General features: G+C 36.7%; 1 protein-coding gene across 3 annotated transcripts; it reads right to left on the bottom strand.

The window, feature by feature from the left end:
• Positions 1 to 4735: 4735 nt before the first annotated feature.
• On the bottom strand, positions 4736 to 41214 carry SNX16 (sorting nexin 16). 3 transcript variants are annotated; one of them, XM_049700752.1, is made up of 9 exons: positions 40522 to 41214; positions 39051 to 39298; positions 38824 to 38963; positions 33150 to 33236; positions 25740 to 25888; positions 12339 to 12408; positions 8231 to 8367; positions 7588 to 7707; positions 4736 to 6791 (listed from the first exon to the last, which is right to left on the bottom strand). In XM_049700752.1, the coding sequence occupies exons 2-9, from the start codon at positions 39196 to 39198 to the stop codon at positions 6695 to 6697; spliced, it is 948 nt and encodes a 315-aa protein (XP_049556709.1). In that variant the 5' UTR covers positions 39199 to 39298; positions 40522 to 41214; the 3' UTR covers positions 4736 to 6694. The 3 variants fall into 3 exon arrangements, with proteins under 3 accessions (XP_049556709.1, XP_004276211.1, XP_033295721.1); XM_004276163.4 differs by having other exon boundaries at positions 38824 to 39298; positions 41034 to 41213; XM_033439830.2 differs by having other exon boundaries at positions 38824 to 39298; positions 40522 to 41213.
• Positions 41215 to 72089: the final 30875 nt, after the last annotated feature.

Genomic DNA, 72089 nt, shown 5'->3' on the forward strand with positions numbered 1-72089 from the left:
TTAGACTAATGTACAATGGGCAAAGGATATGAAAAACAATCCTAATTAATCTGACTTGAGTTCTACAAGGCACACTGTTCCCCTGAATTTTGGAGGATTATATCCAAATTCCTGCTGGAGAGCTCCACTTGGATAACCTATAGTATTTCAAACCCAGCATGTCCAAACTGAATCTATGCCCCCCTCCCTAAAACTCCCCCTCCCTGTGTCACTCTCTTCCTCAGTTGGTAGCACAACAATCCACAGAGAGTGTCAATCCCCAAGACTTAAATTTCCCTTTCAAATACCTCTACTTTCTCTACTAGTTCCCTAATTTAGGTCTTTAATTATTCAATAAATATTTTTGAGCACCTACTATGTGCCTTATCTTTCTAAGCTTGGTAGTGGTGGGGACAGGCGAGGGTTAGAAGAAAGTAGACAAAGCTTCAGAGCTTCCTTTTGGAGGAAGCTCTGAAACAGACAATAAGAAAGTAAGAAATCTGCAGTTGAAGTGACTGTTTTGAGGACTATTTGAGGTTGCCTATAAAGATAACACTTAACTTAAAATTTGGAGAAGAGCCAGACAGGTAGGATTCTGGATACAGCATTCTAGACAGGGGATATGGAAAGGTTAGGTGGCAGAAGACCTTAACAGACTCAAGGAACAGAAAGGTAGACCTGTGGGCTGGCGTTAGGAGGAGGAGTTGTCAGGGTAAAGCCATGTTTGGAGGCCACATACAGAAGTTTGAATGTTACAGTACTAAAGATGATAGGAAATCTTTGAAAGTTTTTAAGTAGAGAAAAAAACATTATGTGATTTACATTTTTCAGAAAGAACACTATGGCAACTATGGGAGACTATAGTGGGGCAAAGATGGAAGCAGGGAGATCAGTTGATAGAGGCTCACAGTTGTTCACTTGAGATATTTTTGTGGTTTGGACCGGGTAGATGGCAGTGGAGATGAAGAGAATTGGATAAATTCAAGGTATAAGGTAAGCCATCTCCTCGCCACCCCCAAACTTATAATACATAATTTACCCGCTGAAGTTTTCCATCTTCTCTAGAGAATGTGCTCATTGACACCCATGGTATGCTGGATGCTCGTGGCTGGTTGGATCCTTCTTAGAACACCTGCACACTCTGTTCCCTCCTAAGAGGGCTGTGTGATTACCAAGCATCAGTTTTGTTTCCAAACTTGTATCAGCTGTACTTAGATTAATTTTAAATAAATTTATTAATAGTATATAAAACAGTGAAATAGGAGAATAAATAATTTCTAGGAAAAACTAGGTCAGATGATACTTGGTAAAAGTGTATGTAAGATAGCAGTAAAGGATTGAAAAAGAAAACAGTAAGAAATGTGCTTCCTGTCGCAGATTCCTTCATACATGTCTTCATTCTGCAGAAACCAAAGCTAAGCTTCAGAAAATGCATTAGGGGTATGGCTTAGCAAGAGAGAGAATCAGAAACTCTCACTAGTGAAACTATACCAAAGAAAAGCCTTGAACCTCTATAAGAACATTGGTAAATGAATATACACTTATGTGCATTAAGTTAAAATGATATGTTTAAGGTGTGTATCATAGTATGTGTCTCTGATCTATCACATCAGGTAAGTGGACTTCTGCATTTTGTAGCTATAAGTAATGTACGGGATAAGGGAAGAAGAATTATGGATAATTATACTTGTCACTTGCATAGGCTGGAGCAGACTCTTCGGCTTGGTGTGCCCTTCACATTCCACTTTAAGAAGCAGCTAAAGCACTAGACCTCTACTGCTTGCCAGTCTTTGCCCCCCTTTCCAGTCCTCTCATTCCCATAATTCATCAAGAATATTACCACATCTACCTCAATGCCACACCACATAGAGATCATAAAAAATCGGATCACTCTGAACTCCTTGAAGGGATCATGTGCCTCTCAATAATTTTCATAACCCAGAGCAGACACACAGTAGATACTCAGTGTTTGTTGAATGAACAAATGAAAGAATATGCTATATTTTTTAAGGCTATCTACTTTTATCTTTTGAACTGAGAAAAATCTTTGCAAGCATTTAGTGATATCATATTCATTCCATACTGTTATGGACTGAATGTTTGTGTCCCCCCGCAAATTCCTACGTTGAAGCCCTAACTCCCAAGTGTGGCTGTATATGGAAATGGAGCCTCTAAGAGAGTAATTAAGGTTAAATGAGGTCACAAGGGTGGGGCCCTGATCCAATGGGACTACTGTCCTTACGAGAGATACCAGAGAGCTTGCTCTCCATATGCACGTGCACTGAGGAAGGGCCACGTGAGCACACAGCGAGAAGCTGTCTGCAACCAGGGACAGTCTTCAGCAGATACCAACCCTGCTGGCACCTTGATCTTGGCATCCAGACTCCAGTACTGTGAGAGAGTAAATTTATTGTCTAAGCCATCCAGTTTTTGGTATTATAGTAGCCCGACCAGACTAATACCTATATGTAGAATACTAGATTTTCATATTTAATTTGTCAAAAGAAGCCTCAAATGTAATGTGACCTTGGATATGTCTAATAGATACTTCTCTCCCCTTTAGCTTTCAAAAAATTTTTTTTCTCCTTTTTTTTTCTTTGCTAATATACAACATCATCACAGGAAGAAAGGCCTTTTATTTTCTCTTTAAGCTTACAATCCACAATCCAAATTTAAGATAGCTTTTATCTTGGTACAATTAACAAAAAACTACAATTTAGAGTGGTTTAACAAGTGGCTAGTCTCTGTGATTTTCTTACTCTTCCCCCATGCTTGTCATACCTCATGTTTGCAAGATGGCTTTCATAGTACCTCTGGATACCATCTGAGGTCAAAACAAGAGGAAGGGGGGAGAGGATGGGTCAGTAGCATGTTTACCTTCTTACAGGAAAAGCAAGAGATTTCCCAGAAGCTACCAGCAGACTTCTACTTGTGTTACTGGCCATAATGTGTCACAGGCTCAAACCTAGCTGCAAGGGGAGCTGAGAAAACAAGTATTAAGTTTCTCCAATTCTTATTTTGGAGGTGGCAAAGGAGATGAGGAATGCAAGCATCTGTCAGGTTAGTCAATGAATCGTGTGTGCTAGAGAGGGAACTGGAAGACTGGACTGGCAGATCAGCTCATTCTAGAAGAGTCCTCCTGTCATGAGATTAATCATCACAAGGTGGGCTTTATATTTCACACTATAGCAAAGGGCTTTAGCCACCATCTGACTAGCACTAATACCTCTTTGATTACAGTTAGCTGGGCTGCAAACATTACACTAGGGTATTTGAAGTCTGTACCTAGTCTTCCCTGTATCTAAAACACTACCTTTCATCTATTGAGTATACATTGGCTGTATTTTTGTTGTTGTTGTTGTTGTTTGATTTGTGTGGAGATATTAACACTGTTCTACTTTTCCATCAATGATAAATATAAGAAAGTGGCAAGTAGGGTTTGCTCTAATTTGAGGCAATGGTTAAAGCCATAATTTGAGTTTATTGTGTTCTGGCCGAGAACCTACCAATAGCTTACCACTAGCCAGCATTTCTAAATTTGCATTCATGTTCACTGATTTTACTTAAAGGCATCTTTTAAAATAATTTGTATAATTACTGGCATCACTTAATGATGCAGAAATTGTTTTAGTACAGGCTATGACAAGTTCTTACCTAATGTAGTCTAAAATATCATTAAAATATGAGACTTTACCAGAACAAAAATACATCTGTTCTAATTGAAGAACTTAAATAGGGAAGAAAATTGGAGTTAAAAGAAAATAAGAGGGAAAAATAAAGTCATCTTTACTATACAAAAGGATAATTCATAAGGTTCTATACAGTAGCTACAGGTGAACCACAATTTGGCTTAGAGCTCCCCAGAAAACAAAACAAAAAAGAGAATGACAGTAATACGATCTTTAAGATAAAAACAAATCAATTGTTTAGGAGACGCACAGGTTTTACTGGAACTGAGACCTACGAGAATTTTCTCCCACGAGTTCTCATAAATGGTACACAATGTGACAGAGAATGCATCAGCTTTAAAAACACATGTATTGAAAATACAAGTTTTGATGATTGTTTTTGCTAGTAGAAGCCAACAGCATAGAAGCAAATTGCAATGGAGTAAAGCTAATTCTATGAAGAATCAAAATGTGGATCAAATATGTAGCTCTTTGAAAATCTCCCAGAATATAAAACTTAGATTCCTTTCTCTCTCTAGTTGGGAATACAAACGTGTTTTAACAACATCTAAAACTTCCTCTATTCCTGTAAGTAATACAAATCCATTTCAAAACCAGACTAATTATTCTTAGACCTAAGGCCACTGTTCCCTGCTAATCTCACAGACAGGTGAAGCAGACTACATGATTTATCTGAGGACCATGGTTTTCCAAATAAATGTGCTTTAAATGGCTAATCTAAGTATAGTAGATAGAACACATTCTAAAATGCTGAATTTTATGGTTGTACTTCTTATACATGGACTTAATTTTCAAAAGGTTAAGTTAAAAGATTATCTACAAAAGTGTTTCAGTTACGTTCAAATTTTTAATCAATACTGGTTACATTTGAAGTGCACTGCACCTATTTACAAAGACTTAAAATGATCAGTAATATAAAGTGTAAACTTAAAACGAAAATCACAGACTCATTCCACATCTGTGAAATGCAGCAGTTAACTGTAATTAAATTTACAATAATCGTAAGGGATAGGAAGAACATAGAAACTGGAGGAGAAAAATAGTATTCAAGATCTGAACAACACAGCTACTGTTGTACTGAAAAAATAATTTATTAAATGAGTATAATACTGGGAATAAGATGCATTATAAAAGTAAATTCTAAATATAAACAACAGTGGTTTTCCTAATTAACAAGAGTTTTTCTTCACCCATTCAAAGTTTTAAATACAATCTTCTGAAAGGCCAGATTTTGAAAGTGTATGGTTCACTTTAAGACAGACATGTATGTAGCACTATAATATCTGGAATTTATCATCTTGTTTTATTAGACTAAAAATGATATTGATTAATTTAAATGATTGTTCTTTTTAAACCTTTTAAAGCCTAGAATAATATTTTGAAATGAACAAGTAGACCATTTTATTATACTCTTTCTGTCTCCCTGGACAGCACACACATTTCAAATACAGTTTGTGGAAAATATTGAGATAGAGCATACCTGTCCATTTTGATGAAGACTTTAAAAAATTTTGGTACTTTGGTAAAAAGCAGTCTCCTTTTTAGATCAAAGGTTGACAACAGCCACTGTATCTATTAATCTACGTCCGTAGAATTTTAAACAACCACGTCTTAATATGTACATCAAGATACTGATAAGCTTTTAGCTAGTGAAAGAAAAAAACGGAGACTGTTATTCTTTCCCCAATAAGTTTCCTTCAGTTTTTAGAAAGCATATGCAGTTCAATATACCAACTGGGATTTCAAAATGCCAGCATGATTACAGTGCTTATTAACAGCAATATGCAAAACAATAGAAATATAAAATAAATAACTTCATACTATAAAAATGAAACAAGGCACTTTCAACAACTATATGCAAAGCTGAGATAAACATTGTTTTCATAACGCGGACTCAAAGACTCTAGGAGACTTCTGTAAAGCGTGAAATAGTGAAGGCACTACATAATTCTTTTTCCTAACTCCACTTACTAAAGAAATTCACCAATTAAACTTGGCACAAAAGAGTTTAATTGTCATAAAGTGCATCACTTGGCTAAATATATTAAGAAGAAAATCAGCATCAATACATTATAGCAACATATTCACATATACAGAAATAAAAATGCAATGCCAGGAGTTGACATAGGAACTTTGTAGGATATATGGCTTTTTCTCTTTTATTTTTTTGTATAACTGCCTATTTGCTTACAATCTATATTTTTTAAAGAGTATGCCTTGATTAGCAAAAAGAGGTAGTGTTCTGACAAAGGCAAACCCACTGATTCTATAGGTAGAGATTTAAGATAAAGATTATGTGGAAAATATACAAGTATAACATATAATACACTGGTACAACATTTATTATAGTATTTTGATATTAGCGAATTTGCTTTTAAAATCAAGGCTATTTTATCACTTTAGCTATGTTATTACAGCTCTTTCAAAGAGTTTTCCTTTGGTACTAGAAAGTTTTCTTCTTTTAAATAGTAACATTCCAAATAAGCAACTTTTATTTAGAGATGATAAACATGTCAACATTTAAAACTCAATTCATCTCTACCACTTATTTAAACCATTAATGAAAATACATCATGTCTGAGACACAAGAAGTATATAACAGACAGCAACATGCAATTTATGTCCACTTAACTAATGTAACTGGTGATTTAAACACACACACACACACACACACACACACACACACACACACACACAAAGTGTGCACACCCACGTTAGTCTGGAGCAATATATTGGCAAAACAACAAAATAATTTATGCACAGTATTTAAGGATGTGGGCCTTGATGACAGAACTCCAGATTTTTTTTAGTGTGTTAAATACAAAGTTTGGCTAAAAGACAATGTAAAGCAACAGTGAATATATTTCCTATACCAATAACTTAAATTTTTCTTTATGTAAACTTTATACATGTGCAATCTTGCTGTTTTCTGTAAATGCTTCAGTCTCTTTTTTTCTTTTTAAATATCTGCCACTCTATTCTAAATTTGCAGGAACGTAAAAATGGAAGGAACCACTTGAGATGCATTAGTCGTCTTCCGCATTATATGCCACTTCTGCTACTTCTATGTCTGATGTGGAATTTTCAGGTTCACTAAAACTTGAGCATTGCTTATTATCAGCTCTGCAAAAAAAAGAGAAACACAATGAAGAGACTGGATGCATGCTATTTCACTTCACTATTACCGTAAACATTTTTTAAGTCATGTAAAGAATATTTAAACATTTAATGGAAAAAATATTTAATGAAAAGGAACATTTAAATATTCAATCAGAAATTTAATATTTTAAAGTTGTCATTGCCAGATAACACCTTTGGAGATATATTTTTAACTCAGCTCTCTGAACTACCACTTTTCAATAAAAATCTATTTTATATTTTTAACTCTCTCAGCTCTCTGAACTACCACTTTTCAATAAAAATCTAGTTTGTAATGACCTTTAACCAACAGAAAATTTGTTCTCATAATTATAGCTTAACCACTATCACTAATGTATTAATGGTGACCTTGGATTTATATGTAATAAAAATTCTTTGTGTGTTCAAATATACCATCTTTCCATCATTCCTATTAGGTAGACAGGGTGGTTGCTATTACAGTGTCCCACTTTTTGCATGGAAAAGACTGACATTGAGAGAGATTAAAGTAATCTGTCAAGATTACAAAATTAATGAATTAACTGAGTCACAGCCCAGTTAATTCAGACGTGTCTTCAAAATAAGTAATGAAATTTATAGGCTGGATGACAAAGATTCATTTTTAGGGACAGCCTAGAATATCTATAGTCTTCCTCTGTTTGCTCATCAGATTCATGATATAATAACACTGAGTTCATAGAAACATGCTCTACAGAGTATTGTGACTGTTTCTCTCCAATTATTCAGATGATTAGGCTATAATAAACCAAACATTATATACCTAGATTCTTCATCTAAGACATCTTGATCAACCTCAAGTGCAGAGGACTCCACCTTTAGGATCTGTCCACCTTCTGTTCCTGACACGAGCAGTGATTCTTCAGGTTCCAAACATAAGTTCCTAAAGGTAAAGTACAGCAACAAGTTATTTTCTATGAATAAAATAGGTATATATTTATTGTTCTGAATGCATGTAGCTTTAGTAGCCTTCAGCTGTTCTAAGTGTAGTCATATACCTAATAAACTGTTGACTCTGGGTGTCAAAAGTGAAATCAGTACTTATGATTAATTTAAAATGATTTTAACATCAATTCGATATATGCTGACAAGAAGGCAAACGAGAACTTTCACATGTGAAAAGTTGGCATAAATGCCTAGAAACAAAGATACTATTTAAATAGGTTAAAATAATGTTTGTCTTGGTGAACAACTAGAGCTTTATTTTCCCGATATTTCCCGTCCTTCAAATTTTCAGGCTTCTAAATAAATAAGCAAACAACAGACAATTTTCCCAATCTACAAGGATGTACACCATGAGTCTAAGACTTTTGGGGTCAGAAATTTCCTAAATTGTAACGTACAAAGGGCATTTAGCCCAGAGTATCGAGCTGAATTAGACTGACAATGCAAGCATCACAACATACCTGATTCTGTTTTCTAGAGTGTCTATAAGAAGTTGCTTCTCACAGAGCAGTTTCTTCAGTGATTCCAACTCTTTTTGTTTTTCAAGTAGTTCTTTTTGAAAACGGTAGTTTGTCTCTTCTAAAGTTTCACAGAAAGCCTTAAAAACAAACAAACAGCAAATAAAAAACACATGCAGAAAGAGAATAACATTAATTACTTATGCAGTACCTTTCTCAAGGGCATAACTGAAGAGTCAAAGAACATAGGTAACCAAAATAATGTGTATACAAACCAAATGATTTGTTCTCCACCCTCATCTTTTTAGGTCTCTGCTACCTTGGTACCTACTGGGGAACTTATAAATAAGTACTGGGGAACTTATAAATAAATACAAGTCCCTTTTCTTGAGAATTATTAAGTAGTAAGCTAGGGTGCCTGAAATGAATATGTGATATCTCTCTAGTGTATAACTGGGAAAAAAAATTACTAATAATCACTGTTTTAGCTTCTATTCTCCTTAGCCTGTTTTTGCCCTGTCCTAGATGATTATACTTTAAAGAAAAAAAAATTAAAAAAAGAAAACTGTGGCTATTGATTCCATTTGTATTAGCTCAGAAGACACATCCTATAATAACGATTTCCTTCATAGTGCCTTCAATATTATTTTCCCTTGCTTCTCCTTTTACTATATTCACTCAAAGACATTCTATCCTTTATACCCAGGAAGCTAAACACTATTGAAATAGATTAAAACAAAATCATACTGCCATGAAGAATGATGTCATGAAAAAAATCTGGGTCACTTACCTTGATGAGGCTTTCAGTGTTGCTTTTAATTGTTCCTAGTTATCTATCATTATCTATCATTCCCTGTCTCCTTTGTGACTACGTTAAACCTTCACCCCTGGCAAATCCCCTACAATGTGTTACTACTGGTGAGCCCAAGCCCAGCAGATGATCTTTATTCCTATACCAGAAAAAAAAAAAGTTACTCTCCCAGAATCCTAACTACATTTGCATTCCATTCTTGTCCTCAAGAATATGTGCCTCTTCAAGTTAAGCCCAATCTCCTTTGGAAGCCTGCCCTATCCCATACACTCTCTCTTAAATTTTCAACCTTTCCCTCTCTTTTGGTCCTTAGATTTATTTAATCAAGTTGACTGAAGTTGATTAAGCAAACCTAAAAATCTCTCCACATAAAAACAAAGTCATATCCACCGGTCCCTTGATAGGAGTCTCTCTAGCTACTAACTCATCTTGTTCTTTTCAAAATAAAAAAGATTTCCAGGAAAAAAGTTTTTATCATCCAAATTTAGCTTCCCCATTCATGGCTAAAATCATTAGGAGTTTTACTCGCTTTTCTCTACTAATTATACCCAGGCAAATGCTAAGAATGACTTCTGTCAAATCCAAAGTACTGTTTTTCTCAACTTCATAGCATGTCACTACTGACTTAAAAAGTAAAAAAAAAAAAAAAAAAAAAAAAAATTAATGGAATCCTTTTTTATTGTGCTCTGTGAAACTTCCTGGTTCCCCTAATTTTACAGTTACTTCTTAGATTCCTACTTGTTCTTTGCATGTGGGCATTCATCAGAGTTTTGTCCTTGATTATATATTCTCTTGCTCTATATTTCATCCTTGGGCAATTACTGTTATCACTTCAACTATAACCTATACTATTTGCTATCGACTTCCAATTTTTTTTCTGTTCATCTCCAGCCCAGACCTTTCCTGAGTACATAGATATCATTCATATGCCTATTGGTCCCCTTCAATTGTATGTACCAATGGTAAGTCAAAATGCACTCCCAACGGTACATCTGCACTACCACCTCATCATCAAAGCCACCAGGCAAACATCTTAGATCACTGCATTTCGCTACTTTCTATGCCCCAGGTAACCCAGTCTTTTCCACCTTCCCCTTCACCTCCTCCCCCACTGCCTCATCAACCTCTCGCTATACTCATCTACTCTCTATACTCATTTCTACTGTGCAGTATAAGGCTAGGTAATGTGATCACTGAAAGAGAATAGTGCAGAAGCAAACCCTTCCTTTCATGTTCATTTGACTTTTTGATAAAGGTGCCAGTACAATTCAACACAGGGTACTGACACATTTTAATATCTATAGAAACTTAAGGTCCTCACTTCACACCTTATACAAAATTAGCTCAGTATGGATGTAAGAGTTAAAACTATAAAACTTCTAGAAAAAAAAATAGGAGAAAATCCTGGTGGCCCTGTGTTAGGCAAAGAGTTCTTATGATACAATACCAAAAGCATAAGCCATAAAGGATGTGATAAAATGACCTTCATTATAATTAAAAACATTAGCACTTCAAAATATACCATTAAGAAGGTAAAAAGACACATACAGACTATGAGAAAATATTTGCAAATCATATATTTGATAAAGGACCTGTATTCAAAATAATGAATTCTTACAAATCAATAAGACAAACAACCCAACTAAAAAAATAAGCCAAAGGCTCAAACAGACAATTCATCAAAGAAAACATACAAATGGCAAAAAAGCACATGAAAAAGCGATTAACAGAAAAATCATTACGGATATACAAATTAAAACTATAATGAAATACCATATCACACCTACAAGAATGGCCATAATCCAACAGACAGATAATATCAAATGTTTGTGAGGACATGGAGAAACTGGAACTCTCATACACTACTCGTGGGAATGTAAAATGGCATAGCCACTTGGGAAAACTCTTTGTAAGTCTCTTAAAAAAGTTAAACATAATTTACCATATAACTAAACATTCTACTCTTAGGGATCAACCCAAGAGAGATGAAAACATGTGTCCACAAAAAACCTTCTCTGAAATTGTTCATAGCAGCATTATTCATAATAACACAAAACTGGAAACAATCCAAATATCCCTCAGCTGGTGACTGGATAAACAAAATGTGGTATATGTGCGCAACAGAAAACCATTCAATAATAAAAGTAATGAAATACTGAGAGAGACTATAACATGGATGATGCTCAAAAACATTATGCTAAGTGAACGAAACTAGATGCAAAGATTATATATACTGTATACTATTGCGTATTGTATATATTATGCATATACAATATTATGCATATTGTATATATGAGATTATATATATATAGGCACACATATACACTTATATGCACATATATATATATATACACACACACAGTATGATTCTATTTATATGAAATATCCAGAAAAGACACATTTGCAGAGACTGAGAGCAGATCAGTAGCTGTCTGGGGCTGGGAGTGTGGAATGGCTGCAAAATGGCTTGTAGAATTTTTTTTGAGGTGATGGAATTTTCTAAAACTGGATTATGGTAATGGAGACACAACTCTACAAATTTACTAAAAAGTTATTAAATTGTACATTTACAATGGAATAGCAAATAGCAAATTTTATGGATGAAAGTTTTACTTCAATAAAGCTGTTTAAAAAAAAGCTATGGCATTCCTCTAACACAAAGAACTGACTCAGTTTAACTGAAAACATTACAAATCTACCAATTAAATCTGTTCCATTTAAACACTATTAAACATTTGGAAGAAAAACTTGCATAAATCCTAGCTAATCTATTATTACCAAATCTGTCTGTGAATCTAGCCAATTGCTTCAAGAAGTAGGCTACTTTAACACGTCAAGTAGTGTAATTTGAGTAGCCTTAAGCTTGAGCTGAATTGATAACAAGACAATAACTTCTACTTCTGAAGATTAGTTTTTTAATTTGATTTTAACTGTAGGTTCTTTACTTTGATACTTAGATGGAAGAAAACTCAGCAGGCAAATGTTACTTTTAAATGTAAAATAAATTTCCAAGTAATCTTCTTTTTTCTGATACGGTATAAATAAAGAGAATAAATGTAGAATTTAATTTTAGGGCTTCATAGACTATAGGACATGTACGAGTTTTTATTTTTTCACTGAATTATGTTCATGTATTTCAATGAAAGAAAGCTTTGACTCAAACATTAAAAGCTTTCTGTGCAAAACTACCATAGTCCGAAATTATAACTTTGCTGTTTGCTGTTCCATTCAAGAAACAATGTAGTTATTGTACGGTATTATTTGTTCCTCTTTTCATGTGATATATAATACAGCACTTACCCTGCTTTCTTCTAGGCTATCAAATGGACCTGGTGGATCATCCAGACAAAGAAATTCTCTCACTGCAAGGCTTTCAAAGGAAAAAAAAAATTAGCTGGGATACAAATAAGTTTACAAAAGAGAGCAAGATAGCAGAAAGCAAAAGTTACTCTGAAGCTAGCTATAGTGTTTTAAGCAAGTTGGTTCTGCTGATAAATGAAAATAAGCAAGATGGCGTATGCGTTTTCACACAAGTAACAAAATACAAATATAAAATCTATAGAAGATACAAAGATTTTAGGTTATTTCTATGATCTTATGAACATAAAAAGATTGTGAATTTATGTTACATAAAAACTACACGACATAAAACATAAATCAGAAACGGTACAGGAAACCAACGTAAATGGTGAAAAGACAGTATTATTTTCAAAGAAATATTAATTTGAATTAGTCTAAAAACATCATTATCTTTTTATGAAGAAATACAATTTCTAATTCATACTTCATTTGTTTCTTCTTCAGGAGATGATTCTAAAGTAACTAAAGTATTTACTATGAAACAAGTTAAAGATTTTTCTTACAATCATGTTTATTATATTAATTCACTTAAATGTTTTCCCTAGAGAATTCAAGAGAAAGAATTCTGATCCTCCCATTTCTGAATTACCATAAAGTTCAAAATAATGAAATAATATGATATTGTTATATTTATACTTTTCAATTACCAGAAACAGGTTAAGAAGGTAGAAACCTGAACTTCCTTCTTACAAAATACTCCTCTTTCTAAAAAGTAATCTTGGATTGAGGGACAGCTCTATATGTATGTTAAAACAAAAATGTGGAGACTTAAAGGATGATGATGAAGGGGGTGGTGATAAAGAGAGAAATGGGATCTTCAGTAAAATCATTCCAAAGGAAAAAATGAAATAGAGATGTGGTGTTAAGAAAGTAATCCAGAAGATCCCAAAAATAGAAAAAAGAGGAGCAAGTTTCTGCATTATAAAATCTTGATAATATAGATAATAAAAAAACATACACTCAGGGAAACTGAGATAAAACTTGAGTATTCATAATCATGAAATAACAGAGATGGAAGGGATCGTAAATGTGATCTAGTTGAACTATCCATAGTATGCTGCTTATATTATCCCTTTTATATGTTCAGCCAAGAATATGTCTAAACACCTCCAGAAATAGGGACTATAACTGTCTCTTAAAATAAACCATCAAAATAAACCACCCTAAGTTTGAATAACACAGAAAACTAGAAAATTATTTCTTCACTGAGCTGGATTTTTCTCCCTGAAGCTTCTATTCATGAGTCTTAGTTTGGCTTTCTGGGGCCCTTCCAGGTAAGTCTAAGTCTTCTTTCACATGATAACCCTAAAAATATGTCAAGAATGTTATGTTTACTCTAACCTTATACCTCTAGCAAGCAATACTAACACACTAACATTTCCTTTTCTTTCTTCATGTAACAAAATTTAGTGAGTACTTAAAGCCTATATGGTCTTCTGCATTCATGGAGCCAACATTTTTTCCAGTTTTACTGAAATATAATTGACAATTAAAAATTATATATATTTAAGTTATATAACTTGACTCGATATATATATACATTATGAAATATGAAGTACAATCAAACTACTTAACATATCTATCACCTCACATGGTTACCATTTCTAACATTTTCAAAGTACATTACACACACAGGGTTTTCACATACCCTACTTTATTCAATTTCCACAACAATCATGTGAGGTGAGGATAGGCATTATACCTCCATTGTATAAGTGATAATAAAGTTCAGAGAGTTAAAATGACCCACCCAAGGTCATTAGTGCAAGTGGTAGAGCTAGGCCTTAAATCTGTCTTCTGAGTAGAAATATGTGCCTTTTTCTACCTTTAAACTCTTTTCTCTTATGTTTTGGTTCATTTGGATTCTTTCCCCTTGCTGATCACTTCTTTCTGACCACATTCAATTTCTCTGTATCTTTCTTTAATCAAAGTCTCTAGAATACTGCAGTTGGTCTAACAGTATAGAGAAGAACAGGACCACCACACGTTCTTTTGGTTTAGATATTATACTTTCTATCCACCCACTATGTATATCGGAAAAAACTATTAGGCAGAATGAGGCACAAGAAATAAACTGATCTTGGGATTGACAGGCCAAAAGTTTGGATGGGGGCTTCCCTGGTGGCGCAGTGGTTGAGAGTCCGCCTGCCGACGCAGGGGACACGGGTTCGTGCCCCAGTCTGGGAAGATCCCACATGCCGTGGAGCGGCTAGGCCCGTGAGCCATGGCCGCTGTGCCTGTGCATCTGGAGCCTGTGCTCCACAACGGGAGAGGCCACAGCAGTGAGACACCCGCGTACAGCAATTAAAAAAAAAAAAAAAAAAAGTTTGGATGAAACGCTGAGAGAACAGCCTTTAAGGATGAAAAGGAAAGTGCTAAGAAGTTTATGGAAGAGTCTTTTTAATACTTTCAGTGTATGACAACTTAATGTGTGACATTATTTCTTATAAGTTTATACTCAGATTTCCTCATTCTTTAGTAACATTTTTATGTTCACCATTACTCTAATTATTGGAATGCTACTGCTAGGAAAGAAAAAGGGGGTAAAGGGATATATGTATTTATTTTTATACCTTTGGTTTAAAGCAGAAATTCAGCCCAAGATCCACAGTGATGTTGACAATGTACCTAGTTGTAGGAAATTTTTTTTAGAGTAGTTATTCCATTTCATTCTCCTTCCCTAAAAATCTTTATGATTTATGGCTCACTAAAGTTCTACGCAAATGAAATCCAATGGATTCTCTAAATTTTGTTTCACTACAGTTCCAAGGTTATATTCCATGCCCTATTTTGTTTAATCTGTAGCATAAGAGTGAAATTTAAAACTGGCACTACAACTGTGATTGACAAAACACTTTTTTCAGGGGTTCAATACATTTCTTCTGTTTCAATAGGACTCAGTTGATGGAGGAAGAAAGTTAATACTCTTAAACTCTTTTCCCATCCAAGGAAAGGGACACACAAGAATGTCTGGCAGATGGTAGTGTTTGAGAAAAGAATTTCTTTCTCAAAAATTCAGGTACCTTTTCTCCCCCCGTAGAAAAGGAAGCCATTACCCCTTCTTGCGAATCACTGACTAGAGAACTTTATTTAGATTTGATAAATATTTGACTGCCTATGTGTGCCACGGCTCTGCTCAGTGATTTCTTATATATTATCAATGTATAATTTATAAACAAATCAAGTAAATTCAAATAAAGTACCAAAAAGTCTATATTATTAAATGGTCTATGGATTAAATAGAAGTCAATTTAAAAAATTATTATTTATTTACTTGTTCACTGATAGGTTCAATACAACCCCCAATCTCTCTTCTGCATTTGATCTTTAATACTTTTGTTTCCATTTGACCATGATAATGAAGGTAAGAAAAACATCAGAATTAGGAGAGAAACCTATCTAAGAGAAAATCCAACAATCTGGAATTGAAAGGTATGGAAAGACTATCTTTCTGTTTATCACGTAGAGTAACTTCTTAGTGTGGTTGGGAAATCTCTATTTTAAAATTGTGATCAGTTGACTTAACTTGCCTGAATATAAGGAAACCAGAGATGGTACCCTTCAGCATTGTTTTCATCAGAGCAAATTTGCCCTATATCTTAAACTCTTCCTTTGAGTCTCTTGAAAAAGTCTCCTTTAAAAGAGTTTTACTGTAATTTTCAAACTTCTTAAAAAACTATTTCATCCAGTGAATCTTCACCTTTTACTTCATAATATACCTTCCTTTTTTTCTTTCATGGGTATGTATTTGTTTACATTCCACAATTTTTTTAAAAAGACCAGTAATTTAATAGCTAAATGAGCTCTTTATCTCAAAATTTATATTAAAAAAGCTAAAACTAATGCTTACAATTCATTAAAAGGTCTATAAAGAACTAAGTAAAAAAAGTACTAAAAATACTAGCTATTTCTTCTGTCAAAACCAAATTAAGCACAAAAAGTCACTGCATGAAAATATTAATTGAGGGATTTCAGATAGAAATGTTTTATCAGTTACTATTTCTCTTCAGTATTCTCTACCAGTAAAAAGAAAATAACAAAAATATGACATTAAATACAACCCCGAGGATAGGGACTCAGAGATCAAGGTTGGTGACAGTGAGGGTCATGGTGAGGGAGATGGGCTGCTGGGTGTGAAGCTGAAGGGCTCACATTTACCCTCCTGTGCTGGATATGCAGGCAAGGCTGTTATATCTTGGTTATCTCTCACCTAGTTACTTTTAGTCCACTTGTGTCCCTACATTCAGTTTTATTCCTTCTAATACAAAAATACTTCAAAAGCGAACGTTTTATGTCCAACTCAGCTTGAAACCCATCTATGCCTCCTCTAACAAGAGGGAACAAAGCCAAGGTCTTGGCGTTGGCATAAAGCACCTGTGTACATTCAAGCTTTTACTGCCTTTCTTATTTGACACTTCAGCAATAGTACTTCCTCATGCCTATCATGTTGTTTCATGCTTGCTATCATCCTGGCCCATCCTTCCCACCTTCAGCTGGCTGACTCAGACTTCACATTCATGACTTAGCTCATCTATTATCTCCTCATAGAATCTTCTCTGACTAAATCCCCCTCCCCTACACTCTACTCGGTTCAGTACTCTTATATGCATTACTACACCACCTTGAAGAGATCCCTTTCATAGGGCTTACTACACTGTATTATTAGTATTTTCTGTTTACCAAGCAGTCTGCTTCAACAAAAAGTAGATGACAAGTTCCAGGGCTGTACAGAATCTGAATAAATTAGCATAGCACAGAATAAGTATTCAAAAAATAATGAATTTATTTGTAAGAGCTATGCTAATTGCTCTTAAAAAATTAATGAAACTATTAAGAGCGTCAGAATAAATTTCTATCCACTGTTGTAGATAAATAATACAGCACACTCTCAAATTTGAGATGGAATTTAGTTTTTAATAGATATGCCTACTTTGACGAGGGACTAAGCTTAGGACAGCAACATGTAAGACCAAAAGTCTTAAGAGTTAAAAGAAGGTTAGAATCTGGCTGTTTCTGATGGTACTCCTTCAAGATTTATAAAGAAGCACAATGAAAGGAATAGCATATGAGAAACTCAGAGCTGAAAGTGGATTTTTAGAGAACATTTAGTCCAATTACTTCATTTTCTAATTGGAAACACTAATTAAAATCAGTTAATTAGGGCTTCCCTGGTGGCGCAGTGGTTAAGAATCCGCCTGCCAATGCAGGGGACACGGGTTCGAGACCTGGTCCGGGAAGATCCCACATGCCACAGAACAACTAAGCCCATGCACCACAACTACTGAGCCTGCGCTCTAGACCTGCAAGTCACAACTACTGAAGTCGGGGCACTTAGAGCCCGTGCTCCACAACAAGACAAGCCACAGCAATGAGAAGCCCGTGCACCGCAACGAAGAGTAGCCTCTGCTCACCGCAGCTAGAGAAAGCCCGCACGCAGCAACGAAGCCAAAAGTAAATAAATAAAATAAATAAATTAATATATAAAAAATAAATGCATACGTTTAAAAAAATCAGTTAAGTAATTGCCTAAAATTATTTCACTACTAAGCCCAGAAAACTGAATTTTGCATAAGGTCTTTGAGACCTAATTTAATTAGTTAAGAGTTTACGTGGGGCTTCCCTGGTGGCGCAGTGGTTGAGAGTCCGCCTGCCGATGCAGGGGACACGGGTTCGTGCCCCAGTCCAGGAAGGTCCCACATGCCGTGGAGCGGCTGGGCCCGTGAGCCATGGCTGCTAAGCCTGCGTGTCCGGAGCCTGTTCTCCGCAAAGGGAGAGGCCACAACAGTGAGAGGACCGCGTACCGCAAAAAAAAAAAAAAAAAAAAAAAAGAGTTTACGTGTATCTGAATACAAAATATTTGCTTTATTACATTAAAAAAGCTGTCCATAACTGAAGGTCCACCAAACTAATATTTTGTGGTAAAAATCATGCAACCAACCTTAGCAATAATGTGTTCATTCTCATGAGCTGTCATTATATAAACTATTGCATATATACCTGAATTCTTTTATAAAAATACTAACCCAACCTCTCTTGACAGTATCTTCACATTTAAAAACAACTTACACATTAATAAAATTTCCTGTGAGAAGATGTGAAAATGTATAAAAAATAGCTTCTTTACATATTTTTGTTCAAAAATTATAGATTTATTGAATTTTACAACTAGAAGAGACTTAAGAAGTCATCTAATCCAATATATCCCATGTAAATAATTCCTTCTTTAATACCACTGATAGTTATCTAGCCTAGTCTCTTCAAATATTGATGCTTAAGGTAAACTCACTTTCTCAAAAGGCAGAACATTTTTATACCAGACAGCTTGAAATGACATGTAGCTCTTTTTTCTCTGAGCTGATGGGGGCTTCCTCTAACTGTTCACTTATTCCTAGTTCTACACGTTAGTCTTGCTATTCAAAATGAGGTCCCTAGGCCGGCAGCATCAGCATCACCTAGAAACCTGTTAGAAATGCAGAATCTCCACTCCAGACCTTGCTAATTCAGGACGTGCATTTGAACGAGACGCACACTATAGCTGGAGAAGCACCGCTTTAAAGCTAAATATCATTTGATTCTTTTCCCCATCACAATCTTTCAAAGACGTGAAGATGGTTATCATGTCCTTCCAAGTACTTTTTTTTCAAGGGGTAAATTCTCATTTCTTTCAATTGTTTCCTCATGTAAATGTTTGGATACTATACACTACAATATATATTTTTTTAAACCATGAACTGCTGTTAATGCCAGATCTATCTGCACTTTTTTTCTTTTAACAGATGTAGAATTTAGAACACTGAATTTTGGCATGGAACTCCTTATAGACGAATGGTAATATAAGGAAAAATATGTAATTTTAACCCTTGTATTTTAAAGAATTAAGAAGAAAAATGTGGTAAATCAGGATATATGTGTAGTAATTCTGAAAACAGAGAATAGTAAGATATTTGGTGTGCTGATTAAATAATGTAATTATTTCAAAGTAACACAAACCAGAATAAAACAATAAATAGCTAAATTTTAACTATAACAGATTATGCAATATGAGAACATCCCCCTCTATCCATCTTTACACATGCTTCACCTTGACAAGCTGAGTTACATGCTGTTTCGGGTATAGGACTTGGCCTGCTTGCTTCTGCATTTTCATATAATATTCCCTCTCATTTGGAAAGTCCTTCCTTACTTTCTCTTTGTCGGTTCAAATAGCACTCAGTCTTTAAAACCCAGCTCAAATATCACCCTCTAGGAAGCCTCCTCTAATTCTCCCAGTCAAAAGTTCCCTCTCTTCCTCTTCTGAAAGACATCAAGCTCTATCCATTATAGTTCTTTTGGGTGTGTCTTCTTCCTATTCAGTTTTCTTGAATAAAGGATTAGCATCTAATGCACCTTTGTGTAGCTGTAATACCTTATATATAGTAAGACCTAAATAAACATTTATCAAACAAACAAAAACCAATAATAAATCCTTTATCACAAAAATGTTAACATTTTTATCTGTTTTCTTACTTTGTATTCTCCAAATGCATCTGAAAATAACATTCTCTTAAAACATTTAAACCAACAATTCTTAACATCCCTTCAGTTCTTATTTCACTTCTGTTTTGTTATAGTTAGAGAAGTTGTAATATTAAGAGCTGCCAGTTGTGTACTGGCAAGCTCTTAGCCCACATGAAGGTTAACAAATAACTGTGTCATGAGCTGCTAAGGAATCAAAATGGAAAGTGAAAGAACTGTAGAAAGAATTAATATCAGATAATTACTTGGCCATATAAAGATAGTAATTTTCTATGCTGCCGTTCCAACTGTGACAGGATGCTAACAGGTATACCAACAGGTAAGGTAAACTCACTGATATTTTAAGTAGTGATTCTTAAATATGTAGTTTCATGTTTTTATAAAGAAGTATTGGGATTTTGTCTTTATCCTTTCCTCCCTTATAAGAATTCATAAGTGGCTGTTTGACAACCTCAGACTTTCTGGATATTTTCTAATTATTTGTCCTCCCACCCATAATCTTAATCTATTGTTCAAGGTTCTCAAAACCCACTCCCTACTTCAGTATTGCTTGATTCACTGCAAACAGGACTGATCTTCCCCTTCTCTGAATTCCTTTTACTTTTATAATCTGTATCATGCCAAGTAGGACTTCATAAACTCCATTTTGTTCAAACAGAAGCTTAATTTCTTCAAATGAATTAAGTTCAGTAAGTATATCCTCAGCTTCCTTTTTACCCTTCTTAGTATGACAAAGGGCAAATGCTTAGGATACAGATTAATAACTTTTCCCTCTGCCAAGTCATGTTTTAAACAGTAATTTATTAAGAAACTGCTTAAACTGTGAAATAAAAAATGCTACTCATCACTCGCAAATAATATAGTACCCTAGAACAAACAAGGTATACAAACCTTATTTAGAGTTCTCTTTAAGTTACCTTACTTGTATTTCTTAAATGTCTGAGATATATGACAAAAATAAGTAAGCAAGTAAATGTGAGGCACAATAGGTTTTCATGCAACACTTTTTAGAACATTTAATATTCTAGGAATGTCAAATGAAACCTTTCTCCAACTTACTTGACCAAGAAATCTTTCTGTCCCTGAAACACCTATCTATAAATTGAACATGATTATCACTGTTCTAAGGACTGCAGTTTTAGAAACAGGATCTTGAATGTTTACCATACAGATACAGATCTATTAATAATAATTAAAAAAAAAAAGATACATCTCAACTAAGATACACTTTTAATGTTTAAAAAAATCAAGAAATCACAAGATGAGTTCATCAACGTGGTTCATACTACTTAATATTTCATTGAACAGAAAGAGTGTAGTCATTTATAGAATAAATTTGATTTTAATTTACCATATTTGCAATACAGAGACATAAAGGTTTACTGAATAAGGAATAAGAGAAAGGGGATATGATGTTTTGACTTCTTAGCTGTAAAAGTCTTCTTTTATGGTATGGTATAAAATATATTTTCTTCAAAGGCTTTCTCTATGATTTTAGATATTGTTGGTTTCTATTCCTGCTTTGTGTATCTGAATTAACACTAACCATTTTTTTTTCTTTTTTCTTTGGAGAAATGTAAAAAATTATAGAAAAGTAGGGAGCATCCATCTTCCCACCATCTAGGCTGGAACACACAGTTGCTAAGTTTTGTCATATTTGTTTCAGTCTCTTTTTCTTATAAATAGTACGACACCAAATATCAACAGTTCTGCCATTCATTCAACAAGTACTTATCGAGCATGGACTCTGTGTTGCATTGTGCTAAGCACTGCACACTGAATGGTGGGTAAACCAGCCACATGACCTACTAATATGTATGCACCTTACAGCCTGGTAGCAGAACACAATCAAATAATCACAGAAATAGTTACAAACTGAGATGTCGTGTAAGTAAAGTACCAAGCAGCCTTTCTCAGCTGGGATTCCATGACAGGATTAAACCCTTCTGACAATGATGTGAGTGACTATTTTCTCATTCTCTTAAGACTGGTACATAGCTAGTAGCATCCTAGAAGTATGTAATGAGAAGTTAATTCATTACATGCAATGGGTGTCTTAGGGCATTAGGAGCTGACTTTCAGAACCAGTAGAGAAGAAACTTTGAGAAAGACCTGACCTAGTTTTTGGTGGTGGTGGTAGGTGAGGGGTTGGTCCAGAGAGCCAGTTACCTAAAAGTCTGTGTTGAAACGTGACTTTTAGGCCAGGGCTGGGGGAGCAAGGGTAGTAGTGTGAAATGTTGCCTTTCTAGGGAATAGCATATTGAAAGGTCCTAAGGGACAAAGGAGCAGGCGACTTCGAAAAATTACAAGACCAAGACGGCTGATGTACAGAGAATGGGGGCAGGGAGGAATAACAAAACATGAAGTTGGAAAGACAAGCAGATGGTCAGGGACCAGAAAGGATGACTTAAACTGCATTACAAAAGATCACTGTGGCTCCAATGGGCTATAGAAATAAAAGTCGATGAGGAAGATGAGTGATGGGAAAGGAGTAATTAAAGTGAGAGAAAACTGCTAGACTAGGTGGCGATGGCAGGAACGGAGAAAAGTAGACAGATTCGAGGAGTGTTTAAAGTATAAAGGCAGGGATGTGTCCAGATGACTTGTGGGTTTTAGGTGGAGGATGATGCTGAATACTGGGGGAAAGGTCAGAGAGTAAGCACTGAAGTCTTTCCTAGGTTTGAGGTTTGTCTGAAGGAGATGTCAAGGAGGCAACTGCAGATGTGAATCTGGAGATGAGAAAGGGGTCTGGCTTATAGTTCCTTTATTAGAGGAAAGTGAGGGGGGATGGGCAGAGATCTTAAGCAGTCACTGAGCTTAGCACACATTAAGAAGCAAGATGTAAAAGCAAATTGGAAAAGAAGAAGTAAAACTGTCACTGCAGATGACATGATACCATACATAGAGAATCCTGAAGATGCTACCAGAAAACTACTAGAGCTAATCGATGAATTTGGTAAAGTTGCAGGATACAAAATTAATGTACAGAAATCTCTTGCATTTCTATACACTAATGATGAAAAATCTGAAAGAAATTATGGAAACACTCCCATTTACCATTGTAACAAAAAGAATAAAATACCTAAGAATAAACCTACCTAGGGAGACAAAAGACAATTTTCTGTATGCAGAAAATTATAAGACACTGCTGAAAGAAATTAAAGATGATACAAACAGGTGGAGAGATATACCATGTTCTTGGACTGGAAGAATCAATATTGTGAAAATGACTATACTACCCAAAGCAATCTACAGACTCAATGCAATCCCTATCAAATTACCAATGGCATTTTTTACAGAACTAGAACAAAAAATCTTAAAATTTCTATGGAGACACAAAAGACCCCGAAGAGCCAAAGCAGTCTTGAGGGAAAAAAATGGAGCTGGAGGAATCAGACTTCCTGACTTCAGACTATATTACAAAGCTACAGTAATCAAGACAATATGGTACTGGCACAAAAACAGAAATAGATCAATGGAACAGGATAGAAAGCCCAGAGATAAACCCACGCACCTATGATCACCTAATCTGTGACAAAGGAGGCAAGGATATACAATGGAGAAAAGACAGTCTCTTCAAAAAGTGGTGCTGGGGGCTTCCCTGGTGGTGCAGTGTTTGAGAGTCTGCCTGCCGACGCAGGGGACGCAGGTTCGTGCCCCGGTCCAGGAAGATCCCACATGCCATGGAGTGGCTGGGCCTGTGAGCCATGGACATTGAGCCTCCGTGTCCGGAGACTGTGCTCCGCAACGGGAGAGGCCATGACAGTGAGAGGCCCGTGTACCGCAAAAAAAAAAAAAAAAAAAAAAAAAAAAAAGTGATGCTGGGAAAATTGGACAGCTACATGTAAGAGAATGAAATTAGAACACTCCCTAACACCATACACAAAAATAAACTCAAAATGGATTAGAGACCTAAATGTAAGACCGGACACTATAAAACTCTTAGAGGAAAACATAGGAAGAACACTCTTGGACATAAATCACAGCAAGATCCTTCTTGATCCACTTCCTAGAGTAATGGAAATAAAAACAAAAATAAACAAATGGGACCTAATGAAACTTCAAAGCTTTGCACAGCCAAGGAAACCATAAACAAGACGAAAAAACAACCCACAGAATGGGAGAAAATATTTGCAAACGAATCAACGGACAAAGGATTAATCTTCAAAATATATAAACAGCTCATGCAGCTCAATATTAAGAAAAACAAACAACCCAATCAAAAAATGGGCAGAAGACCTAAATAGACATTTCTCCAAAGAAAACATACAGATGGCCAAGAGGCACACGAAAAGCTGCTCAACATCACTAATTATTAGAGAAATGCAAAACAAAACTACAATGAGGTATCACCTCAGACCAGTTAGAATGGGCATCATCAGAAAATCTACAAAAAACAAAAGCTGGAGAGGGTGTGGAGAAAAGGGAACCCTCCTGCACTGTTGGTGGGAATGTAAACTGATACAGACACTATGGAGAAGAGTATGGAGGTTCCTTAAAAATCTAAAAATAGAATTACCATATGACCCAGCAATCCCACTACTGGGCATATACCCAGAGAAAACCATAATTCAAAAAGACACATGCACCCCAATGTTCATTGCAGCACTATTTACAATAGCCAGGACATGGAAGCAACCTAAATGATCATCGACAGATGAATGGATAAAGAAGATGTGGTTCATATATACAATGGAATATTACTCAGCCATAAAAAGGAACAAAATTGGGTCATTTGTAGAGATATGGATGGATCCAGAGACTGTCATACAGAGTGAAATAAGTCAGAAAGAGAAAAACAAATATCGTATATTAATGCATATATGTGGAACCTAGAAAAATGGTACCGATGAACTGGTTTGCAGGGCAGAAATAGACACAGATGTAAAGAACAAATGTAGGGACACCAAGGGGGAAACTGGCGGGGGGCGGGTGGTGGTAGTGGGATGAATTGGGAGATTTAGATTGACATGTATACACTAATAGGTATAAAATGGGTAACTAATAAGAACCTGCTGTATAAAAAAATAAAATTAAATTTAAAAAAAAAGAAGCAAGATGTATATGCATAGTACATGTGTAATATATGGGGATATACATAAAAGAAAGACTAAGAAAAAAGGGTGAAAAAAGTAAGGGCAGTTTTCTTATTTGTTTTCCATTCTTATGTGAAAAATTGCTAAAGACAGTTACAGACACAGGTGTCCATAGAATATGCTATTGCTTCTTTATAAATGCTCTGTAATTTTTTCAAAATGGTTGTAATTTATCTGATAATGTAAGTTCCAAAATTAAATACCCAGATGATATTAAATCATATAGCAATTTTCTTATAAATATATTCAGATACAAAAACCCCATATAGGTCCTTTCTTTCCCTTTTTAATGATTTCTGGTATTTTCACTTTACCCTCTGTATAAATTAACCTGACTTCACAATTTTCATATTTTTGCATTACTTTGGAGACATATAAATATTATCATCAAAATTATATGGTGTTATTTAACTAAAAATCTACCAGTATATGAGCCACTCCGTTTAAATTATTACTAAAATTCTAAAATCAAGTTTATAGCTGGGTGGTTTGAATATATGGCACACTGAATTTTCAACTTTGCTGACTTTTTGGAGGTGTTACTATAAATCAAACACCAAATAATGTCCTTGCTGAAAAAAGGCAAGAAAATTACAGTTAGTGCTTTAATAGAGATAAGCATGCCTACCTTATATTTCTGTGCTTGAATATATATGGTCCTAGATTTATTCTTTAATTTAAACCAATTATTGGAATGCATTTATAATCTGTTATTCAATTTGTTACATACCAGTTAGCAATGTCCTTGTGAGCTACTAAATTTTGAAGAAATGCTTGTAATCCTAATTGTCTATCTTCTAAAAAGTCGGCATTGTAATTATCTTTAAACCAGCGTTTTGGTGGAAGTGCTAATCGAAAGCCTGGAAACATCTCTTTTAACTGAAAAAGAAGAAAAAAGAAGATACAATGTTCAACTCAATTATATGAATTCTACAAAATCTATCCTGTTGACTATGTGAAACTATTCACATAACAAGCTTACAATAAAAGAATTAAATTCAGCTATGCTTTTTATGCCTTGGTTGTTTTATTTCTTGATTTCTACCAGTTGTGTATGCATAGGAGTTACAGTTGCTCCCTGTCCCTGCTAACACGTGGCACTGCCTGTCTTTTTAATGTCAGCCATTCCAGTGGGTGTGTAGTAGTATTTCATTGTGGCTTTAATTTACATTCCTCTCTTGACAAATGGTGTTAAGTATCTTCTCACGTGCTTGGATCTGCATATCTTCTTTGGCGAATTATCTATTTAAATCTTCTGAACCCTCTGCTTTAAAAAAACTGGGTTACTTGTCTTTTAAGTTGTCAGAGTTCTTTATATATTCTAGATAGAAGGCCTCTGTCAGATATATGTATGACAAATATATTCCCCCAGACTGTGGCTTGATTTTTCATGTTAACCGTCTTAACAGAGCACATTTAAAAAAATTTAATGTTACCTAATTCATCCACTTCTCTTTTATGGTTTATGCTTTTTTAGATACTATCTAAGAAATCGTTGCTCACTCCAAGGTTACAAAAATTTTCTTCCCAGTTTTTTCCTAAGATGTTTATAGTCTTAGCTTTTACATTTTGGCTTATGATCAATTTTGCATATTTGGCTTAAATTTTACTTTCTTAGGAAAGACTTTTCCACCTTTTAAGCTAGGTTAGATTTCCCTTTATACACTCTGATCAAGTGACTATAACTGGATAACAAGTTACCTCAAAACTCAGTGGTGTAAAATAACCATTTATTAGGCCATGGACTCTGTGGGCTGGTAATTCGTACAGGGAATGGTGAGGATGGGTTGTTTTGTCACAATGAGTTAGAACCTCAGCTGGAAACTTGAAGCTGGGAACTGGAAGCCACTGAAGTTCGTTCCCACTATTTATACTGGATCATGCTGCTTGTTGGCTGAGACATTAGCTGGGGCTGTCAGTCACAAGCCTAACATGGCCTCTCCATGTATCTTGGACTTTCTCACAGCATAAAGTCTGGGTTTCAAAGGGGAGCATCCCAAGAGAGAAAGCCAGGATGAAGCTGTATGCTTCTTATGATCTAGCCTCATCATCCCACAGCATCAGTTCCACTGTCCACTATTGGTTAGATCAGTCCCAAGCTCACCCACGTTCAAGGGGGAGAGGAAACAGATTCTACTTCTTGACAGTCAGCGGCAAGATTCTGGAAGAGCATATGGGACTGAGAGTATTGCTGCATACATTTTTAGAAAAGACAATCTGCCACACATTCTCAAATCATTAATTTGTTTTTTAAATGACATTTATCACGATGTAAATTAAGTAACGCTTATTTAATTTTGGACTCTTCTACCAGACCAGTCTTCTAAACCTTGGTTGCACATTGGAATCACCCAAGGAACTTTGAGTAAGAACTCATAATACAGACACTTTGTGAGGGCTCTATTGTAGAACAGCTCCCTCTTTTCTGAGGATAATTAATGAGGATCTTGTATTAATGACTGTGTCCTATCTCTGATATATTTGCATTTAATTAGTTGGGATATGGCCTGGGCATTGTAATTTTAAAAAGTTTTCTGGGGAAGTCCAAAGTACAGCTAAGACTTAGAATCATTTTACATTTCAATGACTGTCTTATTCATAGTTGCACCCCCAATGTTTAGTATAATGCCTGCTACACTACAAGCAGCCAACAATCTATGTTCAATAAATGAATGAGATGAAATCATGTACTGTTCAAATTTCTATACTTATATATAAGACAAAATATCACAATGTAAGAAAAAAGACTAGCAAAAGAGAAAATTCACAGGGTAAAATGCGAAATAAAAATATAAAACAAAAATTCTGTCTATATTTCTATCCTGAAAACCCTGATTTGATTTCAAGATGTAAACAGATAATTTTGGCCTTGGAGTCTGGTCGTTTACTGTGTACGCAATGCAAGTAATAAAAGCCATAAGGAGAAAATAAAAATAGTCTTTTTTATTAATTTCAAGCTTTAAAATTTAAATGTCACATATGTCCACATGCATGGTTAGGTTTTTTTCCCCTAAAAAAATAATCCTCAGAAAAGAGTGAGTTGTTCCACAATTGAGCCCTCACAAAGTGTTTATATTATGAGTGCTTACTCAGTAACTTTATTTTGAACAAAGGACAATTTGGGAACTATACATTAGCTTGAAATAACTTTAGTAAAGGCTAGTTTTTTTTTGTTGTTGTTTTTTTTTTTTTTTTTTTTTTTTTGCGGTACGTGGGCCTCTCACTGTTGTGGCCTCTCCAGTTGCAGAGCACAGGCTCTGGACGCGCAGGCTCAGCGGCCATGGCTCACGGGCCCAGCCGCTCCACGGCATGTGGGATCTTCCCAGACCGGGGCACGAACCCATGTCCCCTGCATCGGCAGGCGGACTCTCAACCACTGCGCCACCAGGGAAGCCCAAGGCTAGTTTTTATATTTCATTAAACATTAATAGATTTCCTGTGAAATGACATCATAATAGGCATTTGATGTTTCCATAAAAAGCCTTTAAAAAAGTAATGCACAGAATTTTTGGATTAAGTTGGAGAACTGAGTACACTCATCTAATTCTCTCTTTCTGCAGCCCTGCTAAAACTACAGTGAAGAGAAAAAAAAAACATAAAACAACATACTGGAAACCAAAAAGTAGAGAGGAGAGTAGCAATTGACTCAGGAGAGTGAAGAAAACCCAAAGTGCAGAAAAATTTATACCAGGTTTATACTTACAGAGACCTCAAATTGCTCACAAACTGGCAGCACAAGGCAGGAGATTGGAAAACACTTCTCTGGAGAGTCTGATCAATCCGACAGGAAAGACCTTAAGATCCTGACATCAGAAGTTCTCCAACACAGCCCACCTTCCCCATTACACAGTGAGTCTTAAAGTCAACATAAGCCTCACCCATGGAGTAAGAGATTCCAATCAGCTTTTAGTACCCAACTTTTAATCATGACTAGACAACCAGAAAGAATTACTACACACTATTACTTAACATGAAGACAAAGACAAACAGAAAAAAAGTAACTCAGAGAACACAGACAACACAAGGAGAAAAAAACCATAAAATAATAAAAATACAAATAAAAACAATCACTAATACACTCAATGGATTAAGATACTACATTCAAGAAATAAGAATAAAATGACCAAAAACAGGGACATTCAGAGAACAAAAAGGTTGTTTTAGAAAGAAATAAGGAAATCTCCTTCAAAATAGCAAAAAAGAAAAAGGTACTAAAGAAAGGGGAGGAAAAGATCTGGAACCAGCCCAAATGCCTGTTTTACAAGAAAGGTTACAGAAAGAGGGAACTGACAACACAGAAGGGAAGAATTCATTAATAAAGCAGTTCAAAAGCATTTTTCTGATCTGAACCACATGGGTTGCCCACAGAGTGTACAAGGTAATAGAAGAAAAGAACTTTACAAAAAGTCACTGTGAAATTTCAGATTAATTACACAGAGAAGATTCAACAGACTTCCAAAGAAGAAAAAAACAGGTGACATACAAATGATCAGGAGCAAGAATAGCTTTGGGCTTCTCAAGGGTAATACTCAACACTAAAAGCGAGATGAAAATAGCTTAATGTCTTCAAAATTCTGGAAAAAAAAATTCCAATCTATAATTCTATACCTAGCCCACATTTCAATCAAGTATGAAAACTGCATGAGAATATTTAGAGACATGTGGGGTCTGAAAGACATCACTTCCCATGTAATCTTCCTCAAGAAGCTACTAGGGGATTAGTTCTGCTAAAAGGAAAGAGTAATTCAAGAAAGACAACATGAGATAAAGGAAATAAAGTCCAACAAAGGAAAAAAGTGAAAAAAATCCCCAGAAAGACAGTAAAAGGCGAACTTAGGACATTACTTATGAACTGCCTGATGTCAATCGGTTCAGGACAGTTCAGGACAGTGTGACCCAAGAGACAGACATGTTGAGGATTACCACTGAATTTCTTTTTAATCAGAGGATCAAATACTTGGCTGAGCTTAGCCCAGATTTTCATATGAGCTTGGCTTGTCTTGACAGTGAGCTGATAATGGTTCTGCTCCCTGCCTATGCTCTGCTGTGTGGAACCAACTGAGAATAATCATTTTACCTCACAGAAATACTCAGCTTTGACCTACTCTGCAACCTGGAAGTAGAAAATAGCGAGCTTTTAAGTAGAATATAGAGAAAACCCTACTCTCATGGCCATATTTCTGCAAATTATTCATCACCAGCCTGCCCTACAACCCTGCCAGATGCCTCAACTCTGAAAAGCTCTATGTGTTCCAGATCTTGCTCATGACTTTGTCCTCTGACTTTCCCAGAAGAGGCTCTTAAAAACTCCTAGAGAAGCTGAAGCCAGATTATAACCCAGGAGATTAAAAAAAGAGGAATAAAAAAAAGACTAGCGTTCTATAGAAAATTTTCTTCCTAAACAGTGTTATTTTAACTATGTTAAATAATTTTCATATTGTCAATTGACTATTTTTTTCCTCCTAGTATAGATAAATGGAAAACATAAACTCTTCAACGTTAGAATCAGATCTATATAGTTTCTATATAATACCAAATTCCTAGCACAGTGCTGAACTCTCATTTCACAAATACTTCATGATTGGTTTTATAAAATGAAAGATCCTAAGATGTTACTTTATTTTTAACAATTACAGAAATAATAACTACCATTTAAACTGTGTGGCTGCTGGTGCTTGACACACATTTTTGATTCTTGCCAGTAAAATCAGGTGATGGGTGGAGCTCTTTCTGGTACCTAGAAGACTGACACAGACACTTATCAATTTTAAGTGCCCAACTCAGAGTATCAAGGAGATATTTACTAGATTTAAATTAAACTTCTACTAACATCTTTCTTCAAAAGCTTAAGAGCTATCTAAATCTCAGCTTGCCTAAGATGAATATTTTGGCAATAAAGATGAATCTAGAGAGACCAAGGGACGTAAACACTAAATAATAGTTGAGTCCTGAACAGAAAAATAAGAAGTCATAAAGGATGAAATAGCTCAAAATTGAAACTATTAGAAACTGTATGAACAAAAATTATAACAATTTCATAAGAAAGCTAGGAATTCCACTTTAGTATCTGGTAACCTCATGAATTACTTTGGTCCTCTTGTTTGTTTAATCATTAAAAAAAATAAACAGAAGTAAAGAATTACAGGTTTTAAAATCGTGAATATAAGGAGAACTCAGAAACAGAAAATAAAATTTACATATAATGGTAGAAATATATTAGAAATAATACTTTTAAGTATTTTGACATGTTGTAAAAAGTCATCTTAACAATACCTTAATTAAGGCTAAAATAGTTTAGCATTTTATATTTTATCTTTTCATTCAAACTGAGGTTTTCAGAAATGGTAGAAACTTTTTGGCATCTGGGCAGTTGCAAAGTCACATAAATGGAGTTTCCCACCACCAAACATTTTAAGAATATACCAACTTGAGAAGTTCTGAGTGTCCAGGAAGAAGGTGGGGGGAGGTGGCAGATGGGAAAGAATAGGACCAGTAAAGTTTCCTCTACTAAACATATGTCAAAATTAGGGAATAATTTGTGATCCAAGTTCAGCTTACTTGGCCTCTCAGAAGTATCATAAATCACTTGCTTCTTTTGGAAAAATGCTCTTTCTCTTGGTTTCTTAAATACCAATTACCCCCACCTGCCCCACCTGATTTCTCTCCAGCTCTGTGAACGCCTCAGCTGCTGTTTTTCTACTGAACTCTTACTGCAATTAACTCAATGAATTCCCTAGTGTTGGAAATTTAGGTTGGTTCTAATTTTTTAACTATTAAAAACAAAATAAAACATGAACAAAGAAAACAACAATACATAAAGCATCATGATAAGTATCCTTAGGGCTAAATCTTGCTCATATCCATAATTTATTATATAGGATAAATCCCAGAAATGTGATTGTGTCAAAATTATGCTCAGCTTTAGGGCGTCCTCTAGGAAGACTCATGTTTCCAACAATGGATAATACCATTTAAAGCCTGTCAACTTGACAGGTGAAAAATTGTTTAATTTTCTTTTCTTGGAGTACTTGTGATAGTAATTTATTGGTCATTTATATTTCTTCTGTGGATTACCCCATTCATATCATTTGCTGAATTTTCTATTTTTTTTTTGTTACTTATTTTTAAGGGTACTTAATATACTGAGGTTTATTATTATCGTCTTTGTCTATTTCACACGTGCAGTGGGCAGAATTCTAGATGGCCCTATGACCTTTGCCCTTGGTTTTGCCTCTGTGTTTTGTTTTTACACAGGAAAAGATTCTGTAGATGCAATTAAGGTTACTATTCAGTTGACCTTAAGATAGGAAAATTATCTAGGTGCGCCTAACCTTATCACATGAGTTCTATAAGGGTAAAAGTTTCTTCCTGGCTGGTGACAGAAGACAAAGTCAGAGATATTCAAAGCACAAGAAGGACTTGACCATCTCTTCCTGACTTTGAAGATGGAAGGGCCATGTGCAAGGGCTGAAGAACGGTCTTTATGAGCCAAGAACAACTTCTGGCTGACAACTAGCAAGGAAACAGGGACCTTGGTCTCACAACCACGAGAAACCAAACTCTGCCAACAACCAGAATGACACTGGAAGCTGATCCTTTTCCAGACCCTCCAGGTAAGAGGCCAGTCAAGTCAACAGCTTGATTTTGACCTTGTTTGATCTTAAGCAGCAAACCCAGCTGAGCACTCCAAATCTCTAGATAATGAACAGGTAAGTTTTAAGCCACAGTTTGTGATAATTTGTTATACAGCAATAGAAACCTAACACAATGTGCTAAATTTTTCTTTCTTGTTCTTTTGTAGTCATATGATTTAGGGGGTCGGTCTTATTATACATATACATCTTTTCAAACTCACAAGATTATATAAATAATCACTTATATCTCTGTTGCCAATTTTAAGGTTTTCACATTTTTAATATTAAAAATATTTTTTTGTTTCCAATAAAAGGAAGTTATGCGTAGGGATGGGACTTTGAACTATTACAGTTAAATGAAACAGTCAATTTTGTTTGGAAATAGCAAAGACTTGACTTCGCTCAAATAATTAACAAGGAAGAAAAAACACAAATATAACAGAACTCCAGGAACAGATAATAATTGAAAACTGAAAAGTCAGTTTTAGATTTATTAAAGTACTTACTTTATCATTAAGCCTAGAGAAGTCAGTGTATCTTCTAAAAACTACCCAGCTTTCTTCTGGACTCTTCTTTACTAGTATTTTATATACCTATGCAGATAGAGTGAGAAACAGAGAGTTTTAAAATATATTTATGTAAAAATATTTAAAAATTCAAACCAAATAATTTAAAAACTTTTATTTGACAACCCAGATCATAACAATATGTAAAAAATATCAGAAATAAAGACCATCAAATGTTCAAATAATCTAATGTAGGTACCAAAAGCAAGATTTTTTCTTAAGAAACATGACTGACATATTTGAGGCAAAATGCTTTTTTGCTGAACACTAATAATAAATAAACTTATCAGCCTTCAAAATATATTTTATGCTAATATATTCTAAAATGAATAAAAGAATCAATCATGCTTGAAAAAACTTTGAAAAATCTTGTCTTATACAGTCAACTTAATTTTTAAATTCAGTAACTGCCAAGCAAAGTTTTCAAATAAATTAGATGATGTTTTAATCTTCAAAGCTGAAATACAAGGTAAAAAATACCCATATTAAAGTTTATATTTATATAATTATGTACAATTATCTAGGCTATTGAATAGAAAAACTTGGTTGAAGCAAGTCAATATTTTAAAAAGCATATAAGAAAAAGCTAGATCCTATTTTTCATAAGTATAATTTTGGAAGTACTATTTATAACAGAATCTCAGAGAAACATCTGGTAGTTTTCGGTACAGTGTTTTGAGCTAAACTATATACATGACATATGAAAAGTACTCAGTAACTATCTATCGAATGAGTGAAACTCTCTTAAAAAGAGTAACTTTTTTTCTTAAAGTCTGCTGTGCAGTAACTTTCAATTGTAGCTCTAGAGCTCCACTCTAACCACATGTGGCTATAGAACACTCAAAATGTGACTAGTCCAAATTGACATGTACTGTGAGTGTAATACAGACCAGATTTCAAAGACTTAGTATGAATAAAGATGTAAAAATATGTCATTCAAATGATTATATACTGGTTACATGTTGAAATTATATTTTAAGTATATTAGGTTAAACAAAATACATTACTAAATATAATTTCACCAGTTTCTTTTTACTTTTTCTTAACATGGCTACTAGGAAGTATTAAATTACAAATATGACTCATATCATAATCCTATTGGATGATCTAGAGGCAATTCATTATTTAGGGACTGTAGATCATCCTTACCATTTGATTTTTCTCCCTCACAGGCTTCTTTTTCAGCTTTGAAGGGAGTCAGCAAGGGTAAGGATGAATCCCTTTGTTTTGAAGTAAAACATAAGTAATTTATCTTTATTACATTTAAAGGTGAGGAAGAAAATTATTTGGATACCCTGTAAAGTCTCCAGACAGCCCTGATGTAAAATAGTCACGAAGGGGATACAAAGAAAACATTCTTTTTAGGAGTTACTAATTTAAATTGACTTCAAAACTTTTGACTATGAATAACTGATGCATGATACAAGTCAATTTCATATGATAATTAGGTTTATCTATACATAATACATACCAACTTTATTTTCCTGTTTTAAAAAATGAGCCCTTTTCTAACTAAGCCACTCTTTGCAGTGGTCCCTAAACACTCCTGTTTCTCTAGGAAAAACAAAGAGGTTTTCATTTTATCTTTTCTAGAAAGCTCTCCTACTTTTCTACTTGTTTAAGTAGTGCTTTCAATGAAAACTTTATGGACAGTATTGATCATTGCCTCCTCTATGTTCTAACAGCAGTTATTGTCTCTACTCTTTATTTGAAACTTAGTATATACTACTTTGTACTGTCTATCTTGTTATGTACTCCCTGTTTTAAGTAAACAACAACAAATGTAGATGCATACACTAATCATAAGATACATACAGAAAAGTGCCAAAATCTTAAGTATATAACTTAATGAATTTTCACAGAGTACACACTCCATGTAACTAGTACCAAGAGCAAGAAACAAAACATTACCAGAAGTCCACCTCATGACTCTTTCCCGATCCGACTCACCACCCCTCCTAGTCACCTTTTGTTTTTAATCACTTTTCAAAGGCTTGACACTCTCTATATAAGATCTTGCCAGTTTGTCCTAATATTTTCTTCAGTTAAGAGATCAATTTAAAGAAATATACCAAGGTAAAATTATTTTACAAACCTAAGACTCCCAAGCTTGTAACTCCAGCTTAGACTTCTACCCTAAACACAATACCGAATATATAGAGATATAAAATACATATATGTGTGTACACATTCACATGCACATACACATACCTGACATCTCCATTTTGACGTCTAACAAACATCTCAAACCTAGCACTTCCCAAAACAAATCCCGATCTTCCCCTCAAAATTTGCCATCTAGTTAAATGGCAACTCTATTCTTCACATTGTATGGACCAAAAACTTCGGGATCACCTTTGATTTCTCCATCTACCACGTCCCAAGGCTCTACCTTCAAAATATATCCAGAATCTGATCACTTCTTAGGACCTCTTCCACCACCTGGTCCATGGCACCATCATGTCTCCCACGGATTACTGCAGGAACCTAACTGCCTCCTGCCTCTAATCTTCCCCCACAAAAATCTAATCTCAACTCAGCAGCCAATTTTAAAGGCTCATGCGAGCCTTTAAAAAAATTAAGTCAGATCATCTGACTTTTCCTTTTAAAACATTTTCAAGATTCCCATCTCATGCAGAGTAAAATCTAAAGGCCTTATAAAGGCTAGGTACTCTACTTGATCTGGGTGTCACACTCGCCTGCCTTTACTTGTTACCTCAGTTCGTACATCTCTTCCCATCGCTTATTCTCCTGTCAGCCACAAGGGTCTTGGCAGTTATGCCACCTGTCTGGAAAGCTTTCCCCCCAGATATTCCCACGCTAACATTTTAGTACTAACATCTTTTCTGTGAGGCCATGACTGACAACGCTATTTAAATTGCAACTCCAGTTTCAAGAAACTCTCCATTTCCTTCCCCTCTTTTATTCCTCCCTATAGCACTTATCACCATGTGACATACTAGCATTAAAAAAAAAAATACTTATCTATCTTTCATTCACTCAGTCGAGTTGCTGTCCCAACATTACCTGGAAGAGGGCCTGGCACATAACAGGTACTCCAAAAATGTCAAATTAACAAATAAACGACTATGACTAATTTCATATTTGCCACTTATTTCTTCCTCTGTATTGTCTTGAAAGAGTTTATATTTATATATCACTGCCTTTAATTTGCCTATGAACTTTTCATACATGTCACCTCAATGAATGCTCCTTCCTTCGTATGGAAGGTAGGTCAATGTAAGGAAACGAGCGACCAATTTATTATAATTTCCAAAAAATCACTCGCAAAAACGTCAGGTCCATGCAGATTTCCCATCATATCATCAGTCTTACAATATTTGAACTCTAAAGACTGCCTCTTCATAAATTATTTCAGTACTTGTTTTTTGACGGTCCTTCCATACTATCATAAATTTACAGCATGAAATGTTGAAATAAATAGGAAATCATTACTTCAAGAAAATCCAAGAGAAAAAACAAACTAACAGTTTGAAAGAATAAGTTTATAAATGAATTTAATTTAGCAAGGTCACTGGATGCATAAATATATAACAACATATGAGACCAAAATATATAAACTAGCAAAGAACAAATAGAAAACATTATGTCAAGAACCTCAAACGACATCCATACCCAGAAATAAATCTTACCAAAAGATGTAAGACGTCTGCCCTGAAAACTACAAAATATTATTAAAAGAATGTTAAAGACTTAAATAAATGGCTTAGGTTCATAGATTCAAAGACTTAGTACTGTAAATATGTCAGTTCTCCCTAGATAGATTCAATACAATCCCAATGCAAAGGGCCAAGACAATCCTGAAGAGGAACAGCAAAGCTAGAGTAATTAAGTTACCAGATGTCAAGACTATCATCAGGCTTTAGTAATCAAGACAGTGTGGAATTGGTAAAGCAGGGAAAAATGGAACACAGAATCAGACCCATACATTTATGGTCACCTGACTTATGACGTAGGCAACAGAGTAAATGCAGAGGAGAAAGAGTTGTCTTTTCAGTAAAAATTTGACTTTAGGGAGAAAAAAAATGTGTCTTGACCCTGACCTCACACCACGGACAAAAAAGCAATTCCAGATGGTTTACAGAACTAACTGTGAAAGGTTCAACAATAAAGCTTTTAGAAGAAAACATAGGACAACATATTTTTAACCTAAGAGGAGGCAGATTTTATTTTATTTATTTTTAATAAATTTATTTATTTTATTTATTTATTTTTGGCTGTGCTGGGTCTTCGCTGCTGTGTGTGGGCTTCCCCTAGTTGTGGCGAGTGGGGGCTACTCTTCGTTGCGGTGTGCGGGCTTCTCATTGCAGTGGCTTCTCTTTTTGCGGAGCACGGGCTCTAGGTGCACGGGCTTCAGTAGTTGTGGCTCACAGGCTCAGTAGTTGTGGCGCATGGGTTTAGTTGTTCTGCGGCATGTGGGATCTTCCTGGACCAGGGCTCGAACCTGTGTCCCCAGCATTGGCAGGCGTTTTCCTAATCACTGAGCCACCAGGGAAGCCTGAGGCAGATTTTAAAAAGTGCTAAGCATAAAAGAAATTTAATATACTGGACTATATTAAAACTAAGAACTCTTGATTATCAAATGCACCATTAACAAAGGCAAACCACAGAGTGAGAGATGATAGTCACAATAGACGTTCTGAAAAAGGACTTATGCCCAAAATGTATAGAAAACTACAAATCAAAGTGGAAAAGGCTTTCTAAAAGAAAAATGAACAAAGGTCTCAAACAGACACTTCAGAAGAGAATATCCAAATGGCCCAAAAAAAAGTCTTAAATGCAAATTAAAACCACAATATGGTATCATTCTACCCACTAGAATAGCTAAAATGAAAAAGACAGAAAAATACCACGTGGGGAAGATGTGGAGTAACTGGAACTCTCATACACTACTTAGAGGAGTATAACTTAGTACAACCACTCTGGTACATTGTTCATCAGTATCTTCTAAAGCTGGGCAGATGATCCAACAATTTTACTCCTAGGGAGCTATCAAAAAGAAACGAGTTCATGTGTTTACTGAGTGACAAGTACTAAAAGGTTCACAGCAGTAGTATTTGTAAGAGTCCCAAACTGGAAATTATCTAAATGCTCCTTAACAGTAGAATGGATAAACTGTAGTATATTCACATAAAGGAATAGCATCAGTAATAAAAATGAGCTGCCTACAATTACATGCAAAATCAAGGATGAATCTTACAAACATAATGCTGAAGAGACCATACCCAAGAGTACATACTCCATAATTCCACTTACATAAAGTACAAAAATAGGCAAAATTAATCTAGGCTAATAGGAGAGTGGGTATTGACTGACAGAGAGCATGGGGGGAGGCTTTTGGGCTGTTGTAATGGTCTGTTGTAATGGTCTGTTCTTGATTTGTGTGCTAGTTTCACAGCTGTGACTGGTTTGTGAAAATTCGTTCAAGTAAAGCAAAAGTTCACTACGGCATGACAACTTAAGGGGTATAAACCATTTGAATTTTATGTTCAAGAAATTACAAGTATAGGCTAACATCACTTAACACAAGTTTAGAACACAGGTTAATCAATTTTTCATCTTCTACTGATGTACCGCAGAAGTCAATACTCACAGTAAATTTAGCTCTTTCTTCCATCACCTCATAACCCAGGATAATAGGTGTAGAAGGTCTATCTTCCAAATTCACTGTTTCAGGATTTTGTTCTTCACTTTCTCTTGGTCTAGCAGAATACTCAATGGAAGAATCTGCACCTGTAAATTTAGTCCTAATGAGGGGACTGCTACAGACAGATGAAGTGCTTTCCATTTGATCAGGTACACTTGTCTGTTTAAAATTACCCATATTTGAGTCTTCTAACTGGCCTTTGGAAGAGTTTGAGCTTGTTGAGATACTCCCAAAAGAAGAACTTCTTTGGTTTCTGTTGGTTGCAAAACTGGAAGCAGAGTTCCCTATTGGCATAGGAACTGGGACATAAGGAGTTGCCATCTTCTTTTGGCTTTTGCAACAAACCTGCACACTTCTGAGTTCAAACAATTAGAGAACTAGTAATATGCAATCCATTATTTTCTTCTTAGGAATTCACTACCTAAAAATGAGAAGAACATATAGAAAGATTAGTCTTTAATCGGGAGCATTATCCAAAAAAACCCAAAATGCTCATATCCATTTCTTTTAATTTCGTGACACTCTATTACTTTATTTGGAATGAAAACATGCCCCAAACCTCTTCCTTTAATCCCAAAATGTCATCTCTAAGAACTCCCGTTTTTAAGGTAAGGAGAGCAGAAGTATTCGCACCCTTTTTCTTGACCTTGATCCTTTTTTACCCACTTTATTTCTTCGTGATGGATTTCTATAACGACCATTGTAACCTGATCTCATCTATATGAGTTGCAAAGAGGAAAAGTGATAAAGACCTGTCCAGAAACTTTATTCTCTGCTTACGATCCTGACACTACTAAATACAGTACAGGGAGGGAAGGGTAAAGGGAAGGAAAGAAAGGGAGAAGAATTATTCATATTTCCTTCTGATTTAATTAGTGAAACTGAACAATTACCCTAAGTAATGATAGTGAGCCAGAAGCTTAGACACCTTGTAAGATAAATAATAACAGTTCTTAAAGCAACGATTTATTAAACCCAGGATCAAATGGATTTTAAAAAAAACTTAGTCAAATTACATTAATCAGATAAACCTCAAAGAACATTAAACTTATGTCCAAAAAGATTAAATGAACAAAAGTTTAAAATATTCTTCAGTTTCTAGATCATCACTAATTCTGCTACGCCATAAAGTGCAGGTATGTAACAAATCTTCAAAACTCATACTCGGTAAGCTCTGTTGTCAAAAGGACGAGTTTATCTTGCCTCAGAATAATTTCGTAATGATACGAAGAAAAAAGATTTACCACTAAGTTGTTAACTAATAAACTAAGAAATGGAGATAACTACAGACCAGGGAAATGGCACATAACAAGAGGTCTGCCTATCCAATTACATCTACGCAACCCTACTGGTGAGAAAGGTAGGAAACAAGCCGCTCAGACTCTGACAGATGCTGAAATAAAATTTTTAACCCAGCACGTGGCTCTGGGCTACCTTCCCCATCATCAAAGATTCAGGAAACTTGAGCTGCTGATTCACCGCTCCTCGGTTCCGCCAGATGGCCTCCCCAAAAAGAAGTAAATAAAAGTCTGAAATCTCAACCTCCTCACCGCCTGTAAGGTCGCCCCGCCTCCAGCCATTCGAATGAATACCTGAGGCCGCAGGGCTGGCGTGGGGGGCGCTCAGACAAATACAGCCATTTACCTTGTAAAGACGTGAGCGCTACCCAAACGTTAGAAAAACGTACTGGGCTCATTAAGAGTGTCTCCACTTTTGCCTTGGCATCCACATGCTCTGAGGACGAACATCTCAGTGCTACTCTGGAAAACCAAGGGCAAGTGAAGTGTCCCGAGCCTGAGCAACACGGTGGGCGAGAGAAGTCGGTGGTGAGAGCAAAGTGCAGAAGCCCGGGCTTAGCTCGACCCCAGGAGTGTCTGGTCGGTGTCTGATCAGGCCAAGGGTCTTCGGCTCGGTGGATGGCAAGACTCACAGCTCCCGGACCTCCTTGGGGCCCCAAGACGGTCCCGCCTCCGCCGCCCGGTGCGCAGCCAGCGCCTCCCAGACGCCGGGTGGAGTTGGCGGTGGCCTGAGGTTGGCCTGGAGCTCCTGCGGCGTACGCCCACCCACCTGGGGAGCCGGCCCGCCGCCAGCCAACCGCGAGGGCGCAGGTGTCACTGCACGAGCGCCCAGGACCGCGCCCGCTGCCCGGTCCCTACCTTAGTCCGCTCCGCGATCCAGCTCGGGCGCGCTTCCCTGGGACAGTTAAATCCGACCCTCCTTAACCGCTGCTTTCCGTCTCCACCCACCACACCGAGAGGCCTCACGTGACCCCCCTTCCAGAAAACAGCTGCTCCCTGCCTCTGCCCGCCTCCGCCCGGGCCACAGGGCGCAGGATCCCGGCTAGGTGGAGGGCGGGGCTGGGCGGGGCCGCCGCTCCAGGAAGTGACGTCACGCCAAAGTGCGCCGGCCCCCAGAGGCGCAGGCGGGAGTTGTGGGGCTAGGGGTTTTTGGCACCTAGGTTGAAACTAGTTTTGTGGTAAGAATTTTACCTTCTTTTCCACAGCTTTATTTTTATAAGTTAACTTTTGAGAAATGGAGACTACGGTCCCTAGTTTGCCCAACAGGTGATGAGAAGACTACAATTCCCGGGAGGCACTGCGGCCAACATCGGCCCGGGCTTCTGCTCTGCATCATGGGACTTGTAGTCATCACCAGTTTGGGCTTGTTCTACTAGGTTACAGAATAGTTTCCAGAGTTAACAGCGCTTTAAGGGATGACAGTTGATTCTGAGTGAGAAGATAGAATGCTCCGCTACAGCCTATTCGTCCTACATAATTCAGAACTCCTCATTGGCAGAGAACTCCTGAAATTCTTCAGTGTGTTAGTGGTGGGTTTTTTGTTTGTTTGTTTGTTTTTTACTATCTTGAGAGCAATTTTATCTCAAATAATATGGTATTAAGCTTGTTAGACGTGCACATTTAAAGAGCTGAAGATTATCAGGAAAGTCGTTCTTTGATAGTCAAATACTGAAATTCAGACCAGTCTGCAGGTCTGTTTATCATTAGAATTGAGCAATTTGATATAAAAATCATTCCATGATTTCTAAGGCTTTGGAATATTACGAAGACTCGGAAAAATTGATAGTCGTAATTTCAAAATGCACATAGGAAGCTAATCTGGCTTGTGGCATAATAGTTATATAGTTATATAGTTTTGGGTTAATAATATTGCTCTTCCAGTGTGAATGAGACATAAAAAGAGAATTCTGTAGAAACAGTAGACTAAAACATGAGGTAGTTTTCAGGACAGACTTGGGAGTCTTGGCTGTGAGGTGGCAGTTATATCCATGATTTCTGTAAGTTAATAAAGGTATAGAAAGAAAAGAAAAAGGAGCTTTGCAATATTTTCCTCACTTGTGGTCAGGACTGCAGGTGGTAGCAAAAGATACTTTTGATGTGGGAAATCTGATAATCTAATATCAAGGAAGCTGAGGAATATTAAACTTTCAAGAAGTAAAGGCATAGAGATATCCCAGTTAGGAGGAGAAAAAAGATCTAGGAAAAATCATTGGAATTGTCCAAAAAGAACTTCCTTCACTAATTATTGAAAGGAGCATACAGGATATACATACTATATGTAACTTTTATCTTTCAGAATATCTGGTATAGATTAATGTCTAGATTTTACTTTTAGAAAATGAACTGAATATTTCTTTAAAATATTTTTAAAGAGATATAATTGACATATAACATTATATTAGTTTCAAGTGTACAGTGTAATGATTCAATATTTGTATATGTTGTGAAGTGATCATCACAGTAAGTCTAGTTAATATCTGTCACCATACAACTACGATTTTTTTCTAATGTGATAGTTACAATTTTTTTCTCATGTGATGAAGACTTTTAAGACTTACTCTCTTATCAACTTTTAAATATGCAATATAGTTTCATTAACTATAGTTACCATGCTGTACATTACATCCCCATGGTTGATTTATTTTATAAATGGAAGTTTGTACCTTGTGACCCCCTTCACTCATTTCACCCACACCTCCCACCTCTGGCAACCCCAGTCTGTTCTCTGTATTGATGAGCTTGGTGTTTTGTTTTGTTTTTAATTCTACATATAAGTGAGATTACATGGTATTTGTTTTGTTTTTTCCCTGTCTGACTTATTTCACTTAGCATAATGCCTTCAAGGTCCATCCATATTGTCCCAAATGGGAAGGTTTCATTTTTTATGGCTGCTTAGTGTTCCATTTTGTGTGTGTGTGTGTGTGTGTGTGTGTGTGTGTGTATCACATCTTTATCCATTCATTTATAGATGGACACTTAGGTTGTTTCCATATAATGCTATTGTAAATAATGCTGCAATGAACTTGGTAGTGCCTTGTATCTTTCTGAATTAGTATTTGTTTTCGTTGGATAAATACCCAGAAATGGAATTGGTGGATCATATGATAGTTCTATTTTTAAGTTTTTAAGGAAACTCCGTACTGTTTTCCATAGTGGCTGCACCAATTTACATTCCCACCAACAGTGCAAGAGGGTTCCCTTTTCTCCACATCCTTACCAACACTTGTTATTTCTTGTCTTTTTGATAATAGTCATTCTAACAGGTGTGAGGTGATATCTCATTGTGGTTTTGATTTGCATTTCCCTGGGGATTAGTGATATTGAGCATCTTTTCATGTGCCTGTTGGCCATCTGTATGTCTCCTTTGGAAAAATGTCTGTTTAGATCCTCTACCCATTCTTAATTGGGTTGTTTGCTTTTTTGCTATTGAGTTGTGTGAGTTCTTTATATATTTTGGATATTAACCCCTTATCAGATATATTATTTGCAAATATTTTCTCCCATTCATTTTCTTGATGGTTTCTTTTGCTGTGTAGAAGCTTTTTAGTTTGATGTAGTTCTTACTAGTTTATTTTTGCTTTTGTTGCCTTTGCTTTTGGAGTCAGATCCAAAAAATCATCGCCAAGACTGACATCAGGGAGCTTACTGCCCCTGTGTTCTTCCAGGAGGTTTATGGTTTCAGGTCTTACAGTCAAGTCTTTAATCCATTTTGAGTTGATTTTGTGTATGGTGTAAGATAGTAGTTTAGTTTCATTCTTTTGCATGCGGCTGTACAGTTTTCTCAACACCATTTATTGAAGAAACTGTCTTTTCCTCACTGTATAATATATTTTTGGCCCCTTTGTCAAAAATTAATTGACCACATATACATGGGTTTATTTCTGGCCTCAGGAACATCCTTAATAATTAAGAAAGAATATCCTGTGGTTGTCAGAGTAAAAGTTGTATTATCACAGACAACATCTAATGGCTAATCTCTATGCATGGACTATTTTATTGATAGTTAAGCTTGGATGCCTCTATACAGTGCACACAATCAAACTGAATTGCATACATTTTAATTTGTAAAGTAACAGGTCTTTAATTTGTAAAGACCATTTTTCTGCCCTTTCAGTACTTTAATTTTATATAAAAGATATATACCTAGCAGGATGTATTGAGCCCACTCAAGGTACTATTTCATACAATGATATATCGACAGTGGTACTTGGTGGTAGTGGGTTTAAGGGGCAGGGAGAGGAAAGGTAGAAAAAAACACAACAGAAAAAGTATGTGAAATAGGCAGACATCTCTTGAGGTAGCTTCCTAGATCCCAACATTTCCCCCTTCTATGAAGCTTGTCCCTCTTCTACAAGACTGGGGCCCTCGTGGCCATGTTCGTAATATGATACTTTTATAACAAAAGTTTTTTGTCATAGTTGATTGTATCTGAAGAGGATATTTGACCCAAGTTGTGTCCAAATGATGCTCTCTTCTAGAAATTATTTTGAGAGTGGGTGGTGTGGTTACAGGCTGGAAGTCACAGGAGCTAAAGTCAGACTAAGGGAAATTCTGTGGTCCATGAAGTCCCACGGCTAAGATCCCTGGAGTTGATCTGGTTCTTCCCCATTCTCCACTTTTCCTTAGAGTTCATGAGTAACTTAGTGTTCTTCGAATAGATTTGCTTTTTACTTAAATCTAGCCAGAGTTGGTTATTTTGCTTATAATCAAGAGTACAACTAATACAGCAAGTTGGAATGAGGCAAACTGAAGGTGCAAAGTAAAAGCTGATAAAATGGAAGCAAGTCCTTCTCAATGATTTATAATAACTAAAAAACATAAAATGACTCTTTTTCAATTATTACTTTGATATATTCATGAATTCCCTAATTCATGTATGCTGTTTTCCATAGGCAGTGTTTCTGTAATCTTAATATTCAGGATCTGTACTCCGCCTGCCCTTTATTTTCTCCCTGCCATGAAATTGTAAGAGTTCAGAAAATGAACCACAAGTGATCTGTTCTTAGAGTAACAGGAAGTGACCAAAGTTGTAACAGGGCAGCATGATAGCCAACTTTATTACAATGAATTTGTGACCTATGCAATTTCCTAAATCCAGGGTAGGAATTACATGACATTTATAATGGGACAAAGAAGAGACTTCAATACTGATACCATTGATTAGTGATTTTCCACTCATCATATTACATAAGGAAGATTTTGAAAGCATGTGTGGAAATCCTACTGGAAATACAACAAAGAGACCAAATTTCTTCACCAAATCACAGTTACAGTCTTAGAACTGAAAGGGACCATAATGGTCATGAAGATAAGCCTCCATTTTAGAGCTAAGACTACTGAGGAAAACAGAAGCAAAAAGTTCTGCCTGTAATCAATCCCAGAGCCAGTGAACTCTTGACTCCCAAACTGGTAAACTTCTTACCATGCATAGTAAGACGCCCTTTTCTGAGCACTTTCGCACTCATTGTGTCCTAAATATCTTTCACCCTTCCAATAGTGTCTTGCCCCGGTACATTCTCAGTTAACATTTTTTTTTTTTTTTTTGGTACGTGGACCTCTCACTGCTGTGGCCCCTCCCGTTGCAGAGCACAGGCTCCGGGTGCGCAGGCCCAGCGGCCATGACTCACGGGCCCATGGGAAGTCTTCATGTATTTTATTCATGAGGAATGCCTGCATTGGGCCTTTGAGGATTGCTAGGCCTTGAATACGTAAAGGAAGCAGGCAAGGCACCCTAGGCAACGTCAAAAACTTGAGAAAGGGCATAACAATGTGGGGTGCTGTGGGACACTGAGGAGACCAAGCTGATTGGATTGAAGGGTCTTTGGATGTAGCTGGAAATAGAGATATGAGCTCCTACTCATCCCTCAAGTCCATCTCCAATATGATCTCATGAGTAATACCTTCCCAATTTCCTCAGATGGAATTAAGTAAGCACTGCCTCTATGAGCCCATTGTATTTGTATTTGGTACATGAATGGAGACAATCATCACATTATTTTTGAGTACTTTGTTATGTGTGCAGGCTAAGGGCCAGGATTATATATTGGACATCCATGTGTTGACAGCATTTTATATGATACCTGAATAAGGCAGGTACTTCATGTAAAGTCTCCATAATATTTTTTTTTATACCTGGCCCATCTTACTTATTCATATTTCCTATAATATCCCTCTAGACTTTTGCATTTTCAATTCCTAGTTTAGAGAATAAAATCCAAATTTTTTGAGTAGGCCCATGAGCCTTTTCATGTAATGACTTTTTTCTCCTTTATGGTCTATTTCCTCCAGATTAATTAATTAGTAAATTAATTAACCAGCTATTTATTGAGTACCTATCACATGCAATGAATCTCAAAGTCCAGCTATATCAATTATTTCCCAGTCTGAGCTTTTCATTTTTTTCTCTTGCTAGTATTTCTTGTAGCTTTTGCCTGGAATTCTACTCCTCTCATCCCATTTCTGAGGCTCAGCTCTAGGTGACCTGCTCTGCAAAGGCTTGTCTGAATCCCTCTTCATCATGTGCCCACAGTCCTCTCTACAAGCTTCTGCTGTGGTCTTGCCCCCACTGGTTAGCCCTATATGACTGCCTTCCTGACTAGAACATGTGCTCCTTAAGGCAAAGGACATGTCTTTTTCTTCTACACTGGCTCGCAGAACCTCTGGCGTATGTTGGGGCTAGACTGAATAAATGAATGAAAATGGGTGACTAAAGTTGTCTTATTGGATCAGCTTGGTGGTTTAAGAGAAACAGACACACATACAAACATTCTCAGTGGAATTTGGTTTCAAAGAGACATTAAAGGGAAATTTGCTCTATGAAACAAAGTGAAACAACTCTGCTTAAAGAGAAAGGATTCCTTCATTTGCTCAGAGTAATTTGTAAATCACTGGACTAGATAGATGATTTCTAAGGTCCACTTCAGATCTAATGCTTTATGAGTTTATGTGTATTATTTGAAACCTTAAGGAGACAACCAAACAAGTATCACAACCTGGTTAAGATCTATAAAAGGCATTATGCAGAGCAAAAATAAAATGAAAACCAAAAAAAGCTAAACTACCGAAATTAAACAGACCAATGGATTAGGTTTTATTGTACATTTAAGTCTTTGTCTTAATAAAGTTTGAGATATGCTGCAGCTTCTGGGGTAAACACAGAGAAGGAATTCTGGTTTCTGAGGTCCCAGTGCCAGGTTTCAACATCCCAGTGTGCAAGAGATCCTTTCAAAAAAGAAAAAAGTTTTCAGGGGAAAAAGTATAGCCTTGTCAGAAGTAGCAAGTGTCTGATCCATCAATACCAGGATTCCTGCTCATCTCCTATGTGGGATATCAGCCTCTTCAGGGAGGGCTTAAATCATCTGGGTTTCCTGTGGTCTTTTGTTTGGATTACTTCCAACTTTTTTCATCTGTAATATGCGACAATAATAGTTCTTCCTCATAGGGTTATTGTGAAAAATAAAAAAATGATCTTGCTTGGTAAGTGCTTAGTACAGTGCCTGGCAAAATGACCAATAGGTATTATTATTATCTTGAGTCAACTTGGTAGGTCAACTACTTTAAGAAGATAGACAATATTAATAGTAATGTATGTAGATACTTGTTGAATGAATGAATGAACCATGAGCAGAGAACTGCACTATCGATTTTATGTACATTAACGTATTTAACCCTCAAAATAATCCCACGAGTCAGGTACTATTATCATAATTGATCCTTTACAGATTGAGTCTCTGAAAGGCCAAATAGCTTGTCCTTCATATATGAAAAGTTATTCTCTGAGAAGTTATCTTGTTCAGAAAGGTTAGGAGTCAAGCCCAGTTCTGTCTGTCTCTGAAGCCCAAGCTCAGATTTCTCCTCCGCCATTCCTTCTCTGTCATTGCAGGTGGTAGAACCTAGACCCTCAGAGGGCCATACTTGGCAAGACATAGATTGAAGACAAAGTATTTGGACTTTGTTCCAGGAATTCCTGGGTTCCTCACTTCATTTAACAGTATGATAGCTGGCTCAGATGATTTCATTTCTTTTTTCTTTGACTCTTACCTAGCTCTAGTATAATTCATGCATCCTAGGTTTGGCTCCTAAAATAATTTGTCTTGATACACTGATGTTCTCATGTGCCTGTTCTGTCCTCAGATGCTTTATTGTTATTCTGATTTGCTCTTTGATATTGGTTCTGAGTTCTCACTTCTCTCATCTTCCTTATTGAAAGACTGGGTGGACCAGAATGATTGGGAAGGAATTAACCAGGTGAAGGATGTGTCTGGATGGGAAGCGAGGGGTATAGTTGGGAAAAGGAGTATCCTAGGCAGAAAAGGTAGAGGATTTTATGTAGAGATTGCTTAATAATGAGAGACAAAGTTGTTTGAATTGAAATAAAGACTTGCAGACAGTTTTAATTTTTATGTGGTATCAAATAGCCTCAACTCTGTGAGGAGCCAGATCTTCCTCTTCATTCAACAAATATTTGTTGCCTGCCTACCATGTGTTCCAGTTATTGTTCTAAGCCTCCAGGAATTTATCAGCAAGAACATATGCAAAGCCAACTCTTCTCATGGAGTTCACATTTGGTAAATGTTTACGTGGGGACAGACAATAGACATAACAAGAAATAAGTTTTAAGAATTTACCTAGGAATTTATATTCTTTGAAGACAATAAAATAGAGTAATATGATCAGAGTGGTTGGGGTAGGGGGACGTGCAGCAATTATCCATTGAGGCATCAAATCGGACCTCTCTGAGAATGTGAATGTCTAGAAGAAAACAACTTTGTAGACATTGTGGGGGGGGGGCAGAGCATTCTAGGAAAGCTGCTTCCTATGTTCTGTAGGAGGAAAAAGGAAACCAGTTAGCAAAAGCACTCCCTTTTCCTTTTCCTAAGAACTCACTCTAATTTCAGGAAGTAAGATGCCAGATGTTTCTCCAATTGCATATGTGAACCATATGTCTCTGAGACATTGGATGTTAACATTAATACCCAAATCTTGCTAGTTTCAAGCTCCCACTTCATTTTAAGGAGCTCTAGTCTCTTGTAAATTTTTCCTTTTCTACATACCCTTAAACTCCCCAAGAGATATCTTCTGTGCTCCAGGGAATCTGTTTTGGTCATTGCTCCCTGTCACCATTGCTGGATGAGCTGCTGTCACTGCTTTTGCCACTGATGGAGTCATGCTTGCATTGACAGCTCTGCACTAGCCTTTCCACTAACAGAGCTGAGACATTCAGTGTCACTTGAGTCAAACTCTTACACCACGGATGCAAGCTGGAGATCTTCCAGTAATGCTACCTGCCCCTGCTGGACTGGAGACCCACAGGACGGCAGCCTGCTGCCAATTGAAACGGAGAACGAACTTTCACTTTTGCTTGAATACTGTACACAGTTTGACAAGCAAGCCCTTTGAGTCTTGTTCACCTAGTCCTCTTTTCCCCAGAGAGCACCATACCATGTGGGTGGCTGAGTTGACAGAAGCTCCTGTAACAGTTCTGCAGCAGACCTTATTGGATGCCAACTCTCTGAGTGTCTTTCTGAGTCTGGGGAATTCCAGTCTTATGAATCTGGGTGAGAGGTCAGAGCCCATTTCCCCCTATAAAATTCTAAATTGCTGTATACTTGCTTTCTTAGCCTCCATTGCAGGTAGGGTACAGAATATGCCCTCGGCATTACCCATCAGATGAATCCTTTCCCATGCCGGCTGTGTTGGTCGTCTGAGGTAGAGCATCTAAAGCTCAGTGACAGAAGCATCCTCACAAGACTTGTTTTATGGTTTGATTCTAGGCTTTGTTCCTGGCGGCATTGTCCCCAAGTTTCCTAGAGGTTCTGTGGGCTAGTCAATATCTTTAAAATTTTTATTTTATCTTAAATTGGACAGAGCCACCTTAGGGCTGCTTGCCACATAGGCAAGTGAAGAGAAAGATCAAGAGAAAGGCCAAAAAAGGGAAGGGTTTAATTTCTGTTCTTGGGGGGAAATATTCTCTTCTTCTCCGCAATTGGCTATGAACAAGGAAGCACAAAGAGTCCTGACTGCCATTGGTCGTCATCTTGCAACTGCAAGGGAATCGCTTTGGGATGGAGCCGGTATAAGGATGGCAGAGTGAAGGGGGGTAAGCATCTTGATGACATGATGGTGCCTTTGAATTTACTGTGCCTAGAGTCTGCTCTGCTTCTGGTCTTGAAATTATCTGAGGTAATAAATTTCCTTATTGATAAGCAAGCTTACCTTGGGATTTTCTGTTGTTACTACCTTTACTATTATACAATAAATACAGATAATAATGTCTAGCCTTTACTGAGAATGCAAAACGTTGCAGGCATTTTTTATTCATTCAACAAATACCCATTGAGCTCCTTTAATTGCTATAACCACCCTAAATGTTACAACAACGTACTATTATGTATGCAGCTGGATATATAGACTTAGACATATGTATATATATGCTTTATAGATATACACATAAGCATGTATATAAATATAGTTATAGGTATGGGTGTAGATATAGATAGACATAAAGATATGCAACTGGCTGATACGTGAGTTTTATCACCTATGGCAGCTAAGTACCAAAGATGAGGATATAAGTTGCTAAGTACTCCATGTTCTAAGGATGCAGTACACAGGTAGGTGGAGCCAGCAAACTTCTCCAAAATTCTTCTTGAGGGCTGCTAGTTCAGAGAATTATTGAGATGTGCCACCAGCATCACCCAGGTAGTATTTGAGAAGCCCTGAAGAGAGAGGATGAGGTGCTCTGGAGAATTCAGTGTTTGTGAATACAGTGTTTCTTTCCCATCACAACAGCTAACAGTTTAACCAACAATTTTTCAACCTTATTATCAGGATGGCCAGTTTCCTCAGCCTGGGATATGTGCTGGACCATGCTTCTCTCATTCAGCTCATTTCAATACCAGGTTCTAAATTGGTTGGTATGACTTGGGGGTATAAGTAATAGAAAATACGGCTCACACTTGCTGAAACATATAATCAAATATATTGACACCTGAAATTACCTGAAAATACAGAGGTAGGATGGATTTTAAGTTGGGTGATCTGATGACTTAATGGTTCTGTTCTGTTTTCTGTAGTGTTAGGCTAAAAAGCCTCACGATGTAAGATGGCTGCCGTAGTAATGAAGTATATATGGTAGTAATGAAGTATATATGGTAGTAATGAAGTATATATGTCTCCTCGTTAATTCTTGTGGGAAAAAGAACTTCCATCTGAATATTCCAAGCAGATTCCTGAGATTTATCCTGATTGGACAGTTTAAGTCAGATGCCCAACAATGCAGCAGTGACTGTGGCCAGGGGAATAGAACATGTTTGTTGGCTTAAATCAACCAAGGTCCAGCCCCGAAGTAGGTGACTTTGAATAAGCTTTATGCAAAGAACATGGGTTGCATGGGGGAGGGGCTGTATGTCAGCATAACAATCTGGATGCTGTTGGGAGGGGAGGATGGAACATGAATGCTGAGAAACAATCAATAATGTTCTCTATGAGGGTAGTTAATGACATAATCAGAGGTGATCAATGATGAGGATATGTGTAAATCCTAAATAAGAGGCAGAAGAACTTGGATGGTGTCCCAATTAATGGGTAAAGATGTATAGCTTTAGAGAAAGGTTGGGATGGTTTTCAAGGATTCTTCCTCAATAAAGATCAGCTTATACTTCCACTGGATCTCTATTGATTTATGGAAAGTCAGGTTAGGTGGTGTCTAGTACAGATTGAGGTCACGTATCTTCCCCTCTAGCGATCCACAGGGAGAAGCACCCACTTCATTGTGGCTGCTGAGTGATGAGAAGTGTTTGCCTGTCAGCAATAGTCCAGCTGGAAAAATGGTAAAGCTGACCCCCCAATCCCAGTTTTTCCTTTTCTAGACGTGAAGAGAACAGAAAAGGAAGGAGCATTTCACTTAGGCCTAGTCCCAAAAGCTGGTTGAACATTCCTACTTGAATGTCCCATCAGTACTTTAAAGTCATTATTTCTTCATTGTCTCCCTCCTCTCTACCTTGATGTTCCCCTCCCCTCTCTACTTTGGTTGGTGACAACATTCCTACTACTAGATCACCTGAAGCAAAAAACTTAAGAATTGATCCAGATTTTTTTTTTTGCGGTACGCGGGCCTCTCACTGTTGTGGCCTCTCCCGTTGCGGAGCACAGGCTCCGGACGCACAGGCTCAACAGCCATGGCTCACGGGCCCAGCCGCTCCGCGGCATGTGGGATCTTCCCGGACCAGGGCACTTACCCGTGTCCCCTGCATCAGCAGGCAGACTCTCACCCACTGCGCCACCAGGGAAGCCCTGTCCCAGATTTTTATTTCTCCATCCTTATACCCTGTCAGAAGCAGTCTCTATCAATTGTTTTTTAAAATATCTTTCAAAACTGTTTTCTCTTTATTTATCACTACAGGTACATTCCTTTGGGCATCCGATATATTGCCCTGGACCAATACAATTGGCTCCACATTGGTATCCTTGACACCAGACTTTCATTCTCCACTTTTGCTACTAGAGTGAGAATTCTGAAACATAGGTCTACATGCATTATAATCCTTTATTATTAAGCATCATTTATGAGATAAAACACAAAACTCTTTAGCCTGGCAGCTGGCACAAAGGACTTTATGATCTGCCCCTTGTCTACCACTCTAATCTCCTCATTCCTGGTTTTATTTTTCTCTTTTTAGCCCCTATACGGGATGAAGCACTTGTTGTAAATGTGAAATGCCTCCTCTCCTTGGTCCATGCTGCCGCTTCTCTCTCCTTTGAAAGAGTCCATTCATAAAGCTTACATTTTAAATCCTTCATGTGTTTTTTCATACGTTTCCCAAGCTTAGTTGGCATTTCTTCCTCTGTGCTCCTGTTTGTCCTTAGTGTAAACTTTGGCCTTTAGCACACTGTATTGAAATTGTTTTCATATTTGTCTCCCCCTTCATTCAGTCAGCCCACGTTTGCTGAGTACCTTGTGTGTGTGAAGCATAATTCCAAGTGCTGGTCATTTAAAGATAAACACTTTATACTTAACAACTTCAGTTAGCAGTTAAGTAGAGATAGGCACTTAAATCAATAAATATGAATGTGTTCTAGACACTAGGATGGATCTCTCAACAGGGTAACTGATCAACATAAAGAAGAGAGAGGCAGTTTTACTTGGAGTTGGGGATTAAGTGTCAGGTTCAGTGGTAGTCACTTTACATGTATTATCTCATTTATTCTTTTCACCAACAGATATTTATTGAACACTTATGGTTGCCATACTCCGACCCAAGAGACACAGTGGTATTAAAATCAGAATTAGTTATTGCCCTCATGGCATTTACAGTATAGTTCAAAGGCAACAGACCAAACAGGTGATTACAATGCAGAGCAGCAAGAACCATAACTCGGTCAAGTAGAGAGTGTTCATACGAAGGAAGTGGGCCAACCCAGGCCGTGGAGTAGATAATCAGTGATGACTTCCTGGAGAAAATAACATCTAAGTTCAGATCTGAAGGATTATTAAAAGTTAGACAGGTGAAGGGAATGGGGATTGGAAGTGTGGGGAGGGGGGCATTCCAGGCAGGACAGTATTTCCTAAGGTCTGGTGGTGAAAAACAGCATGGTAGAGTCAAGTGTATTAGGGGCGAAACATTATGAGTATATGAATATGTACAATTTTCCATGCACCCCAGACCTTAAAGTAAAGGAGTCAATCTTACTTATTAGGTCTTTTGCATAATGTAGTAATGGGCTGATTCTTTTTATATAAGTAAAGCAACCAAGAGGATAGCTGAGATTGCCTTTCCCAGGAAGTTCCATGTGTGCTTCCTTTCTGAGGACGTGAGAGAAGTCTAGGCGTCTGACTGCTAGGTTCTCTGTATGTCCTAAACCATTCTAGGATGGATTACCTTAGCTATTGGTCTTGGGTGGAAGATTGAGGACCAGGATTGGTACATGATGGAGGTGGGATATAATGGAGGGTGGGGTTACCTGACTATAAGAGAGTCATGAGGGGAAAAAGATTTTTGCCAGCTGCTCAGAATGGAAAACCTTCAGGGGAAGGAAACGTGTATAAAGGTAATGCTTAGGTAGCTTTCTTTGAAATTCTGCATGAAACTCCTGGTTCACCTCTTTAAGAACGTCATACTTAAGATCTACCCCGTCCTTCAAGCTTTCAGACAAGCTCATGTTTCTGTGGCTGGAACACTGCATAGAGACTTGACTGGGAATTCTTTGGATTTTAGAAGGGAATGCAAGAAGAGAAATAGAGGAAGTCCACAGAGCAAATACCTCAAATCATAGAATTGGGAAGGCTCAGGATGAGGCCGAGGAGGTGGATGACCAGGTCACAGAGGACCTTGAAAGCAAGGTTGAGGAGCATAGAAGTTTCCTCTCGGGAATGGGCAATGGGAAGACAGAGAAAAGAACCCAGGATCAGATTTGAATTTCAGACAGATTATTCTGTCTCTGGTGTCCAGAAGAAATAGAGAGGCAAATCTCAAGGCAGGGAGGTGATTTGCTAGGGTATATAGAAATCCTTGAGGGCAAGTATTACTACCTTGAATTTTCAGATGCAGAAGCAGAGCTTAGGGAGGTGTTTGGCAGTAAGCAGAGAGGATTAGGACTCTGGATTATCTGACTCCAAAGTCCATAAATTTTCTTAGTAGATCATACTGTCCCTGTGTACTCGACTATACTATTCTTTGAAGGAAGAAGCTGGGTCTTCTTATTTATGGGTTCAGTGCCTGTCCTGGTTATTAATGAGTGACTAAACTTGGCAAAACCTAGTGGCTTAAAACAATAACATTTATTTTGCTTATGCCTCTGCAATGGGAACATGGCTTGGGAGAGGCAACTCAGCTTTGCTCTACTCAGCCACACCTAGGGCGGCTTGAAGGCTGTGACTGGAACCACCTGTTGGCTCATTAGTATGCAAGTCTGCCAGCCGATGCTCACTGTTGCCTGGAACCTTAGTTGGGGCTGTTGGCCAGACGCCTCTACCTGGACTTTCCTTGTGTCTTGTTCCTTGTTTCCTCACAACATGGTGTCTGGGTTCCAAGAGTGAGCATCCTAAGAAAGAGTGGGCCATGCTGAGGTTGTATTGCTTTCTTAAACTAGCCTCAGAAGTCACTGCCTTCTGCTCTTTGTGAATGCATCACTAAGGCTAGCTCGTATCTAAAGAAAAGAACATTAGACTTTTGATGGGAGGAGTGTCAAGGAGTTTGCTGATGTGATTTAAGTCAACTACAGTGCCTAATAATCATAGCTAATACTTACCAAGCACTTAAACATAGCAAGCACTCTTTTATACTTTTTACTTATATTGAGTATTTGATCCTCATGACAACCTTATATTATTAGACCCATTTCACACGTGAGTAGATCTAGGTATGATAAGTTAAGTATTTCACCTAAGAGGACACAGATAGTGGGGACGGGGGTGTGTGGACTACTATTGGAACCTAGACAATTTGGCTCCAGGGTCTATGTTCTTAACCACTCTGTTATGTTGTCTATTACAGAATCTGGAATATAGTCAGGACCAATATATATTTGTTGAATGAATGAATGTTTTGTATTTTGGGCTTCCCTCAAATGCTAATAAAGACATTCCTTAAGTGAATTATTTCATATCTGACATTTCATATCCTGTATCCGTCATTGAATGGGAGATATACTCTTGTACAAGTGAAATAGGTTAAATCGTGGATTTCCAACACCCCTCGGCCCCCCCACACACACATACACACACACATATACACGCAAAAATCATTGCAAGAGCATGTAGTTGTACACATTACATTTTTTTCTCCTTTCCCAAACTGGCTCTTGTTGCGGCGAACGGGGGCTACTCTTCGTTGTGGTGCACAAGCTTCTCATTGTGGTGGCTTCTCTTGTTGTGGAGCACAGGCTCTACAGTGCATGGGCTTCAGTAGTTGTGGCTTGCAGGCTCTAGAGAGAAGACTCAGTAGTTGTGGCACTTGAGCAAGTTGCTCTGCGGCGTGTGGGATCTTCCTGGACCAGGGCTTGAAACCGTGTCCCCTGCGTTGGCACGTGGATTCTTAACCACTGTGCCACCAGGGAAGCCCTTCAGTGCTCCTTACATGATACAGTTAATTTAGAATCTAGGAAGAGCCACCTTGTGGTAAAATTTAGCATTTCACTGTTATATATATTAAAGAAAAAGTTATAAGCAGCTTTAAAAGGAATCCATTGACTAGCAAAACAAAAAGTATTGATATTATATACAAGTCACTTAATATCGTTTCTGAGATACATGGTTTGATTTTAACATTAGCAAATATTATCCAAAGGTATTTACTGAGAATTCAAAAAGCCTAGATTAGAATAATTCATTAGTGTATGGACTAATTCATTAGTGTATGAAGAGCACTAATGGATTTATATTTAAAATGCTTGCTTCAAGGTTTCAGTTGTTTCCTAGTACACTGTTTCAGCACTGATTTGGACCTAAAAGTGAAACTTAAAAAGTATATTCAATTAGATATTTTTCTTAATATTTAATGATAATACAGCTTAAATTTTATTATATATTTCAATATATTTACATAACAATATGTAGTATTATTATGTATATAATATACATAATATATTCATGTATAGTATTCATGTATCAATAATCAAGAATACTAAATTTCCTTTTTGGTTCAATTATTACATTGACACCTTTGCAGTTTTTCCTAAATTTCTTTCTTACATCCCAGCAATTCACTGAATTATCCGTCTTTCAATTGATTCTCACATGTTCATGTCTTCCATAAAACCTTCCCCATTTAGTTGAATGTGGTAGTAAATAGTTTGAAACTCTCAGTGAGTATTTGTAATGAGTACTGAAGTATGAAATGCCACACCATTGATGAGTTTCCTCTCTCTCCTTCTCCACTGACACTTTGAATATTTGCTATAAGTTAAGAGGTTAATTCAGCATCTTATTATCTGCCCTTCCATTCTCCTACCACTTCTCATTTCCTTTATTCCTGTTCCCCAGATCTCATCTGAAAATCTGATTCCTGTCTGATAGTGGTGGAGTCGAGACAGGTAGTAATGGTCTAGTATTGCCATGGAAATATGTCAGGGAGATCTGCAATCTAAAATATAGTCCAGAGGGAAGAGGAGTAGATGAGTTAGATTGAAAAAAAAGAGAAAAGGAAAACACTGAGACATGCTGCTTCTCCTCACTAATAAAACCCTCTGTGGCTCCTGCTTCCCTTCTCATTTCCAAGCATATTTATCCCTCTCAAACCTCCAAGGAGTATGGCTTTTGTTTGTCTTTTTGCTTATGTCTGTTGACATTTCTGGTTTGCCAGTTCTTCAACTCCAAATCTGGAATATGTGAGGTTAAAAGAAAACACAAGTAACTCACTACCTTGTGGCTCCTTGGGTCTCCATGTCCCTAGCTGGTTTGCCTTCTCTCCACTTTCCAGAGTCATGTTTGTTTTATATACAGTTTCCAGGGTTTTCAGTTGGACTTAATGGGAGAAATAGGGGGAAGAAGATCTACTTTTCCTTCTTGAAGCAGAAGTTTCGAATTACTTTTTCTGTTTTCAAATTTACTTTTTATAAATCACTTCTGTTACTATGTGGAGAACAGATTCAGAAGGGAAGGGAATAGGTTCCAGTGTAAGAAGACCCTGAATTCACCTACTCCCACAACACATTGAATCTACACCTACTTATCAGAGCAATTACTCCTGAAGAAGAACTAAGGGCTGATTGAACAGCTTCTGCATGACAAATAATAGAATGACCACATACAGACAGGTAGGAGAGATGGAGACATAGTTATCAGCAGGAATCCCACCCCTGTTGTGGTGACCTCCAGTAGGGAGGTATATCACTGAGGGGTCTGCATGCAGACTTGCCTGTCCTGGGGTATGGGGAAAGAAGAGTGGTTTAAAGGGCACCTAGACTATACATGAAGGAAATCTATTTACTAACCCTAGAGCATCTGCCATATAGAAGGGGACCTGCTGGAATTCTCTTGGGGCCCAGAGGCACTGGAGGGCGCCATTATTTTGTTTTCTCCCTCCACCTTAATAGTATAAGCAGGAACATGGTTCAGGTGCTGTAGCAGGCCTGCCAGGGCCATCCCAGTGTGCCCCAGGCCCCTGGCCCAAACCAGCTCCAGCTGTCCCCCAAAGGTGACTCTGGCATTGTGTGCTCTGAGGCCTCCTCCAAGTGTGTGCCCACTCCAGCCATCCTGCGAAGGTGGCCCTGATGTGGTACAGTCTGGAATCCCCCCTAATCTGTACCTACTCCAGCTCTGACTGTCCTGCCAAGGCAACCCCTGGATCCCACCCTCAGCTGGCACCCACTCCACCTCCAGCCAGCCTGCCAAAGCCACCCAACACATGCAGTCTACATAGGGTACTCTCCTATACAGAACCACAGCTTCAAGACTGGGAGAGGTAGCTGTTTTGCTTAATTCATAGAAACAAACAGAGAAACAAAATGAGGAGACAGAAAATATGTTCCAAATGGAAGAACAAGATAAAACCCCAGAAAGAAATCCTAATGAAATGGAGATAAATAATTTACCTGATAAAGAGTTCAAAGTAATAGTCATAAACATGCTCCCTGAACTTTGGAGGAAAATGGGGAAACACGGTGAGAACGTCAACAAAGATTTAGAAAATAAAGAACCAGTCAGAGCTGAAAAATACAATAACTGAAACAAAAAATACACCATGGGGAATCAACAACATATTAGATAATAAAGAATAGATCAGTGATCTAGAAGATAGAAAAGTGAAAATCACCTGATGAGAATGGCAAAAACAAAAAAGAACTTTTAAAAATGAGAATAGTTTAAGGGACCTCAGAGACAACATCAAGTGTACTAACACTTGCATTATAGGGGTCCCAAAAGGAGAAGAGAGAAAAAGGGGCAGAAAACTTATTTGATAAAATAATAGCTGACAACTTCCCTAACCTGGGAAAGGAAACAGATATCCAGGTGGAGGAAGCACAGAAAGTACCAAATAAGATGAACCCAAAGAGGTTCACACCAAGACTTATCATCATTAAAATGGCACAGGTTAAAGAGAAAAATTTAAAAGCAGCAAGAGGAATACAACTAGTCACATACAAGGGAACCCCCATAAGGCTATCAGTTAATTTTTCAGTAGAAACCTTGCAGGCTAGAAGGGAGTGGCACAATGTATTTAAAGGAAAAAGGAAAAAAAAAATCTTAACAGCCAAGATTATTCTACCTGCCAAAGTTATCATTCAGAATTGAAGGAGAGATCAAGAATTTCACAGACAAGCAAAAATTAAAGGAGTTCATCACCACTAAAATGGCCTTATGAGAGAATTTAAAGGGTATTCTTTAAGCAGGAAAGAAAAGGCCATAGCTAGGAAAAAGAAAATATATGAAAGAAAAAAAAAATCTCACTGGTAAAGGCAAATATATACTGAAGGCAGTGGTTTAGCCACTTAAAAATCTAGTATAAAAGCTAATAGACAAAAGTCATAAAATCAACTATACAATAAGTACATAAGTGATACAAAATAAAAAGATATAAAATATGACATAAAAAATGTGGGAAAGGGGAGTAAAAATGTAGTGCTTTTAGAATGCATTTGAACGTAAGCAGCTATCAGCTTAAAATAAACTACTGCGTATAGGTTGATATATATATGAACCTCATGGTAACTGCAAACCAAAATCTGCAATAGGTACACACATGCAAAATAGAAAGGAGCCCAAACATAACATTAAAGAAAATTATCCAGTCACAAGGGAAAAGATCAGGAAAAGAAGAATGGAACAGATAAGAACTACAAAAACAGCCAGAAAATAATAAACAAAATGGTAATAAGTACATACCTATCAATAATCAGTTTAAATGTAAATGGACTAAATGCTCCAGTCAAAAGATATAGGGAGGCTGAGTGGATATGCTACCTACAATAGACTCATTTCAGATCTAGAGGCACACAAAGACTGAAAGTGAAGGGATGGAAAAAGGTATTCCATGCAAATGGAAATGAAAAGAAAGCTGGAATAGCAGTATTCATATCAGACAAAATAGACTTGAAAACAAAGACTGTAACAAAAAACAAGGTCAGTACATAATGATAAAGGGCTTGAGCCAAGAAGAGGATATAACATTTGTAAATATTTATGCACCCAGCATGGAAGCACCTAAATATAAAAAGTGAACAGATGTAAAGGGATAAATTGTCAGTAATACAATAATAGTAGGGGACATTAATACCCCACTTACATCAGTGGATAGATCATCCAGACAGAAGATCAATCAGGAAACTTTCACCTTAAACAACACATTAGACCAGATGGACTTAATATATATCTATAGAACATACTATTCAGCAACTTCAGAATACTATAAAGTGTACATGGAACAAGCTCCAGGATGGATCACATGTTAGGCCTCAAAACAAATCTCAATAAATTTTTTGAATTGAAGTATAGTTGATTGATGATATTATATTAGTTTCAGGTGTACAGCATACTGATTCAATATTTTGTATAGATTATACTCTATTTAAAGTTATTACAAAACAATGAGTAAATTTCCCTGTGCTATACATTATATCGTTGTTGCTTATCTATTTTATACACAGTAGTTTGTATCTTTTTTTAAAAAATAAATTTATTTATTGTATTTATTTATTTTTGGCTGCGTTGGGTCTTTATTGTTGTCCACGGGCTTTCTCTGGTTGTGGCAAGTGGGGGCTACTCTTCGTTGCAGTGTGCGGGCTTCTCATTGCAGTGGCTTCTCTTGTTGCGGAGCATGGGCTCTAGGTGTGTGGGCTTCATTAGTTGTGGCACACAGGCTCAGTAGTTGTGACACACGGGCTTGGTTGCTCCATGGCATGTGAGATCTTCCCGGACCAGGGATTGAACCCGTGTTCCCTGCATTGGCAGGCAGCTTCTTAACCACCGTGCCACCAGGGAAGTCCCAGTAGTTTGTATCTCTTATTCCCATACCACTATCTTGCCCCTCCCCCTTTCCTCTCCCCACTTTGTTCTCTGTCCATATATCTGTGAGTCTGTTTTGTTATATACATTCATTTGTTTTATTTTTTAGGTTATGTATATAATTGATAACATAGAGAATTTGTCTTTTTCTGTCTGACTTATTTCACTAAGCATAATACTCTCTAGGTCCATCCATGATTTTGCAAATGGCAGAATTTCATTCATTTTTTTGGCTAAGACTCCATTGTGTGTTTGTGTGTGTGTGTGTGTGTGTGTATCACATCTTTATTCATTCATCAGTTGATGGACACTTAGGTTGCTTCCATATCTTGGCTATTGTAAATAAAGAATGCTGCTATGAACACTGGGGTGCATGAATCTTTTCAAGTTACTGTTTTCATTTTCTTCAGATGTATATGCAGCAGTGGAATTGCTGGATCATATGGTAGCTCTGTTTTTACTTTTTTGTGGAACCACCTTACTGTTTTCGATAGTAGCTGCACCAATTTACATTCCCATCAGTAGTGTACAAGTGTTCCCTTTTCTCCACATCCTTGTCAACATTTGTTATTTGTAGACTTTCTGATGATAGCCATTCTGACAGGAGTGAGGTAATATCTCATGAAAAGCTTTTGCACAGCAAAGGAAACCATTGACAAAATGAGAAGACTACCTACTGAATGGGAGGAAATATTTGCAAGTGACATGACTGAAAAGGCATTAATAGACAATATATATAAATAGGTCATACAACTCAATAATTTAAAAAAAAACAACTTGATTAAAAAATGAGCAGACCTGAATAGACAGTTTTCCAAAGAAGACATGCAGATGGCCAATAAACACATAAAAAGATGTTGTGTCACTAATCATCAGGGAAATGCAAATCAAAACCATAGTGAGATATTACCTCACATATATATACACACATATATACACATACAATGGAATATTACTCAGCCATAAAAAAGAATGAAATATTGCCTTTTCAACAACATGGATGGACCTAGAGGGTATTATGCTAAGTGAAATAAGCCAGAGAGAGAAAGATAACTACCATATGATTTTACTTATATGTGGACTCTAAAACACAAAACAAAAAAAACAAACAAAAAGAAACAAAACAAAACAAAACAAAACAAATGAATAAATATAAGAAAAAAACAGACTCATAGATGCAGAGAACAAACAGGTAGTTGCCAGAAGGGTGGGGTGTAGGGTGACGTGTGACATAGGTGAGGGGGATTAAGAGGTACAAACTTCCAGTTTTAAATAAGCCATGGGGAAGTAATGAAAAGCACAGGGAACGTATTCAATAATATTGCAATAACTTTGTGTGGTGACAGATGGTAACAAGACTTATTGTGCTGATCATTTGGTAATGTATAAAAATATTAAATCACTGTGTTATATGCCTAAAACTAATATAATATTTTTAGTTCATTATGCATCAATAAAAAAGCTGCAAAACTAAATAGAAGGGAAAGAAGTAGTGAAGCAGCAGAAGCTAGGAGACCAGTTAAAAGTTGTTTGAGTCAATTAAGAGATGACGTTGACCTGCATGAGTGTAGTGGAATTGGAGCGAAGTATATGTTTCTGCTAATATAATGATACATTCTTGTTAGATATTTATGTATTTCATCCAGCATATATTAATTGAGCACATACCACATGCTAGTGCCTGATGTAGTCTTTTGGTATAGAGTGGTAAGCAATATGAGTATTATCCCTGACTTTTATGGACCTTATCACCTAATTTGGAAAGATATGATAAACAAGTAAATAAGTAAGTAAAGAAGTTATGAAACAAGTAAAGAAAAAAGAATAAGTTATAATTACAACTTGTGACAATGCTGTGAATGAAGTCAATAGTGCTGTAATAGAGCATAACAGAAGACTTACTTAATGGCATAGAGAAGGTCTCTGAGAAGACAGTAATTGATGTGAGACCTGAACAATGAGAGGAAACCAGGCATGTGAAAATCTGGGGTTTAGGTAGAAGGAGAAAGGAGGAGAACTGGATGAGGATGTAGAAAGCACTTTGGTTATGAGATAAAGGGTGACATGGGGGCTTGGACTTTGGGTGAAGTAGGAATATATGACAAAATGGAGTTAGTCTTGATAGGCTCGATGGGAGGATGTATACTTAGCACTTGGGCTATGAACACTGAATAGTTTACTAAGCAGTAAGTAGTTTTCAGTGCAGCTGCTTTTCTAGGAAGCATTAACTATGACAGTTGATAGGGCTATTGCTCATTCAAGTCCTCTCAGAGGGATTTGATCCTGATGGGCAACATGACTCCCTCAAGCAGCTGTTGTGGAACTTGTGCAAAGCTTGTCAGATTCTTTTTATTTCCACTAAGTCTGTTTTTACCAGAACCCCACTTTCATTGCCTTGTTTAGCAAATATTTATTATGTTCACGAGTACAACATGCGCACTGTAATATTTGTACCCATATGGCAATACCATGATCATTTAGCTTTGTTCATTAACTGAAGAGAAGACAAAACAGATATACTTGAAATATTGTGTTGGTTCATATGTGTGCCAATGATGAAGATAATGTAAATTACTAGAGAAGAATATCAACATAAATTGAAGATGCCTTAATATACAACTTATTTGTTTTAAAGTTTGACCTCTTTAACTAAAACACATTTTTAGTGTAAGCAGACTATTAAGGATTTTGGGGGAGAAGAAGGAACTCCGCAATAACCAAGTAGAACTCGTGTATGTTCTACCTTTAGACTGTAAATCTTCAAGTGTACAGACCGTGTAGGATGTATCATTGAAGTCCTAGTACCTATATAGTTCCTGGAGTGTACAAGGTGCTAAGTAAAGGTCTGTAAAATGAATGAATGAATGAACAGAAAAATGAAATGTTTAAGCTGATGCTTTGAATACCAACCAGCATGATTTTTGATCACACAAGTGCTCATTTCAAATGGTGAATGTGTGTGTGTGTGTGTGTGTGTGTGTGTATGTGTGAGATATCACACAAGTACATACTGCCCTAAGTGACAGCAGAAAATAATTAGAAAGTAGATTCACCACCAAAGAGTTTTTGTCTACGTTGTCTGTTCTTGGCTATTCCATCCACTCCATCTCTGTTAATTTCCACCTTCAGAGTTAAAGTTTACTGCAAGGGTTTAGGGATGTACAAACTGCCTGCTAAAAGGCACCTGGCTGCTCATAAGCTAAGGACTGGTTTAATTCTGGAATATGTGTTGGGTTGGGGTGCAGTTTCAGAATGAGGATTGACTTTTCTACCAGGGAGGTGGAGAGAGGAGGCAAAATAATGTGGCATGTAGCAGAGAGGACAATCTTTCAGAGGAATTAACATGGTTGCAGTAATTTCCATTTATTATCGGCAGTGTGCCTGGTAGTTTACTAAATGCTTTATATTGGCTCTATTAATCCTCAAAACAACACTCTAAATACTGTTCTCCTCCTGTTTTTCCAGATGAGGGAATTGAATGTTCCAGTTACTCTATCTTTGTTACAAATTACACCAAAACAACCATTTATTAGGTTCACGTATTTGTGGATCAGGAATTCAGATAGAGATGGCTTGTCTCTCTACTCCACAGGGTCTGAGGTCTCAGCTGGGAGACTTGAAGACTGGGTCTGTGATCATCTGAAACCTCATCCACTCACAAGTTGAGTGGTTGATGCTGATAGGTGCTGACGAACTGCGTGTGATATTTTCACATGGACTAGTTTGCACTTCCTAAGAGCATGGTGGACAGATTTCAAAGGTGAGTATTAAGAGTGGAGAGAGGGAGAGGGAGAGGGAGAGGGAGAGAATGAGATCATTTATATGAGTAGCCTTGGAAGTCACCTTAGCATTAACTTCTGTCATATTCTGTTCATTGAGTGCCTATGTGACTATGAGGAATGCCCAATTTCAAGAGGAGGAGACATTGACTTTTCCTCTTAATGGAGGAGTGACAAGGTTCTGAAGAGAAATGTTGACATGGTCACTTTTAGAAAATACAGTTTACCATACAGAGGCTCAGAGAGGTTAAATGACTCTCCCAAACAGCTAGTAAGTGGAGCAGCCCTAGCTGCTCCGATTTACTTGTCTCTGACTTTGTGTGCTTGCCCCTTGGTCATATTGCACAGTAGAGTGTTGTAGGATCAGTACAATCCTAAAAGAACTATTGTGAATAAATAAGCAAAGAAAGTCACTTGAACAACTTGAGTTCAGAGTTTTGATTCTTACGGAAGACCCCCAGGCTTCATGATTTGCAGATCATTGAGACAATAGTTTGTACTTTTTTGGGTACCCTTTTGATGCTACCTATTCACTTTTAACCTTAAATTATGTTCTTTGTGCATATATCTTATAACTCACCACATCTCCCAACACATATACTCTGGTTGCTCATTTTTTTCAGTGTAGGATCTTTGTCTAATTTGATTCGTGTTTCTACCTATTATGAGAAGCAGGCTCATAGTAAACCCTCAATAAATGCTTGTTAACTGAATAAATATGAGTTTATACTAGCATAAAATGGCAGAATAGTATAACTTGGTTTTTGTTGAACTGCTCTGGGATACTTTGATTATTAGTATTGTGAGGACCAGATTAAGTAATTCAAGTGAAAGTGCTTTAAAATGGTAAATGCCAAAAAATGTGTTTTATGGTGAATATGGTAGTGGTGGATTCAGTCTTGGAGCTCCAATAGACCTGTGAGGGAGATATTTTAATTCTTGGTCTTTGACAAGTAGTATGAACTGTTTTCTAGGAATAAAGATAAATCATGGTCACAAGATCATTGGATGGTAGGAAGATCTTCTCAATATGTTTTTCTTCCTATCTATCTATTTATCTATCTATCATCTATCTGTAATTTAACATAGCTCATAAATAAGACCATTTTACTTGTAATATTCTATTTTCCTTTTACTCTTAAAAATATATCTTAGAGATCTTTTTATGAAAGTACATGTAGATTTACCATAGTCTTATATTGCTATGTACAATTTTGTGGTGTGGGCACACTGTATTATATTGAAATAATTCCCTATTTCTGGACATTAGGTTGATCCTACTTTTCTGTTGTTGAAATTACAGATAGTGTTGCAATGGCATACTTGTGCATAGCAAGATTTCTATAGGATGAATTCCTGAAAGTGAATTACTGGGTAAAAGGACATGCTTTTTTATGTTTAAAATTTTGATAGCTGCTAGAAAATTACTTTCTTAAATGGCTATGTGAATATACTTCTACTAATATTTTCCTACATCTTTTCAGTGCTGACTTTGTTGTGCTTTTTCTAGAAAAATTGTTGTATAGAACATTAAAGAATCCTCATGTCAATAACAGAAGGATTTTTTTTTTTTTTTTTCGGTACGCGGGCATCTCACTGCTGTGGCCTCTCCCGTTGCGGAGTACAGGCACCAGACGCGCAGGCTCAGCGGCCATGGCTCACGGGCCCAGCCGCCCCGCGGCATGTGGGATCTTCCCGGACCGGGGCATGAACCCGCATTGACAGGCGGACTCTCAACCACTGCGCCACCAGGGAAGCCCAACAGAAGGATTTTGAATTGATATCTGGTTTGAAATTCTTACTCTGCCACAAACTAGTTGTATGATCTTGAGTAAATCACTCCTTTTTTTTTCAGCCTCAGTTTCTTCATCCATAAGATACAGGCAATAATAACCTTCTTGAATTGTTGAAAGAGTTGATGAGATAACTACATATGTACAGTGCTTGGTGAAATTCTTGGAGCTAAGAATTATAGTTAAATTATTTTTCCCTTCCTTAATCAAATTTTTATTTAAATATATTACTTGAATATATAAGCCCTATTTTGGCCTTTATGCATCTTATTACAAAGTCCTGCTTGATTACTAAATTTTCAGAAGAACAGCATTTTTCTGAACTTATAGCTTAAATTAAATACACACACATATATAAATATATATATGTGTATATATATATATGTGTATATATATATATATATATATATATATAAAGAATGCATTTTGATTTTCTTGACTTAAAAATCCACACACCTGGGATTGTAGTTTTTTTAAAACTTCCTTTTGATTACTCCCTTTGACCATAGAGCAATCATTGTTTCTTGATAACATTTGTGTCTTACAAAGTATGTTTTGATGGTGCTATATCATACTAATCCTGAAGAAAAGCTATAGTTTTCCTATATATTGTTTTCATGCAAATGTACTACTTTAGGGAAATATTTTAAAAGCTCAAGTTTCTACCTGTTAATGTAAAATGTTCCCAAGAAAAAGATAAAGGACAAAATTTTAAATTTCACATTTATACTGTAACCCTTGATTGTGTTTCCAGTAGTTGCCTGGTCTGAATGAAATTATTTGGTTTATAATGAATTTTAGAAGAAATGAAGAGAATGGAGGTAGTAGAAAATGAAATATGTCTCTTAATTCAAAGGAGACTATGATTGTTTCTTTACAATCTAAATCGAATTATTGTGACAGTGGTTTCAAGCAATTGGAAAGAAGAATTATTCTCTGGAAATAATGACTTCATTATATAACCTATAAAATATAAGTTAAAAAACCCTTTAGTTGTCTTTCTGCTGAAATAAATGATTTTAAAATGAAAATATTTTTATTCTTGTTCTTCTGCAGAATTCTTTCTTTTTCAAAATAATATATAAACATTAGAAGACAGGTGTCTGGTTCTGTACTGGAACTTTCATTTGGGCCACGAGGAGATATAAACTACCTAGGCAAAGGAAGTGAAACTATATATATATCATACATATATATTAGGGTAAGTAAATATTTATGATTTTAATTGATTTGCTTTCATAGAAGTTTCAAGCAATTCATTTTTAAATTTACTATTTGAGATGAATATAATTTAAATTTTCAGGAATATAATTTGCATTTTTATATTATACACACAAACACATACACAATCCCAGTACATGAAAAAAACACTACATTGGATATAGTAGGATGCCCCAAATGTTGATGCTTATAAAAGAAGCATGATGAATTAATTTTCCTCACATGCTGAAAGAATACTTTGAACTATTTTTTTACCTTTTAGGGAAAATGATCTCCCCAAACTCCAATACTCGCTAGATTTTTAATAATGTGAAATAGCACCCAATTTTCACCTCAAGAACAAATACTAATTGTCCAAATCCAGATGTTAGCAATAATTACTAAAGCCTTCAATCATTTTCCTTTTCCCATTTACTGGTACATGGACCATGTAAATCATTATTCAGGCATAGCCCTTAAACGCTTGGAGTCTTGATTGGGTTCCCACATTTTGGAGACTGGGAAATTTGGTAAAACAATGTAATAATACTTATCTGCCCATTTGCATGTCTATTCATTTATCTAGTTAATATCTATCTATTCTATGGATCTATCTGTCCATATCTCACCAACTTACCTACAGTACATGTACTATGTATATTACTCTTTCTTCTACTAAACAGGTACTAGTTTCTTCTGTATATATACCGTGTCAGTTACATTTCTTTTCTTTTCCATTTTTGTATAACATTCAATAGATTAACCTTTAGAATATAGGTGTTTGGGAACAAATACTCATAGAATCACACTTGGAAAGTTGTAATTGTTTGAAAATTCCTTCTTGTTTTGAACTGAAACTTCTGTCCATTGTACTCACTTTTACTAACGAGCAGCATGCCTAATCTAACGAGCAGCATGCCTAATCTAACGAGCAGCATGCCTAATCTTTCCTGAAACCCTGATCTCATTTCATAGTCCTACTGTTTGTTTCTCCTTTCATCTTTAACTTAATCCTCTCCTACAGGGTTTCACACTCAGCTTTGGGGCTGTCTTAGATACATATCTCTAAACAAGAAATGTTTATATGTTCAAATATCTGTATATACCTCCCCACTCTGGTAACTTTCTTTTTCTGTGTTCTGATTGTTGACCTTATTCTCCACAAATCTCAACTGCAGACGATTCTTAAAAGTGTCACCTATGCTCATACCAATGTGCAGAGTAAGGGTAACAAACAATAAATCTGAGATTTTAAACTAGTGTGATTAAAACAACCTCATAAGTCTAATTCTTAGTCCTTCTGTATGCTGCTGTCAAAGATAAATCTTCTGAAAATAAGACTTTCTCAAATCAATATCTCAAAACTCTTCACTAATTCTATACCCTGTAGAGAATGAAGTACGAATGCTGTATCAAGGCACTGCAGACCCTTTAATCCATCTTGCCAACTTTATCTACAACTATTCTCTCATCAGAAACTTCAGCAAAATAAATCTGCTCATTATTCTCTGATAGTCAGTGTAGAGAGGCCAGGTTGTCTGTACTTAATTCCTGCTCTACTACCTTCTCATTGTGTAGCTTGGGTAAATTAATTAAGCTCTGTGCCTCACTAAAAAAGAACTAATAATAATACCTATTTCATACGGTTATTATGAGAAATAATATGTTCTTACATAAAATTCACAGAAAACCGTACATGACACATGGAAAGGATTCAATATATGTCAGCAAAAAATGGCAGATTTGAGTTTATTTTCACATACCATTTCTTTTTCCTATAAAATCATTACTTTTTCTCTCTATTTATTTAAGCCCTCCCTTCCTTCAAGACATATTTCAGATCAACTCTCCATTCTTCAGTAATGTCTACCCTTCTGAAGTTGCATGGTTTTTTTCTTTGTCATTGATACTGTGCTTATTAGTTAGACCAACCACATTATTTATTATTCAAGCTGGGACTCTTGATAGTGAAAATGAGTACCATTGATAATTACACTGTGACAACTGGTATAAATTGGGACTGACTTGGGCAGAGACAGATGGTTACTTTATGAATAGTGCAGCCTTAAGTTATCAAATCTGTTATTATCAAATCAAAGCATACTTTATCTTTATATGCAAACTATTATGGAAAATCTCCCATCAATTTATGTGTCTCAGCTATTTCTGGCCATTTCCAGAGTACTGCATCTCACCTGTTCAGACACAAACACCTCAGTTTCTTCTGTTCAGTCTTCTTCATTTGATCCTAGGGCTTTCTTCTGCCTTCCTGATCACTGATCCTTACTAGATAGCCACTCCCCCTGGTGCTCCTACATTGCCCAACCCCACTGACTCCCTAGGTTACCCCTCCCAACCCTCATACTCACATCCTTCTCCAGGCTCTGGAGAGGAGGAACTGCTCCCACTTGTATCATTCCTTCTCACAATGCATGCACTAGGCCTTTCTTAATGATCCACTATACAACTGAGACCATGATAATTCTTGCTTAGGCTTTACTAATACATCATGGATAAAAGAAAGGAGTAGAGAGGTTTAAGTTAGAGAATTCCTAACAATCACTGCTCAAACCTGTGTTCACACCTATGGTCACTTATAGCCTCATTCTTTGCCTTACTTTTAGCCTGTCTCCTCTGACCAGGGACAGCTCAAACCTCTCCGTTAGAACCACTCTAGAATTCTAAGTCATCTTCATGCATCAAATGCCCATGCCCAGAAAGAGACAAGTATCCTTTATACCCAAGTTCCCCAACACTACCACTTCCAATCCCAGCTCTCTGGTTTAACCTCTTTTTGGATGACTGACAATAGGAACACTCCTCCTTTCTGGGGAAACCATCCCATTACTCAAGGATGTGGTCTGGTTCTATTCTCTTGTTAAAATAATTCTAATAGCTTGACATTGGTATATTTCCCTAAAACTGGGATATTTAGCTTTATTCACTATTACCTGTTGTATAGTATCTGCTACTTTATTATGTTATTTGCCTTTTCATAAATATGTTCTATATCCTCAACTTGACTGTTTGTTCCTTGAGAGCAGGTATTTCCTTTGCCTAACAAAGTTCCTGACACAGTATTCAATGACAGTTTGTGGTTGATGAGTGTGGGGTGATACAGAAACACAAAACACTCCTAATTTATGAAATACCCATTCCTTCTTCAAATATTGTTTTCTCCTTGTAAGACATAGTTTATGTGTAGAATAACGTTCCATGAATCTCTGGGTTCTCTTGGCAGGGCCGTGTTGCCTCCTGGCCTACTCAAAGCATTTTCCTCCTGGTGTGTGCTGCTTACGTTGTGACATACCTTCCTTTCTGGCACAAGTTAGTCTTGTACTCTTGGTATCAAGCACAGGTCGGCTCAAATATTGGTGAAAAATTTGTTTAGGAAGTGAAATCCACAAGAGATGTGTCACAAAATCACCAATACTAATGCTGGGCTCCTGGGGATTTGTGTTAAGAAATTTCCCCCCCAGCTTTATCTTTTTCTGAACAGTTGTGTCAATAGAACTTCAGTGGCCTGCTCTGGCAATTCTTCAATTTGTTTAACACAGAAATATTCCTCTCAAGTATAAATTTTCCTCTTTTCAACTCTACTAGTTTTCACATAATAATATATCTTTGTCAACCAACACTTTTTGTGTGTGTTCCATTGGATATCAAACATGACACAAAACAAGGAAGGTCTTACTCTTTTATCAGTGCAATGTTTTTTTTCTATCGTTCGAGCTGACCTGGTGTCAGCAGCTATTTCACCAGACACCATCATCTGTACTCATAGTTAACCACAGAGATGTACACTCAGATTTTGACCTTTGTTCTACACACTGAGGACAAAGAAGAAGAAACAAAACTGGTTTATCTGAATAAATAAATTCTACCATTTACTATAATTCAGTTTTTTTAAGAATTACATACTCATTTTAGCTAAATAAATTGAACTCTTCCAAACAATGGCAGATATATGATTTTTATTATTTCATTGATTGCCATATAATTTAATGCTTTGCATCTTTGCTGGGCATTATATTATCTACCTGGCTTGTGAAACAAATAATGAAATCACAACTTAGTCTTTGGTGGTAGGTTACTGATATTAATAATCTTATACTTTATGCAGTGTGCAATAAACTCAAGGAAATTATATTGGTAAATATGGAATTTGGTCTGAGAAACTTTTAACTTAGTATTTGTTGGG

This window comes from Orcinus orca, chromosome 17 (genome assembly GCF_937001465.1).
Source record: "Orcinus orca chromosome 17, mOrcOrc1.1, whole genome shotgun sequence".
Classification (NCBI taxonomy): domain Eukaryota; kingdom Metazoa; phylum Chordata; class Mammalia; order Artiodactyla; family Delphinidae; genus Orcinus; species Orcinus orca.

Coding starts and splice junctions, on each gene's coding strand:
- SNX16 (XM_004276163.4), bottom strand. CDS start 39,198: ATGGCAACTCCTTATGTCCCAGTTCCTATGCCAATAGGGAACTCTGCT. Junction 33,237..38,823: donor AAGAAAGAGCTAAATTTACT/GTGAGTATTGAC, acceptor CTATCTGCATAG/GTATATAAAATACTAGTAAA. Junction 6,792..7,587: donor GTCTTAGATGAAGAATCTAG/GTATATAATGTT, acceptor TTTTTTTTGCAG/AGCTGATAATAAGCAATGCT.